The following is a 72,089-nucleotide window of genomic DNA, read 5'->3' on the forward strand; positions in this document are numbered from 1 at the left end:
AAAATATATTGGCGAAATCAGATATAAAAGACAGTAGGGGGCGAGGCCTGAGCATGGAGCTGTGAACACACATTTTTCAGAGCTCCCGGACCCTGGACCCTTTCATCTGCTTCTAAAAGCAACAAATCAACTTTAACTGCTCCGAAGAGAATGGTTAGACGTTTGGGCCGCTGAGGGTCCACATACATGGCCTCGGAACCTCACATTGCGAGGTACTTCTCCTCCACGCCGGCTCCCATGCCAGAACCCTCCAAAATGGCGCTGATGGAGGAAGATACAGCAGAGCCACCCGCTCTCTTAAGACGCGATCAGGCTGCCAACTTACTGGCTCTTGCACAGCTGGTCTCTCCACCGAAGTGGACTCCAGCTGCTGATCTGGCTGCAGTGGCCTCCGCAGCCATGGGTCACTCTTACCTCCCAGGCAAAAAGACGCAAGTTCAGCCGGCCCTGTGGTCCAAGATGGCGCCCGAGGGAGCGCATGAGATGACTGCTCCCGCCTCCCAGGACTATATTCAGGACCTTACCAGGCCGACGTCTCTGCAAATGGCTCACTTGCCTCTCGCATCAGCCTCGGGAGACCCACACTCGCAGCTCTCTGTGACCACACCTTGGTCCATGGATACAGATGGGACTCCCACACTTACCCTGGTGAGTGAAATGCCTTGTAACACCGTATCTGGGCCTCATACCGGTATATTACCGGCCTTGCCACATCTCTTCTACTGGCCTGAGAAGTTGGTCCCTCAGTCTGGTGATATCCAGCAACCGCTAGTGGCTCAGCCATGTATACCTCAGCTACAGACCCAAAGCTACTTACCAGCCGCAAATAGGGACGATCGGCCCTCCCAGAATCTGCAAGTAGATCTCCCCTCTACCCCGGCTATTTTTCATTCTTCAGCCGTTTCTGATTCATCAGAGACTCCATCCTCTGCCTCCTCTTCTCAGGGTAGACGTTCCAAGCGTCCAAAACTAAGAGATATATGGTCACTCCTCGGTACGCTCCCTACTAAAACGGACCTGGAGGCGATCATACAAAGGGTTGAAGCTAAACATGATCAGGCCATTGCAGAAGTCAAGGCTGACTTAACAGATATTTCTACTAAACTGACTTCACAAGCTCAAGTTTCAACTGAGTTGAATGCCCGACTCACCAATGTGGAAACAATCATTGCCTCGCAGCAGGCCTTAAACAGACATCTACTTTTGCAGCTATACGACCAAGAAAACAGGGGCCAACGTAATAATATCAAACTACGTGGGATCCCTGAAGAGATCTCCGCCACAGATTTACGAAAAGCTGTGTCCACTATATTCAACTCTCTTCTCTCCAGACCTGCGGAGCCTGAAATAGAACTGGATAGAGTACACAGGGTTTTAGGCCCTAGGCGCCCAGAGAACTCAGCTCCACGCGACGTTTTATGTTGAGTTCACTTTTTCAGAGAAAAAGAGGAACTTTTACAAGGAGCCTGCAGGCAAGGCCCTATATTATTCGCTGGATCACAGATTCAAATCCTACCTGATGTGTCTCGGAGAACCTTGCTGATGAGGCGCTCTCTCAAACCTCTCCTGCAAGTTATTACCAATGCTGGGGCCACTTATCGTTGGGGCCACCCGTTCCATCTGATCATCCGTAAGAATGGAACTACATTTGCCCTACACTCCCCAGGCGGGAGAGCTTGGACAGTTTCTGGACATCCCACCCATCTCACTGCCGGACTGGCTTGACGTTCCAGTCTTCTCAACTCCAGCAACTGGGCCCACACCACGGCTGAGAAGTGGACCTTAACGAGACGTTCCTCAAGATCCACAACCACCAGGAGAGGGGACTCTCTCAAAAATAGTTCCGGGTCCTATGGGTTGAGAAGGGCCCCTGCTATTTGACCTACAATACCTAGTATAGAGCTAGATAGATTGTAGATGCAGAGACCAGAGTGTGGTACCGACACACTCAACTCTTTTTTTCCATTGGTAGCCTTTAAAAAAAATCTTAGTTTTCTGCTGTTCTCTGTATCTGCTATCTTAATTCTCCTTTCGTTGTTTGAATATGTCCGGGCCGGGGAAAGGGACGCTTCCTAGATAGCTCTTCTTCACCCCTACTAGTACCGCGAGTCTTGGTCCACTCAAATTGGGCTTACCAAGAGTCGCATAGTAGATACCATCTTCGACAGTTTTGTTTAGTTTTGTTCTATCTGATCCGGATTAGCCGTTTAGGTATTTGTCCTCACAGGCATATTTGTCTTCCTTTGATTAAAATTTTGTGTATTTCCACCTACCCTCTTGTTTCTCTTTCCTTCCCCCCCGTTGCCCTTTTCTCCCCCTCTTGCTCTTTTACAGGCCCTGACTATGTCCGATATTACCTTTGCGTGAATCAACGTCAACGTGCTGAATACACATGAGAAACGCTCCTTCGTTCTCCGGCTCCTGTGGTATAAAAAGGTACAAATTGCCTTCATTCAAGAAACTCATTTACGCAGGGATGTGATACCGAAGTTTAGTTCCCCCAGATACCCAGATGCTTATCATAGCTGTTACAACGTATCAAAGTCGAGTTTTTGTCAGAAAAGATGATATGATCACACATTAAAGTCCCCAAGGGGGACTAGTGTAAAAAAAAAAAAGTAAATAAAAAGATGTTTTTGAAAAAATATAAAAATTCTTATCACCCTCTTTACCCATGTTAAAAATAAAATAAAATGAACAATAAAAAAAATTAAGCATCATTAGCATTGGCGCACCCCAAAATGCCTGCACTATTAAAATATAAGCATCTTTGTCCTGAACGGTGAACGATGAAACAGAAAAAACAAAATAACCAATTTTTGGTCACTTCACCACCAAATTATTTTTTTAATAAAAAGCAATTGAAATTTATACAGGCTCCAAAATAGTAGGGAGATCAGAGATAAGAACTACACATGAGTCATCAGATGACGGGATTCAAAGAAAACAGACTGAAAGCTTACAAACGGACTGCCTTTTTAACAATTAAAAACTGCTGACTAACTGAAAAAAATATATATTTTTAGGTCAAAATGACTAAAATGTAATCATAAAAAAAGTTCCCCTGAAGGTTTACATAGGCTTTAATTCTACATAGGAACTATAACAACAAAACAGAAAGATGAATAAATCAAAGCTATTCATACATTTATTTCACTTTGCTTTAGAGCAAAGAACAACAAGTTTGCAAAGCTGCCCTCGGGCTTTACATAAGACGTTTATTGTGACAAGCAAAGCAATCAGATTAATAAATGACAACTTCAGGATGCCTTTTTATATTACTATAGTGCCACCTTCTGGCAAGAATAGGTAAAACAAATCGTAGCAATGTGCTCCTTGAAACAGAAAAAACTGCTGCAGGGAGATGAGCAAATCATCATTTATTCTTCAAAATGGAAATGAATCTGAATCACTGCAAATCCAAAACCCAGAAAACAATTCTACTACTTCTACCGTCAGCATAATACCAGTTATATGTTAGCAAGTGTCCTGACAGCCTGGTCATCTGCTACTTCCTCGTGGACTGAGCCGATGTGTAGGTATGAAATGATCAAACAGGAATGAGCTGCTTATCACTCCTTAACTATATAACTGTTTGCAGATACATGAGAAGTAAAGTTAAAGAGAGTCCGTCAGCAGTTTTGGCCATGCTAAGCTGCTGACAGCACTAGAAAGCGGCTGGAGAAACAACCAGGGCAAACATACCTTTGCTCAACGTGCATCATAAATAGTATGAATATGAACTTTTATCCTGCCAGATTCTGTTCCTGCAAGTGCCCAGGAGGCAGGGCTCCACTGTGAATTGCTCTCTGCATTAAGTTCTTTCACAGCCCCTCCCCTCTGTCCTGAGTGACAGATGTAGCATCCAATCAGGAGACCACTATAGCCATCACTCAGAGCAGAGAGGAGGGGCTGTGAAGCAGCTCAGAGCAGAGAGCACTTCACAGTGAAGATCTGCCTCCTGGACACTTCCAGAAGCAGATCCTGACAGAATAAAACTTCATATTACCACTACTCCTGATAACAAAAAGTCCACAAAAAATATGGTGCTGTCTCCAGCTGCTATCTAGTGCTGTCAGCAGTTTCGCATGGTCAAAACAATTCCCCTACAGCAGTGGTAGCGAACCTATGGCACGGGTGCCAGAGGCGGCATTCAGAGCCCTCTCTGTGGGCACCCACACCCTGGAAAAAGTCTATGGTGTACAAAAATGCCTTAGACTTATCATGCCATTCATCAGTGCAGGGCGTACTATGAACAGCACAGGCAGCGCACTGAATGCAGGCAGGCTATTAAAGCTAAATGGTAAAGTACATGGAAGATATACTATATTGGACTGTAGTGTTCAGGGTAAATTGCTGTGTTTTCACTTTGCGATCAATAAGTGGGTTTTGGGTTGCAGTTTGGGGACTCGGTCTGTAAAAGGTTCACCATCATTGGCCTACAGAGATGAGTGAATCGATTCTAAATAAATAGAATTTGACCCGAATTTTAAAACAAATTATGGGTCAAATCAGGATTAGAATTTTTGCCGATTCAATTTTGGTGATGTTCTAAAGATGTTCGCCATTTTTCAGTTCAGAAGACAGGAAAGATGAAGAAGGAGGATCACATGACCAATGGCGGGGTGGGTGTGTGGGTGTGTGTGCATACACATCAGCAGGCATTTGCTGCCTAAAAGCAAAGGAATTTTCAGGCCATTTCTTTTAAAAAACATTAAAAAAAATCCTAAAGTGCAGTTAATCTGTTCAGAGTCTGTTTGTTACCACCAGCCAGGGGCGTAACTACCAAAGTGGCAGACCATGCGACTGCTATGGGGCCCAGCGCAAGAGGGGGCCCAGTCTTAGTTGGGACTATCTCCTCCTCTACTGGGGGTGAAAACTTGGTCAGGACTTTACCCTCTAAAGCAGGCATGCTCAACCTGCGGCCCTCCAGCTGTTGTAAAACTACAACTCCCACAATGCCCTGCTATAGGCTAATAGCTGTAGGCTGCTCGGGCATACTGGGAGTTGTAGTTTTGCAACAGCTGGAGGGCCGCAGGTTGAGCATGCCTGCTCTAAAGGAACAACTTTTAGCAAATGAGGCGGCCAAAGGTGTCCTGTGTGAGGGGCCCGGTTTGATTCTTGCTATGAGGCCCTTACGTCTCTATGTACGCCACTGCCATTAGCAGTTATGCTTTTTCCCACAGCCAGATTTGTCATGCTGTGTTTGAATTGAGATGCATATAGTCCGAGGAGAGCCCAGAATGTCATCCTCAACTTTTCAGTGTAACTGGAGCACTTTTGAATCGAATCTTATGATATTCACTCATCACTATTCCCCTTTTCGCTCTAGCCCCCATGCTCCACAGCGTAGATTAGACTCCAGCGCCATCATGATGAAATTGCATCACTTGGCAACATCCAATTGCTGACATGGGCATTACCCCTCTATGGACAATATGTGGCGCATATTCATTGCACCTTAACATTTGCATTTTAACTGGTTAAAGTTTTGTGGAAAATATCAGAATTCTAATCAGCCTATTTGATTTTTGTAATAATAATATTTTATTGAATTTGGAATGCAAACTCGTATTTTTCCACTAGATGGCACCAAAATACTGTTATCTGGTATTCTCAACAAATGTTTTATTAATCAGTGTTCCCAAATATAATATTGTTAATAAATTCTCAGTCAATCATATATATTATTTACAGCAGTTTTTTTTTTAAAGGGAGTCTGTCACCAAAATGTCACCTTCTGCGCTGCTTACATAACGCTGTAGCACAAATCAACATGATTTAAATGGTACCTTTGTTCTTTTCTTCCAATGTTCATTAGTGTTGAGTGCGAATTTTCGAAAAGCAAATTTTTATCGCGAATATCGGCACTTCGAGAATTTGCAAATATTTAGAATATAGTGCTATATATTCGTAATGACGAATATTCTTTTTTTTTTTTAACACAGTACACATCAGGTGATCATCCCTCCCTACTTCTAGCTTGTGGGCCAATGAGAAGGCTTTGTCACAGCTTAGCAACATCCCCAGCAAACAATAGAAAAGTTGCCTACCCCTTACTATATAAGAACCTGCCAACCATTTTCTAAAGTTTATTTCAGTTATGAAAGTGACAGCAGTGTCATTGCGGTGCTCTGTGCTTATTACACTAGATCAGGCATCCACGAACTGTGGCCCTCCAGCTGTTGTAAAACTGCAACTCCCACAATGCCCTGCTGTAGGCTGATACCTGTCGGCTGTTCGGGCATGCTGGGGCTTGTAGTTTTGCAATAGCTGGAGGGCCGCAATTTGAGGATGCCTGCATTAGACAGTAACTTACATATATATTCAGATAGTTAGGGGGAGATAGTCAGTGTAGGTTAGATTGATCTATAGTGTAGCTGATAGGTTCCAGTGCAGGGTGTTAGGTTCTGCTGTCCATACATACATGCTACAGACATAATGCTGTGATGTCACAAGTTGCACGTATTGCAAAAAATATGCACATCATTAATTGCCGAAAATTCGCAAATATATTGGAGCACTCTATCTGCATATAAAGCTATTCTAAGGTTCTGCCGTGCAAACCATTTTCTTCAGTCTCAGGAAACTTATACCAGCTTGAAAAATGTAGCATAAGTGTCCCATGCCGGTATTTTGCTCGCATTATGTGAATAATACATTGCCGATTTTTGCAATCAAGAATATAATCTCGAATTCGCGAATATATGACGAATATTCTACAAAATACTCGCGAAATATCGCAAATTCAAATATTGCCCCTGCCGCTCATCACTAATGTTCATAAGCAGCAAAAACTCGCAAGTGCCCAGGGGCGGCGTTCGGGCAGTAAGTGCCAAGGCACCTCTCTCTTCTGCGTGTATAACTCCTCCCTAAACGCTCGTCTAGCCCGCCCTTTAATCCCTGCACGATCCTGTTGAATGGCCAAGATGCCATGTTTGTGCAGTTTACCTACGGGCATGGGCATCGACATCCCTTTCAGCAGTGCGCATGGGCCAGCTAACAGCATTCTACTAGGGATAGCCGGCGCTAGGCCCGGCGGTGAACAGCGCACGCGCAGAATTTCAGCCACTCAACAGGATGATGCAAGGATTACAGGGAGGCCCGAGCACTTGTGTAACACCCCGCTAGGGGGGATTACCACTCTTTTTGCCCCATCACTATCTTTAACCTCTTCCGGACACATGACGTACCGGTACGGCATGTTGTCCCGGTACTTAAGGACGCATGACGTACCGGTACGTCATGTGTATTTCCGATCACCGCCGCTCGGCGGGCGGTGATCGGAACCCGGTGCCTGCTCAAATCGTTGAACAGTCACCTTGGCTAAATGCGCGGGGGGGGTCCCGTGACCGGGACAGCGCCATCGGGTCCCCATGGGGCTGTAGGGGGGAGCCGATGGCATGGAAGGCAGCGCGATGCCTTCCTGAGGCATCTGCGCTGCCTTCCGGTGACGAGCTTGTGAGATCCAGCCCCCTGGATCTCACAGGCCGGAAGCTGTATGAGTAATACACACAGTATTACTCATACAGCCAATACATTCCAATACAGAAGTATTGGAATGCATTGTAAAAGGGATTAGACCCCCAAAAGTTGAAGTTCCAAAGTGGGACAAAAAATAAAGTAAAAAAAGTTAAAAAAATAAAGTTTTCCCCCCAGTTTTCCAAGTAAAAATAAACAAAAGCGTAATTTTCCCCAAATAAAGTAAAAAAAAAAATTGGTAAAAAATAAGGGGAAAAAAAAGTTTACATATTAGGTATCGCCGCGTCCATATCGACCGGCTCTTTGAACATTTCACATGAACTAACCCCTCAGATGAATACCGTAAAAAAAAAAAAAAAAAAAAATGTGCTAAATAAATAATTTTTTTGTCACCTTACATCACAAAAAGTACAACAGCAAGCGATCAAAAAGACGTATGCCCACCAAAATAGTACCAATCTAACCGTCACCTCATCCCGCAAAAAATGAGCTCCTAATTAAGACAATCGCCAAAAAAAATAAAAAAATATGGCTCAGAATATGGAGACACTAAAACATCAATTATTTTGTTTTAAAAAAGCTGTTATTGTGTAAAACTTAAGTAAATTTAAAAAAGTATACATATTAGGTATCGCCGCATCCGTATCGACTGGCTCTATAAAAATATCACATGACCTAACCCTTCAAGTGAACACCGTAAAAAAAAAATTAAAAAATGGTGCAAAAAATGCCATTTTTTGTCACCTTACATCACAAAAAGTGTAATAGCAAGCGATCAAAAAGTCATACGGACCCTAAAATAGTGCCAATAAAACCGTCATCTCATCCCGCAAAAAAAAAGACCCTAACTAAGATGATCGCCTACAAACTAAAAAAACTATGGCTCTCAGACTATGGAGACACAAAAATATGATTTTTTTTGTTTAAAAAATGAAATCATAGTGTAAAACTTACATAAATTAGAAAAAGTATACATATTAGGTATCGCCGCGTCCGTATCGACTGGCTCTATAAAAATATCACATAACCTAACCCCTCAGGTGAACACCGTAAAAAAATAAAAATAAAAACTGTGTAAAAAAAGCCATTTTTTGTCATCTTACATCACAAATAGTGTAATAGCAAGTGATCAAAAATGTGCACCCCAAAATAGTGCCAATCAAACCATCATCTCATCCTGCAAAAAATGATACCCTATGCAATATAATCGCCCCAAAAACTGAAAAAACTATGGAGACACTAAAACATGATATTTTTTGTTTCAAAAATGAAATCATTGTGTAAAACTTACATAAATAATTTTTTTTATACATATTAGGTATCGCCACGTCCGTGATAATCTGCTCTATAAAAATACCACATGATCTAACCTGTCAGATGAATGTTGTAAATAAAAAAATAAAAAACGGTGCCAAAACAGCAATTTCTTGTTACCTTGCCTCACAAAAAGTGTAATATAGAGCAACCAAAAATAACATGTATCCTAAACTAGTACAAACAAAACTTCCACCCTATCCCGTAGTTTCTAAAATGGGGTCACTTTTTTGGAGTTTCTACTCTAGGGGTGCATCAGTGGGGCTTCAAATGGGACATGGTGTCAAAAAACCAGTCTAGCAAAATCTGCCTTCCAAAAACCATATGGCATTCCTTTCCTTCTGTGCCCTGCCGTGTGCCCTTACAGCAGTTTACGACCACATATGGGGTGTTTCTGTAAACTACAGAATCAGGGCCATAAATGTTGAGTTTTGTTTGGCTGTTAACCCTTGCTTTTTAACTGGAAAAAATGGATTAAAATGGAAAATTTGCCCAAAAATTTAAATTCAGAAATTGAATCCCCATTTGCCAATAACTCTTGTGGAACACCTAAAGGATTAACGACGTTTATAAAATCAGCTTTGAATACCTTGAGGGGTGTAGTTTCTTAGATGGGGTCACTTTTATGGAGTTTCTACTCTAGGGGTGCATTAGGGGGGCTTCAAATAGGACATGGTGTCAAAAAAAACAGTCCAGCAAAATCTGCCTTCCAAAAACTGTATGGCATTGTTTTCCTTCTGCGCCCTGCCGTGTGCCCGTACAGCAGTTTACGACCACATTTAGGGTGTTTCTGTAAATACAGAATAAGAGCCATAAATATTGAGTTTTGTTTGGCTGTTAACCCTTGTTTTGTAACTGGAAAAAAAATATTAAAATGGAAAATCTGCCAAAAAAGTGAAATTTTGAAATTGTATGTCTATTTTCCATTAATTCTTGTGGAACACTGAAAGGGTTAACGATGTTTGTAAAATCTGTTTTGAATACCTTGAGGGGTGTAGTTTCTTAGATAATGCAACTTTTACAGAGTTTCTACTCTAAGGGTGCATCAGGGGAGCTTCAAATGAGACATGGTGTCAAAAAAACCAGTCCAGCAAAATCTGCCTTTCAAAAACCGTATGGCATTCCTTTCCTTCTGCGCCCTGCCGTGTGCCCGTTCAGCAGTTTACGACCACATATGGGGTGTTTCTGTAAACTACAGAATCAGGGCCATAAATATTGAGTTTTGTTTGGCTGTTAACCCTTGCTTTGTAACTGGAAAAATTATTAAAATGCAAACTCTGCCAAAAAAGTGAAATTTTGAAATTCTATCTCTATTTTCCATTAATTCTTGTGGAAAACCTAAAGGGTTAACAACGTTTGTAAAATCAGTTTTGAATACCTTGAGGGGTGTAGTTTCTAGAATGGGGTAATTTTTGGGTGGTTTCTATTATGTAAGCCTCACAAAGTGACTTCAGACCTGAACTGGTCCTTAAAAAGTTGGTTTTTGAAAATTTCGGGGAAATTTCAAGATTTACTTCTAAACTTCTAAGCCTTGTAATGTCCCCCAAAAATAAAATGTCATTCCCAAAATCATCCTAACATGAAGTAGACATATGGGGAATGTAAAGTAATAACTATTTTTGTAGGTATTACTATGTATTATAGAAGAAGAGAAATTGATACTTGGAAATTTGCAAATTTTTCAAGATTTTTGGAAAATTTTGTATTTTTTATAACTAAAAATTATTTTTTTACTCCATTTTACCAGTTCATGAATTACAATATGTGACGAAAAAAAAATCTCAGAATGGCCTGGATTAGTCAAAGCGTTTTAAAGTTATCACCACTTAAAGTGACACTGGTCAGATTTGCAAAAAATGGCCTGGTCCTTAAGGTGAAATAAGGCTTAATGGTTGATCCTGTGTCATCTTGTGTATTTATTGTCATGTCTGTTTCGCTGTGGGTGGAAATTCCTCTACTAGCGCCCGCAACAGCAAAATGCATCATCTCTCGCAGCAAGTCCTGAAAATGCTGCATTCTGACAGCCCTCTTCAAACACTGGAGCACGAAGACCCCCATTTGCACTAAATTGGAAGCGGTGGAGCGCCCTGGCTCCTGTTCATTGCCCAGGAGAATGTTGTCCTCGGTCTCCTCCCCCCAGCCACGGACAACACCAGGGATCCCCGAAAAGTTGAAAGTCCCTCTCAAACCTGCTCTTCGTGCTCCTCCTCCTTCCCCAGCCACCATCCTCCTCTGACTCCTCTTCAGACTCCTGCTGGCTTGTCTCAGATGGAGTAGCCCCCCCTGGGAATTCATTCAGCATTGCGACTTCCTCATCTTCCAGCTCCTGCTCCTCGACGGCTTAATCAATGACACGACGCAATGCAGGCTCCAGAAAGAATGCGTGAGGTACGATGTCACTGATGGCACCCTGGCTGTGACTGACCAGTTTGGTGAACTCATCAAATGGTCTCAGTAGACTGCATGCATCGTGCATGAGCAGCCACTGGCGCGGTGAAAAGAAACCAAGCTCCCCAGAACCTGTCCTGCTGCAGAGTTCGTACAGGTAGTTGTTAACGGCACGTTGCTGGTGGAGCAGCTTATCAAGCATATACAAGGTGGAGTTCCAGGGCATCGGGCTGTCACAAATCAGACGTCTGATAAGCAGTAGTGTTGAGCGCGAATATTCGAATATCAAATTTTTTTCGCGAATATCGGCACTTCGCTAATTCGCGAATATTTCGAATATGGTGATATAAATTCGATATTTCGAATATTCTTTTTTTTTTGTTGTTTTTTTTTATTGTTATATTTTGTTCTTTCCCACTTCCCTAAAGTTGTTCTTACCTGTCCTTTGGATTCCTGGCTTCCTGGCTGCTCCAGTCAGTGCCCGTTGCCGCTTCTGCCGACTTCCGTGCTCATGGAGCGTCCCCATCGCCATGGGAACGTCTCCATATACTAGAATGTACTGTCGGATTTGAGAATTACGTGAAAAATCGCAATTCGATTATTTCAAGTTATAATAATCGAATTTCGATTTTAACTTAGCACTGCTATATTTAATTCTAGCCTAATATGGAATATAGCAGTGCTAAGTTAAAAATCGAAATTCGATTATTATAACTTGATTTTTTTTTTTTTTTTTTATTGTTATATTTTTTTCTTTCCCACTTCCCTAAAGTTGTTCTTACCTGTCCTTTGGATTCCTGGCTTCCTGGCTGCTCCAGTCAGTGCCCGTTGCCGCTTCTGCCGACTTCCGTGCTCATGGAGCGTCCCCATCACCATGGGAACGTCTCCATATACTAGAATGTACTGTCGGATTTGAGAATTACGTGAAAAATCGCAATTCGATTATTTCAAGTTATAATAATCGAATTTCGATTTTAACTTAGCACTGCTATATTTAATTCTAGCCTAATAAGGAATATAGCAGTGCTAAGTTAAAATCGAAATTCGATTATTATAACTTGAATTAATTGAATTGCGATTTCAACTTGGACCTGGTTTACTATGGTTGGCTTGGTAGAATTAGCGAATATGACGAATGTATTCGTCATATTCCACAAAACGAATATAACGAATGTATTCGTCATATTCCACAAAACGAAGATAACGAAGTATTCTGCATCTTCGTTTTAGCTACCTATTCATCAACTTCGCTAATTCTAGCAATCATATAGGAAAGTTTACTATAGAGACAGCTAAGTTTAATTCGCTATGCGATTATATGACTGCTTTTAAAAAAAAAAAAATAGAATAATTATAATACCTGATAATTATTATAATTATTCTATTTATAAAAAAAAGCAAAGTAATATAATCGCATAGCGAATTAAACTTAGCTGTCTCTATAGTAAACTTTCCTATATGATTGCTAGAATTAGCGAAGTTGATGAATAGCTAGCTAAAACGAAGATGCAGAATACTTCGTTATCTTCGTTTTGTGGAATATGACGAATACATTCGTTATATTCGTTTTGTGGAATATGACGAATACATTCGTCATATTCGCTAATTCTACCAAGCCAACCATAGTAAACCAGGTCCAAGTTGAAATCGCAATTCGATTAATTCAAGTTATAATAATCGAATTTCGATTTTAACTTAGCACTGCTATATTCCTTATTAGGCTAGAATTAAATATAGCAGTGCTAAGTTAAAATCGAAATTCGATTATTATAACTTGAAATAATCGAATTGCGATTTTTCACGTAATTCTCAAATCCGACAGTACATTCTAGTATATGGAGACGTTCCCATGGTGATGGTGATGCTCCATGAGCACGGAAGTCGGCAGAAGCGGCAACGGGCACTGACTGGAGCAGCCAGGAAGCCAGGAATCCAAAGGACAGGTAAGAACAATTTTAGGGAAGTGGGAAAGAAAAAAATATAACAATAAAAAAATTTAAAATAAAATTCAAGTTATAATAATCTAATTTCGATTTTAACTTAGCACTGCTATATTCCATATTAAGCTAGAATTAACGAATATGGAATATAGCAGTGCTAAGTTAAAATCGAAATTCGATTATTATAACTTGAATTAATCGCATTGCTATTTCAATAGGAGAGTAGCCTTTAAGTTAAAATCGCAATACGCGATTATTTAAATCGCATATTAATCGCGATAACAAGAATAATGACGAATATTCGATTTCGACGAATATAAAACGAATATTCTATCGAATATTCGCGAATTTCGTCAAAATCGAATATGGCACCTGCCGCTCATCACTAATAAGCAGGTGGTGTCGCCGCTGAACGTCAGCAATGCGAGCCATGGCCGTGTAAGAGCATCTAAAATGGCCAGAGATTTTCCTGGCCTGCCACAAGACGTCCTGGACCCCAGGGTATTTGGCAATGAATCGCTGCACGACTAAGTTCAGGACATGTGCCATGCACGGCACGTGTGTCATTTTGCCCTATTTCAGCACGCTCAGCAGTTTGGCACTGTTGTCGCACATCACTTTGCCAACTGTAAAATTGAGCAGGGTTAGCCACTGATCGGCCTGTGACCGCAGAGCTGAAAGCAGTGCAGGACCCGTGTGGCTCTTGGCTTCCAGGCACAACAGCCGCAGCACAGCATGGCAACGTCTCACCTGGCATGTGGAATAGGTTCAGGGGAGCTTGGGGGTTGCAGTGGAAAAGGAGGAGTCAGCCGAATAGGAGACGGAGGATGGAGTAGGAGGAGGAGAAGAAGAAGCAGGCCTGCATGCAATCCGTGGCAGTAACACCAAATCCACATGGGTGCCACGAGTTACATGCTTGATGGCCGTTAGAAGGTTCACCCAGTGGGCAGTAAAAGTTATGTAGCTTCCCTGCCCGTGTTTGCTAGATCCATATTTGGTGGAAGCAGGTATATCGCACCCCTCAATCTGTATTTTGTGGAAGCAGGTATATCAAACCCCTTAATCAGTATTTTGTCGAAGCAGGTATATCACACCCCTCAATCAATATATTGTGGAAGCAGGTATATAGAACCCCTTAATCAGTATTTTGTAGAAGGAGGTATATCGCACCCCTCAATCAGTATTTTGTGGAGACAGGTATATAGAACCCCTGAATCAATATTTGGTGGAAGCAGGTATATCGCACCCCTCAATCAGTATTTTGTAGAAGCCAGAGTATCGCAGGCCTCAATCAATATTTGGTGGAAGCAGGTATATTGCACCCCTCAATTAGTGTTTTGTGGAAGCAGGAATATAGAACCCCTTAATCAGTATTTTGTAGAAGCAAGTATATCACACCCCTCAATCAGTATTTTGTGGAAGCAGGTATATCAAACCCCTTAATGAGTATTTTGTGGAAGCAGGTATATCACACCCCTCAATCAGTTTTATTGGGGCAACCGGTATATCACACTCATTGCAAATAGTTGTTTCAATAACCCTTGTCCCTCTATATACCTGTGGTATCGCAGCAGAACGGCACACAACTGCTGCAGAATACAAATGCACTATAATATACTTTCTATATTAGAAAGTATATTATAGGTATATCACACCCCTCAATCAGTTTTTTTGGGGGCAACTGGTATATCACACCAGTTGCAATTAGTTATTCCAATAGCTTTTGACCCTCTATATAACTGCGGTATCGCAGCAGAACCGCACACAACTGCTGCACAATACAAATGCACTATAATATACTTTCTATGTTAGAAAGTATATTATAAGTATATCACACCCCTCAGTATATCACACCAATTGATAGCACACCTATACCAGACCTTAAAAGGACTTTTGTGGCCCTATTAGCTAGCGTTTGGTGTCCCTAACAGTCTGTCCCTGCTCCACAAAGCAACCTCTCCCTACACTGGCAAAAGACTGAATGTAAAATGGCTGCCAGATCGGGTTCTGTTATAGGGTGGGGGTGTGTCCATGTGCTGAAATGTCTCCATTGGCTGTCCTGTTGCACCTGATGGATGTGTCATGGGTCAAAGTTCGTCGCAATGCACAAGAATACGGCGCATGCAAACATCGCCATATGTTTGCATGTTCGGCGAAATGAGCGAAACGACCGCCGGGCGAACCGCAAGGCCATCTCTATTTGTCAGGTACAAACAACACCAGCACATTGAAAATAGTAAACCATGGGGTTTTGCTTCCTACCAAGGTAGAGGGTGCAGGAAGCTGAGAATTGAGTTGAGAGTTGGAAGGAGAGGAGACAACATGGCACAGTGAGAGGAGCATCTCTTCCCCTGCAGCAGGAGCCCCAGGAAGCATCTTGACTCTTTGCAGTTCGTGGACTGAGCATAGCAAGGGGGTCAACAGGTACCAGAACTACCATAAAGTCCAGTAACCAGACTGAAGCCAGAGATTAGCACAGCAGAGAAAGAGAAAGTTCACCTGCCAATCTACCCCAAAACCTGCGGGAGCCAGAGAAAGATCAAATATTATCTGGATGTAAGTTTATTCAAGTAAAACTGTTGAACCTTATGAAGTCTGGACTTGGCTTATTTATCCACCTATGGCTTCTTTGAACGCTGCGGATCCTAGACCAGGGGAGAGATAGTGTCCAGGTAGGAGCACTGTGACACACTAAACGAGTAAGGTGGATCACCACTCAGCATTTCCTATACACGTCATGCCCTGGGGAGCAGCGCATTGCATTTTTGTGGTAGGAGCACCGTGACACGAAACTATCAGGGCTGCAGCATACTAGGCAGCATTCTTAAACACTGGGATGTGATCGGCCCTGGGGGGAGGCACACTGCACTAACACCACCTTTTCATAAAATAATTACTGTAAATACTGCATTTGTCACACTTATAGATAACCTATAGAAATGCACAAATATTCATATAAAGAAGACAAAAAAAATACAGAAATGTAAAACTGTTTTGAGACCATTGAGTACCACCACCTATAATATACCTATGGCCTGGAAGTAAAGTGGTAATATCACTGAATGTAATATGTCATGTGCGGTACTGCTCAGTATCTTCACAATCAATCACTGAGTAGGACGCCCACATGACCACTAACCATCGACATACGAGAGATTAGATTTTCATGGTAACAGGTTCGCTTTACATTACATAAAAGAGAAGTTTTATAATAACTAGTTTAATACCATGAAGCTATATGTGATACACAACATTAAAGATGCACATTATAAGAGCAAACCAGTGAATCAATGACATTTAAACATCATCACACATCATCTCCATCTTACACTTAAAAGGGTTATCTCATGATTGATGTAAAAAAATAAAATCAGACATCATATAGTACATGACAATTTATTTCTAATAAAGCTAGTACCAGCCCTGTACCTCACACTGATCCAGAGATCTCCCCATTCATTGCTCAAATTGCTCTGCTAGATTATCTTTAGACTGGAAGCTCAGGGAGTGTGTCCTTTCTGCTGCAGTTCAGGAGCCATGTCCTTTCTCAGAGGATGTGTTTTTTCTGTTGCAGCTCTTTCCCTATCACAACTCGGGGGGGGGGGGGGGGGGGCATGTCCTTTTTGCCGCAGCTCTCTTCCTGTAACTGTCACAGCTTCTAGCAGTAGATATGGCTGGTGACAGTTGAAAGATGGAACTGGGCATGTGCATCCACCTCAGTAGGACGTGCACTTTACTATACAGATATGAACACCAAGGGGCACCATTATCATGAAGTAAACAGCCTTTTTGTAAAAGAAAGTAAATTACAAAACAAACTCATTTGTAATGATTAATTAGATTTAAAAAAAAAATTACATTTAACAGTGTTATAAGGAAGTCATTATTTTTTCAAATTACAAAGATTTTCAGAATACAAATAATAATAAGTCAATTTCCCTGTCTGCAATTTACAGTGTGAGAAATGTACGCTACTCATTTATAAGCCATCAGGTTCAAGCAGAAGGCAAGTATCAAAAGGATGAGAGATGTAGTAACTCCTATAAAAAATTAAAAAAAGTTAAAATAATATCAAGCATAATGCACCATAAAATGATAGGGGTGGGTTCACATCACCGTTATGCATCCCGTTATTGTTTTCCTTTATAACATGGTTCTAACGGAAAATAACGGAATCCATAAGACGGAAGTCAAAACAGAAGCCTTTAAGAGGCATTCCATTTTGATCCGTGATAATAAAAGTCTATGGGAATCATAACGGATCCGTTATGATTGCCTATAGACTTCTATTATGATGGAAAGCAAAACAGAATGCCGTTTTGCATTCCATCATAATACAAGTCTACAGGCAATCATAACAGATCCGTCCTGGTTTCCATTATGCAGAACGGAAAAAAAGTCCTGTCGACACAGGAAACAGACGGATCCGTTATGATTCCCATACACTTCTATTATGACAGATCAAAATGGAATGCCTCTTAAAGGCTTCTGTTTTGACTTCCGTCTTATGGATTCCGTTATTTTCCGTTAAAACCACATTATAACGGAAAACAATAACGGAATCCATAACGGTGATGTGAACTCACCCTAACATATATACAAATGATAATATATATACAAATGATGACATATATAAAGTGCTATATACAGTAAGATGCAAAACTATGCGTATGCTGAAACTATGTATCTATGGTATGAACCGGGTTTAACAGTTGAGTCGCTCGTTTTATACTGTGCAGTGTACGTTTTAGCGTAAGAGGGTTGGCCTATCTCAGACGTTGATGGCCTATCACTAGGATATGCCATCAGTGTCAGATAGGTGTGGGTCCAACATCTGCGATCCACTCCTATCTAAATAGATATATAGATAATATAGATAAAAGATAATCAGAGAGTGCACTGCGCATGCATGGCCACCTTTCAGTTCACTCCTATGGGACTGCTGGAAATAGCAGAGCCAGCTATTTCCCATAACTCCCATAGTGGTTGGTCGCACTTGCGTAGTATACTCTCCTTCACTTCAGGGGGTCCTTTCTGAAGATAGAAGCAGGTCCCACATCTGACATTCATGGTATATCCTAACGATATGACATCAATGTCTGAGATGGGAATATTCCTCTAAATGAGTATTTATGAGCTGTAAGGGAACTAAAGATAAAGAGCAGTCAGAGCATCTCAGTGACGATTTCATGGACAAGAAGAAGGAACAGTCTGCAGATGCAATGAAATTGAAATCTGTAAAAGACAAACCATTGACATTTTTTAATGCAGACCAACTGGAAATATATTTGAAAGGTTAAATACATCTTTGGAGGCAATTTTTTTTTTATGATTGCATTTTAGTTATTTGGGGCAAAAATATACTTTTTCAATTGGTCTTTATTAAAAATATTGAGCCGTTCTGTCACAAAGGGCTGTTTTTCTAGCTGTGTGAATCCTATTTTTTACTTTCACTTTGTGCCGTTCATCTAATAAACCTTATCTCTAATTTACTAAGAGGTCATAAACACTGATTTAAGCCCCATTCTTATCAGTACTGAGCTATAATGAGTGTTTATAAGGTCAGAGAGAAGAGATAAGGAGCCATCAGTTGAGCTACCTTATGGAACAGAGAGAAATTAAAATTCTACTACTAGAGCATCTCAGCTGTGTAAAAAAAAGGGCTGTACATTTTTAATTAATACCAATTGCTAAAATTATTTTTAGCTCAAAATAAAGGAATAATAAAAAAAAATTGCCCAAAGATGTACACAGCCTTTAAGACCTGATTAAGTAGAATGCAATAATTAAAGAAATGGCCCAAAAGTGTCAATAGCCTTTAACCCTTTTGCTACCAGCGCCATACATGTACCGCACTGGAGCGATAGGCAAACATGGTGCTAGCTCGCACGTGCAACTGGCGTCATGGCCAGCAGGTCTCTGCTGTTTCAAACAAATTTAAATCACTCCTGTTTCTGTATAATAAAAAATAAATAACAAAATAACAAAAAATATAATCATCATGGGTAGCACCGTGACCGAAAACGCCCATACTATTAAAATATAAAAATAGTTTTCCAATACGGTGAATGGCGTAACAGAAAGAAGGGTCAAAAGGGTCAATTTGCCATTTTTTCATTGCTTCACTTACCCCAAAAAATTTAATAAAATGTGATCAAATGGTCACACACTCCAAAATGACATCAATAAAAGCTACAGATTGAGCCCCCACACAGCTCAGTAGATATAACTATAAAAAAAAGTTATGGGGGTCAGAATATGGTTTTACAATAATTTTTACACTATTTAGACATAGAAAACCCTATACATATGAGGTATCGTTGTAATCATACTGACCCATACAATGAAGGGAATGGGTCAGTTTTGCCACAAACAAAACGCTGTGGGAACAAAACCCGTAAAACGGTGGAGGAATTTTTCCAATTCCACCCCATTTGGAATTTGTTTACCGCTTCCCACTACATTGTATGCCATAATTAATTAATGCATTAGAAAGTACAACTTGTCCCGCAACAAATAAGCCCTCATACAGCTATGTGACCAGAAATATAAAAAAGTTGTGGCTTAAGGAAGATGAAAATGCAAAAAACAAAAAACCTTCAATAGTGAAGGGGTTAAAGGTTATTTTTGTTTACTAAGTAATTCTCTTGTTTAGCAGACCTATATATACCAAATTTAGAACGTGTAACTGCACATACTAGTGGTCACTTGGGAAGTTACAGTAGGTAGTTGGCACAGCCTGCCGAATTGAGAAAAGAAGTAAACTATAATTCTACCAAACTAATGTACACTACAGACCAAAAGTTTGGACACACCTTCTCATTTAAAGTTTTCTTTATTTTCATGACTATGAAAATTGTAGATTCACACTGAAGGCATCAAAACTATGAATTAGCACATGTGGAATTATATACATAACAAACAAGTGTGAAACAACTGAAAATATGTCATATTCTAGGTTCTTCAAAGTAGCCACCTTTTGCTTTGATTACTGCTTTGCACACTCTTGGCATTTTCTTGATGAGCTTCAAGAGGTAGTCCCCTGAAGTGGTTTTCACTTCACAGGTGTGCCCTGTCAGGTTTAATAAGTGGGATTTCTTGCCTTATAAATGGGGTTGGGACCATCAGTTGCTTTGAGGAGAAGTCAGGTGGATAGCTGATAGTCCTACTGAATAGACTGTTAGAATTTGTATTATGGCAAGAAAAAAGCAGCTAAGTAAAGAAAAACGAGTGGCCATCATTACTTTAAGAAATGAAGGTCAGTCAGTCAGCCAAAAAATTGGGAAAACTTTGAAAGTAAGGGCTATTTGACCATGAAGGAGAGTGATGGCGTGCTGCGCCAGATGACCTGGCCTCCACAGTCACCGGACCTGAACCCAATCGAGATGGTTTGGGGTGAGCTGGACCGCAGAGTGAAGGCAAAAGGGCCAACAAGTGCTAAGCATCTCTGGGAACTCCTTCAAGACTGTTGGAAGACCATTTCAGGGGACTACCTCTTGAAGCTCATCAAGAGAATGCCAAGAGTATGCAAAGCAGTAATCAAAGCAAAAGGTGGCTACTTTGAAGAACATAGAATATGACATATTTTCAGTTGTTTCACACTTGTTTGTTATGTATATAATTCCACATGTGTTAATTCATAGTTTTGATGCCTTCATAGTCATGAAAATAAAGAAAACTCTTTGAATGAGAAGGTGTGTCCAAACTTTTGGTCTGTACTGTACATAAATCATAAGCTACGAAAATGAAATTTATATTTAGTTCCATTTCTCCTAATAAGTCTATAAAATAAATAGAATGCAAATCTCTTACCGACTTAACATGTTTACTTTGTAGATGAATGACTCACCTGTGCCTGAAGACAGAGGTACTGGCACTGGTATTGGTACTGGTTCTTGAACTAGGGTTTGTACTGTTAAAAAGTAACATAAAAATGAAAATTAAAGATGACTTTCATGCAGCACAATTGGAAAAAGGAATTGGAAAAGTACAATACAAAGAATTTCTTCCAAGGTGGCAAAAATTATCAGAAAAAAAATGTGTACATGCTCATTGGGAATCATTGATCTCATGCTTTAGATACATAGCTGTCATTTAGTTAATTTACTGCAAATGGCTGGCAACTCTATTACTCCAAAGAGCCCTAACCTTATCTTAACCCCCAAAAAAGAGTATAGTTCATCAAAAATGCTTGATACTTCTACAGCACTCCTTTCCATTAGTACAGAGAGTCATTCCTGCGCTTCCTTACGTACATATTAATAAGACCTGTAGTTGCTTCTTAGAGCCATTGGGGGAGCAATCTGTGTTAGGTTTCTATTCTGAGCATATAAACTGTATGCCCATCCCCATCACGCTAATGATAACAGTCACAAAGTAGTGCAGTGTACCTTATGGTGCCCGGTGGTAATAGTACTAGCACTGTAGTATATTGGTAAAAAAATATATATATATTAATAAAAATAAACAAATACATTCATTTATTGCTTAGCTTTACCTCTATGATGAATTGGACCCAGAGTCATAGTCGCTTCTCCTTCATTGTCCAGGTTGGCTGACCTCATCCCAGAGCATTTCTGTAGATAAAGTGATTTTTTTTTAGTACGTAACAAAGCAAATACCAGTACATGTGGGTGATTGAGTTAGCACAACCCTGTATGCAGGTGCACATCGTCATGGCCCATAAACAGGTAGGAACTAGTGTTAGGGACCACTCCATAGAGGCGACCTTGACGTGGTGAGTGGCTTATTACGCTTTGGCCAAAATGTACACCAATGCCTCATCCAGCATAGAGGCAGGGCAGAATGCTGGTTGCAGAGTGCTATTGCATTTGTATTTTGTGTTTAAATACCAGTACATGTTTGGAAAATTTGTGGTGAACATTATACTGGAACCTCCTGCCCTGAAGTCTTCATGGATCTTCCCTGTTTTCCTCATCCTTGGAGCAATCAAGATTTAGTAACATAGTAAGGCTAAAAAATGAAAATTACTTTAATTTTGATAAGAATGGATGCTCCAGAATTCTTATTACAAAGGGAATGCAAGAAGTTACTACAGCACACTTCCGGAGAGGGGACAGGTCCTCTTTAAGTAGTCGGTTATATCTTTTGCATATGAATAGTTTGGTATAAAATGGGATTAAAAGAAGAAATTAGGCAAAGCATAGTGCAGGGCTACAGTGGGAGGGGCATGACACAGGGATTCTCTCTTCTTTGTGTCATGCTCCACCCCTAAGGCCCTGCACTAGGCATAACACGGCATATGAACTTTCTGTCTTTTTCAATTTATTTAATTTAATATTATCATGTCCGCATTGTAACCTAGTGTTTAGTGGGTGGAGATATTGAAAATTCGATTCAGCTGCTTTGCCGAATTTTACAAAAGAATTTGCTGTGTGACAAATTAGTTCATTTGTTACATCTGACTTTAATATTTAAGTCTGTAATAAAATTTAAAAAAATCATACTTACATCATCCATTTGATCGCAAAGAGCTGGCCACCTCCATCTTGATTGAAGATCCACCGCAAAATCTTGTGCGGCCAATGAGGATCCCGTCGGCCGGCGTGGTGACGTCATATGTCACTACGTACGGGATTTGGCATGGGCTCTTTAATCAAGATGGCTGCTGCGGGCTCTTCGTGCTCGAGTGGATGAGGTAAGTATGTTTTTAGTTTTTTACCCAATTTCAGGGAAAATCGATTTGTTACAATGAAACACAGGGTAAATTCTGCATTGCAGCAAATCAAATTTTCCCTGAAATTTGGAATGAAGACCACTTCGTGAATTTCAATTCGCTCAACAGTATTGTAAACCATTCTTGGCATACTTACGGGTAGGCAGCTTCCGGTTGAAGTGTCGCATAGTTTGATTTGGCAGTGTAAGTAAACTTGATTATAGTTTCTGAGAAACGTAAAAACTTGAATGGAAAACCGCCCATGAAGAGAGATACCGTTTTCTTGCACAGATATGTTGGGATCATTGCGGTTGGGGCAGCTAGGGAGACAGGGTACTTCTGTAAGGGGCGGCATGTAATGACACGTATTTACAAGCAACTCTATCCATTATCATTAAGCCATACCTGTCTTTAATCATATAGTATTTGACGGGATGCCCGCTGTCAGATGTAGGGGTGGCATAGCAGTTTTTCATGAGCAGGACAAAGTTGAATTCTTGAATTTCCTCCACAATTACTCCTACATACAACATGGAGTCTGTACTCAACCAAACATCTGAGCCTTCAAATGGTCTTGAAAAGCTAGCGTCTTGATACAGAGCCATCTCTGCAGCGTACAATCCGGTTCCTTGAATCGGAAGAGTAACTGAGCTGTAAATGAATAATGCCAACAATGTTATTTAATTGCATCTGAAATTATATTATTATTATCATTATTAATGTTATTTTTATTCTTACTATTATGTATCACTCCTCTGTTATTCCTGCTGGAAATCTATGAATCATTTGACAATTAGGCGTTCCTTACAGAGTCTGACATGGTCAGCAATGATCAAACAGACTGGGCAGTGACAAAGGATGACAAGGGGAGTAGTAACACCCAGGAGAAAGAATAGAAGTATAGCAGTTCATAGAAAATGCAGAATGCGCTCAAGTGTAGAACATATGCGTGAAACAGATTAACAGTTTCTGACACAAGTATAATTCTGTGACATAGTGCACAGTTTTGTAATAGAAGGACACGGATTATCATGTTGTGCTGCATAATGTTTAGTGGTGCAAAATGTAGCTTTTAAAAGTTGGTTTTAATTTTGGGGGGAGTGGGCTGAGTGACTTAATTAGAGCATCACATAGTACCCTGATCAGTGTAATGCTCTGCTGTGCGCATATTTATCTATCCCTATCAAGATAACAATAGAGCTGCCATAGCGTAATCCTAATTCTATACCTACAATTATAACCAGGATTACCTTCAGATATCTTCCACTCACAGCAACAGTAAACTGTCAGGGGATTACCTATCTAGATATCTTATCATTTGTGATGACTAGGGATGAGCGAACTCCTGTTTTAGAAGTTTGGGTTCTGGTTCCCTTTGGACCGTTGTCACGGGATCCATAACGCAGTTCTGCGGTAATCGGAACCTGAATGCAAACTTTTAAAACAGAACTTTGCTCACCTTTAGTGATGACTGTTTCAGAAATTCTGAAAATTCTGAAAAATAAATTAAATGTTTTCTAATTTCTATGACTGTTGGAAAAGTCTTTTTAATGGATACTACTTCTTCATAGGCCATTGAGGAAGAATTTTCAGACATGGTTATAATTACTGTACCTGACAAATGGATTTATTGCTGTCCAAAGACTGACTTCCATGTTTAGGGGATAAGAACAGGAAAAGTTCACTATAGCGTGACCTCTTTGGATAGTGTCATCAAATTTTTGGAACAGATACACGGAATTGACATACGTCAAGTGGGTTTTATTTACCTGAAAATGCAGTTAAACTTGTGAGAGAAAATTGTGTTGAATACACTAACAGCCCCTCTGTTTCTGTAAGCAATCACTCTGTCAATCTAGTCAAGTCTTTAATTCACAGTAGAATTGCCCCAGAGGTGAAGGCAGAGAACGAGAAGCTTGGCACGATGTATATCTCTATGCCTTAAAAAAGTTTTCTGAGTGCTTTACACTATCATATGACTTATCCTCATGATAGGTCATCAGTATGTGATCGGTAGGGGTCCAACTCCTGGGAGCCCCACTGATCAGCTGCTTAAAGAGGAAGCAGCTCTTCAGTGAACGTCACATACTCCTTAAAGTTGGACCACCATTCATCACACACTGATGACTTATTCTGAGGATAGGTCATCAGTAAAAAAAAATCATGAAATCTTTTTAAAGAAACCCTCCAAGCTTTCCCTTGCAAAGGTGGCCATAAACTTTCAATACATTGGCCAACCTCTATTTCTAACGAAGAGCCACTACCAGAAGATTCTGGCCGGCAGCTTATTTTCCTTGAGAACAAAGAATCTGGCATGTTGAAATCCAATGTGTCTGATCCTTTTTTCCCATCAATAGAGGCCGAATGAACATTGGCCAAATGTTTCATACATATTAGATGGTTGATGTAAGTCTGTGTGTGGCAACCATAAAGGGGTATGCCCATCCGAGATCACAATGTCCATCATATGTGGTGGTCAGAGGTGGCCTGAAATTACAAAAATAGATGAGTTGGTGGTGCTAAGCTGGTTCTGTAACTCTCATGGAAGTGAATGGAAGTTACAGAAACAGTTTGGGACCTACGGGACCTACAGAGAAATCTGAGTTTAATGCTCACTGGATCCCCTAATCCATTGATTAGAAAGATGGTGGATTACCAACTATATCAGACTCTAATTTCAGACTACTGTCTGCAGATCTGGTACAGTTTCTGGACTACTCAAAAATGTTCAGGCTTTAATATCAAAGCTTCATAGCTGTGAACTTCTGAAGTACTTTTGGAAAGGTTGATGCAAGTCCTTAACTATCATCACAGATTACCCAGGAGAATGCCTCATTTATGATCTAACAATTCACAAACCTTAAGCTCTGCACCACAATCTCCACTTTTTGGCAACATTTCAAGTCCAACATAACTTTTTTCTCCTCTTTCAATAAACCCTGTGCATCTTCTGTCTTTAAGGTATATTGCTGTATCGTAGCCCATGCTTTCCAACATACATTTACTATATGACAATTTGATTCGGCTAGATTCACAAACTAAATTTGGATAAAGGGTATCTAAAAATAAAAGGCATAAAAATGTAATGTTAAAAAAATTTAATAAATCATACATATATGCCAGATAGATAAACTAGCCTTACATGCATTTACTGAATGATAGTTATGCCTGCATTGACACTCTGATTTTCCTTCCAAAGTTATGCATTCTTCATCTGCTGCACAGTACATGGAGGAGCAGTTTGGGTTCTGCATAAGAGGCTCTGCAAAAATGACAAGTTATGAAATTTTTTTATGAATTAAAGGGGTTGTGGCTGGAAATATAGTCTACATTTATCAAACTATCACCTGGATCTGAATACATTTGTAATTGCATGTCATTAAAAATTTTGTATACCGCTGAGTTATTCAATAAAATATATTTTTGTAGCACCACATATTAAATAACTCAGTGGCTATACAAAATGTTGTTCTTTTCAATATTTCAGTGTCCACCTCACAGAGGTGGATGCACATGCTCAGTTTTACCTTTCAATGGCCTTGAAACCTATCGTCTGTTAGAAGCCATGAAAGTTACAGGGAGAGAACTGCAGCAAAACGGACACCCCCTAAGAAAGCACATGGACCTGAGAAAGAACACACCCCTGAGCTGCCAGCTTGAAATAAAAACTAGCAGAGAAATTTGAGCAATGAATTGGAAGATCTTTGTATGTGTGGGAGGTACAGGGCTGGCTGTATTTTTATTAGAAAGGGATTGTCATGTACTATATGATGTCTGATTTTCATTTTGTACACTAATCACGAGATAACCGCTTTAAGTGCTAGGTTGTCTTCATTTTCTAGTCTGTTGAGTATATTCATATATAAAAGGTGTCTTATAGTGTTGGTCGAGCACCAAAGTGCTCGTGTGCTCAAGTAGAACACTTCCCAATGCTCAGGTGCTCTACAGAGCACCCAAGCACAATGGAAGTCAATGGGAGAATCCGAGTATTAAAACAGGCGCCCCCTTCTCTGAAGAGGGGAGGGTGTCGGGACCCTAGTTCGGCTTAGGAGTCCCTGCTCTGACTCCATATATTGCTATGTCCATATATGGAGTCAGTGCTTGGGGAAACCCCAGTGTATTTAAATCTAATTTAGTCTCTATTTCTGAAAAGTTTCTGGTGGGATTCAAACTCACAACCTTCTACATTACAGCCAATAATCTTAACCACTACACTATAGAGCTGCATGGCCGCGTACTTAAAAAAAAAAAATAATAATAATAATAATATATATATATATATATATATATATATATATATATATATATAACTTCTGCTGTATAGGAATACTTACTAGTAGTAAGTATTCCTGTATAGCAGAAGTCTTATATATATATATATATATATATATATATATATATATATATATATATATATATTTTTTTTTTTTTTTATATATATATAACTGGCCATGCAGGTCTATAGTGTAATGGTTAACATTCTGGGCTGTAATGTAGAATGTTGTGAGTTCGAATGCCGTCAGAAACTATTAAGAAATAGAGGCTAAATTTAATTTAAACATATATATATGTTTTTAGCCAAAAATATATTTACATATATTATTATATATTTAGAATATTTAGAATATTATGGCTAAAACATCAGTATATATATATATATATATATATATTTTGTAATTACACATTTTTTACAATTACAAAAAAAATATATATATATTTAATTTAGACTCTGTTTCTGAAAAGTTTCTGACAGGATTCGAATTCACAACCTTCTACATTACAGCCAAGAATCTTAACCACTACACTACAGAACTGCAAGACTAGATGCTAAAAAAAATATATATATTAGACTTCTGCTATATAGGAATACTTACTACTAGTAAGTACAGTATTCCTATACAGCAGAAGTCTCATATTTTTTTTATTTTTTTATTATTTTATTTTATTTTTTAAAGTAACTGGCCATGCAACTCTATAGTGTAGTGGTTAACATTCTTGGCTGTAATGTAGTAGGTTGTGAGTTTGAATCCCACCAGAAACTTTTCAGAAATAGAGGCAAAATTAGATTTAAATACGCTGACTTGAGCATCACGCTCGAGCACACGCGATATTCGGCTGAACACCGCGATGTGCTGAGCATAGCGATGCTCGAGCTGAACTGTCGTTCGGCCGAGCATGATCGCCCAACACTAGTGTCTAATACTAAGCAGATGCCAGTACTATGTAGACACCATGATTGGTGATGGATGACACAATAGTTAGGCTTGAAGCGTGAGAACCCATAAGTGTATGGACACCACATTGCTCATCCGGGCCCGATGACTGATACTGGGCCTGAAGGTGATAAAAGGTGCTTCCTTTCCCCCATTGGTGCGAAAGGGTGTACTTTGAGTGACAGTACACCTGTATGCGATGATCCAGGATGCCTGTAAAAGTTGCAGGGGAGGAGACCAGGAGGGTGCTGGGCACTACAGGAGTACAGTTGGGAAGCCAGATGCTTCGGGATAGGTCATCAGTATCAGATTGGTGTGGGTCTGTCACTGGTATCCCAAACAATGGGCAGTTAGGGTGCCAAAAACTATACAGTGTACAGAGTAGAAGCAGGAGACTCCTTACACTGTAAAGTTTCTGGCAGCTGCCCTCAACAGCTAACAGGATGCTGAGTGATGGACCCTCACCGATATGACACTGATCAATTTCTGTATCTCAGACAACCTTTTTAAGACTGGTGTTTCATATGACAGTTCTAATAAGTGTGCTTGAATAAGATGTGTGAAATTTATTAAGAGGGGCAGGCCTATTGATAAATTGTGTGCATCTTCTAACAATGTGTGCACCGGAAAAGCAAATCTAGATTTATGCTCTAATTTATGACAGTTTCTGGTGTAAATCATAGCATATCCTTTTAGCTGTCTTTAGGCTTCGCTCCCTCCAATAAAGCCTTACACACTTTTTTGAAAAGCGGCAAGAGCAGCGTAAATTGAAAAAAGTTGGCAATTGTTGCACAAAATGCCACTTGCTCAAACATCTGTGACTTCTCTACGCCAGTACATCTGTGACTTCTCTACACCAGTTTTACAGCGTTTGCTCAGCTTTCCCCCACCCCATGCCGGATGTTTTCATTAGCGCAACAGGTAGATGCAGCTGTGACCGTGCTGGCATCAGAAGCAACATGGGTGCCGGGGAGCGAGATAATACAATCTGTGTGAGGGGCCAGAGAATTTGAAGGGGGCATTGCAGTTCTTGGATAACCCCTTTAATTCGTGCTCTGTTTTACAAAAGTCACAACAGGAATTGGCTGGTGTCTTTAGGAGTTGTTCCTAGCTACTGTGTATAGCAGTACGCTGCTTGCTTCAGTATCTGTATATAAGTTGTGTGAATAAGTTGTTCATGCGTTTGGAAAAGTAGTGTATGAGAGTAGTCAATAGTTTAATTTGACAATAATATGTCTCCAAAAGACCTTTCCTTGGGAAAATCCACCCCTTTACCAGATATTTTGCAACATATTTGGGTTGCATTATATAGTATGCATACTGGCCATCTAATTTGAGAGAATCTCTCATCTACAAAATCATTTTCAATGCAATTTTGGGTGGTCATGTTAAAAGAGATTTCACCGTATTTTAGATGTCCTTGTCCTTTGAAGAATTAATTATATGTAAGAATTACACATGGCTCATCATATCTTGAGATGTGTGACTTGACATGAGCTGTTTAAAAAAAACAAATCACGGGCTGTTTATCCTATGTACGGAATGTTTATGTGTGCAGTGTGAATTGCAGCTTGTCAACAGTTTTGCTAGTATGTTATGATATTGTATTGAATTTGTTTAGTGAAAAATTGGAGTCTTTAAACAAATTTGAGAAAGGTAAGGTTGGACACATCTGTACATGTATGAAACAAATAAATAAAATCTATTCAGAACTATGATAAATATTTTATTCTCAACTGGATTTTCATGAATTGTCTTACTTACCTGTGCAGTAGGCTGAACTACAAAATGGTGTTTTCTGGATTTTGTATACATAGTATCCACCTGGACAAGCCCTTATGCTAATCGGGTGGGTCCAGGTACAGCAATCTCCACCCCATGATGCGCAAACAGTAGCGTTCACTGTTCCATCTTCTATTTTGGGATGGGTACCATTTATCCACAATGGGCTTTGTGTCCCACAACTGAATTCTTCTAGGCAAAGTTCTGGAATTCTCAGTTCCGTTCTTCCTTTAAATCTATACCAACCATACATTCCGTAGTCACATAAAAACCAGAAAGAATTAGTAAAATTGGTGGTAGAAAGCCGCCATTGCTCATCAACTCTACTGTAGTTGTGACATGGATCCCAACACCCAGTTTGCTCAAGAGATACATTACAATGTGTATTAGAATTGCACATTGTCCCTTTTTGGCACTCCAACTCACAATGCTTTCCATCTCCATTATATCCACCAAGGCAAGTACAAGTGTAGAAGCCATAATAATTTGTACAAGTAGCGAAAGGATGACAGTCGTGGTTTAGACATTCATTGATATCAATACAACCTTCATTTTCCACATATTCAAGCCCCGGGAAGCAGGAACAGTTGAAGGACCCAATAGTATTTGTACAATAACCATCACAGTTACTCAGAAAGTAATCGCCACACTCATCTATATCATGACAGTTCAACCCATCGCCTTGGAATCCAGCGCTACATGTGCACTCGTGAAAACCTCCAAGCTCTTCACAGGAGGCATATGGATCACAATCAGACTTTGAACAATTTCCTATAATTAAATTAAAAGCTCTTAGAATCTAGAAGTATGTACAGTAATTTATTAACTTTTCACTTTTTAAGTATTACTCAGTTGTACTCACCTCGTGATTTCATATCTGCAAAACAAATAAGAGAAGTAATGTATTCAGATATGAAAGAACTTAGTGCAGCAGGGCCGGATTATTGGATTGGGATTGTGCAGGTATCTCCACCACCTAGAAACCTTTACTTCCTAGTCAGTTCCTTTCCCAGATACTTCCACCAGTAAAATAATGACACATGAGAGTTTAAAAATAGTTTAAGTGTACCTCCAAAAATATAAATGGTTGGAGCTCAGAAGCAAACCTCCATTATCCATGTTGAAAACACAACCCTTCATCTGCCGACATGGCTTGCTGTAAGAAATCAGGTTCCTAAGCATATATGTTTATGGCCATAGGGAGAAGGGAATAAAAGGCTTTCATGCACCACTTGCTCTGTGGATCACTATCACTTAGGCTGGCCATGCACATAAGATGCAGTAGCTATCGGCTCAACCAGCCAGTAGCTATCCCTCACAGTCACCTTCTACACATGCCATCTTGACTGAGCTTACCAAAATTGTGTTCTCAATAGGAACCCTTATCTCTCCTGACATCTGCCCTGGAGGAGAAGTCAGATGCCCCATAAACATTAGATAGTCAACCAGTTCCATCAAAATCAGTGGGTTTATTTTACATACATCATTCTTCTAATGTGTATGACCAGCTTAAGTTGAAGAAAATATTGAGACACATCACATGCAATATGCAGGTCTGACTCATACTCATTATGTTTTCTGCAGGTCCAATTTGATCAGGCCTTGATGGTGTTTATCCAGTAGAAGGCAGAAAGACAGACGATACACTTGCCCCAAAGCAGATTTCTTTCTAGTCAACTATTTTATACTTTTAGATCAGCATTTATGCTATTTTGTTTCAAGAAATCAGGAAAGAATACTTTTTGTGGGATTTAACTTTTTCTACCAGTTGGAGGGTTGCCATCTTCTCCTCATGGTGACAAGCTAAACAGTTGCCCATAGTATTTTGAAAGAATTCTTTTTTTTTGCATATATATATATATATATATATATATATATATTTATATACTGTATATAATCAAAAATATCCACGGCAATTCCTTCAGTAAAAAAAAATGTAGGTTTATTCACCAGTAGCAATGTTTCGGTTCACAAAACAAAACATTGCTACTTGCGAATAAACCTACACTTTTTTACTGAAGGAAGTGCCATGGATATTTTTGATTATTTATCTTGGAGGAGAGGATCGCTCCATCGGCCGCTGGCACCCGTCTCTGCTGTGCAGTTCACATATTTGAGACTTTGCTATATATATATATATATATATATATATATATATATAAGGCAGAAGGATAAGGCAGCACTCCGGTCTTCCAGTGAATAAATAGATACTTTTTTACACCCAACAGCAATGCAGCATTTCAGCTGTCTCAATGGAGCCTTTGTCAAGCTCCATTGAAAGAGCTGAAATGCTGCATTGCTGTTGGGTGTAATAAAGTATAAATTTATTCACTGGAAGACCAGAGTGCTGCCTTATACTTCTGCTTTACAATCATCGTTCCATGTCCTAGGAACTATTGGGAATTGCACCCGGCATCATAGGAGTACTGCTGTATATTTTTCTTTCTTCTTTTATATATATTTATATATAAAACTATATATCAAAAACATACCTGCGAATTCCCATATCCTTATGGAGCAAAACTCAGAACAAGTCATGTCTAATTCCCATGTACCAGAAATTGGAAATCTCACTAGGTAGGTGTTTCCAGTGATGTGTGAAAGTTTTCTCTCAAAAACTGGACTGTTTCCTAAAAGAATAGCAGAAGAATGGTCATGTGAAACTAATTTAATCAGTTTCTAAGAGGAGGTAAGTTCTAGACTTGACAGCGGCGAATCAATGGATGTCGTATATCTGGACTTCTCCAAAGCATTTGACATTGTACCGCATGAAAGGTTAGTATATAAAATGAGAATGCTCGGACTGGGAGAAAACGTCTGTATGTGGGTAAGTAACTGGCTGAGGGATAGAAAACAGAGGGTGGTTTTTAATGGTACACACTCAGATTGGGTCACTGTCACTAGTGGGGTACCTCAGGGGTCAGTACTGTGCCCTATCCTCTTCAATATATTTATTAATGATCTTGAAGAAGGCTTGCACAGTAAAATATAAATTTTTGCAGATGACACTAAACTGTGCAAAGTAATTGATACGGAAGAGGACAGTATACGGCTACAGAGGGATCTGGATAGATTGGAGGCTTGGGCAGAGAAGTGGAAGATGAGGTTTAACACTGACAAATGTAAGGTTATGCACATGGGAAGGAATAATGCAAGTCACCCGTACATACTAAATGGTAAAACACTGGGTAACACTGACATGGAAAAGGACCTAGGAATTTTAGTGAACAGCAAACTAAGCTGTAAAAAACTGTGTCAGGCAGCTGCTGCCAAGGCCAATAAGATAATGGGTTGCATAAAAAAGGGGCATAGATGCCCGTGATGAGAACATAGTCCTACCACTTTACAAATCACTGGTCAGACCACACATGGAGTACTGTGTACAGTTCTGGGCTGCTGTGAACAAGGCAGACATAGCAGAGCTGGAGAGGGTTCAGAGGAGGGCAACTAAAGTAATAACTGGAATGGGTGGACCACGGTACCCTGAAAGATTATCAAAATTAGGGTTATTCACTTTAGAAAAAAGACAACTGAGGGGAGATCTAATTACTATGTATAAATATATCAGGGGTCAGTACAGAGATCTCTCCAATCATATATTTATCCCCAGGACTGTGACTTTGACGAGGGGACATCCTCTGCGCCTGGAGGAAAGAAGGTTTGTACACAAACATAGAAGAGGATTCCTTACGGTAAGAGCAGTGAGACTATGGAACTCTCTGCCTGAGGAGGTGGTGATGGTGAGTACAATAAAGGAATTCAAGAGGGGCCTGGATGTGTTTTTGGAGTGTAATAATATTACAGGCTATGGCTACTAGAGAGGGGTCATTGATCCACAGAGTTATATGATTGCCTGAATGGAGTCAGGAAGGATTCTTTTTCCCCTTAAGTGGAGAAAATTGGCTTCTACCTCACAGGACTTTTTTTTTGCCTTCCTCTGGATCAACTTGCAGGATAACAGGCCGAACTGGATGGACAGATGTCTTTTTTCGGCCTTATACAGTATACTATGTTACTATGTATGTTACTAAGAACAAAAATAAAACTCAGACCAAGCAAATTTAATTGAGCTTTCATTAATTTATAATTAAAAGTGAGTAATGAATTCAATAACTTGATTAGTGAGCAGTAATAATTCCAAGTGCAGATGCCCCTCTTAGGAAGTAAGGCGATTTACCCTGAGAAAGGTATGTGGACCAAGTTTTTTGGTAGTGCAACTTTAAAAAAGCTTAATTTGCTATTTGATCCTAATTACTCTAGCTCCTAAAATTGCTTCTCCTCCATCTAGGAATAGAAATCTCTGAGAATGAAGGAATACTAGGAGCAACAGAGAAACACTTCAGGAGTGGGACCAGGTGGCAGGTGCCCGCTTTCTTCCTGGTCTTTTGCTTTTACCATTTTTGTATTTTGTGATGTGCTCTTCCTCTTTAGATTATCCATACCATTGTTCCGCTTGTCTATTTTTTTATAGCCTGTATGGGGGTGTTGTGCATTATGTAATTCATGTTACTTGCATTACTTTTTCATCTTGAGGCAGACACTGTTACATCTTTTTGTCTAACAGGTGTTCCTGCTGCTCCAAATTTCCATGTTTTTGTGTGATACTTTCTATTGTGTTTTAATAGTAATTGTTCACCCAAGATTTTGTGCATTTTGTACGGATAATTGGTGTACACAATTTCTTTCGATTAATCTACTATGCAAAGTAAGCAAGATCTAACAAAAAAAAAAAGCTAACGCCTTGTGATGATGTACAGCCCACTCCCCTATCAATGATGACATTTCAGAGAAGAAAACATGGCTTAGTAACCTATGTATCCTTAACACCCAAGCTATTGTTTTAGCAAATTTTTGAAGGTTGTGAACCATTTTGAGATACTAATGCTACTGAGCCACTCTGAGTATTAAAAAGAGAAAAGCCTATTAAACATTCATAGATATGACTTTTACCCTAGTCTTCTATCATATGCTGTCCCAAGATAGAAGACCTGAGAGATCCACTTTAAAGGAATCTTCCATTTTTTTTACAAATGATGGCCTATGCTCAGCATAGGTCATCACTATCTAATTGGTGGGGATTTGACTCTGCACCCTAGTCAATCAGCTGTTCCTTAGTAGCCCCTGTGTTCTGAGTTGTCTCTGCAGCTCCAGCTGTAATTCTCTTCATATTAAATGGAGCTGTGTATCTCCAGTGCCTGAGTTACTGCGGGGTGCTTGCACGGGTCTTCTAACGCAAAGTATTTTCGTCACTAAGTGTCATGCAGCTAAACATGGCAGTTAGACGGGACAGGAGACAGGTATATACAGGGAGTGCAGAATTATTAGGCAAATGAGTATTTTGACCACATCATCCTCTTTATGCATGTTGTCTTATTCCAAGCTGTATAGGCTCGAAAGCCTACTACCAATTAAGCATATTAGGTGATGTGCATCTCTGTAATGAGAAGGGGTGTGGTCTAATGACATCAACACCCTATATCAGGTGTGCATAATTATTAGGCAACTTCCTTTCCTTTGGCAAAATGGGTCAAAAGAAGGACTTGACAGGCTCAAAAAAGTCAAAAATAGTGAGATATCTTGCAGAGGGATGCAGCACTCTTAAAATTGCAAAGCTTCTGAAGCGTGATCATCGAACAATCAAGCGTTTCATTCAAAATAGTCAACAGGGTCGCAAGAAGCGTGTGGAAAAACCAAGGCGCAAAATAACATCCCATGAACTGAGAAAAGTCAAGCGTGCAGCTGCCAAGATGCCACTTGCCACCAGTTTGGCCATATTTCAGAGCTGCAACATCACTGGAGTGCCCAAAAGCACAAGGTGTGCAATACTCAGAGACATGGCCAAGGTAAGAAAGGCTGAAAGACGACCACCACTGAACAAGACACACAAGCTGAAACGTCAAGACTGGGCCAAGAAATATCTCAAGACTGATTTTTCTAAGGTTTTATGGACTGATGAAATGAGAGTGAGTCTTGATGGGCCAGATGGATGGGCCCGTGGCTGGATTGGTAAAGGGCAGAGAGCTCCAGTCCGACTCAGACGCCAGCAAGGTGGAGGTGGAGTACTGGTTTCGGCTGGTATCATCAAAGATGAGCTTGTGGGCCTTTTCAGGTTGAGGATGGAGTCAAGCTCAACTCCCAGTCCTACTGCCAGTTTCTGGAAGACACCTTCTTCAAGCAGTGGTACAGGAAAAAGTCTGCATCCTTCAAGAAAAACATGATTTTCATGCAGGACAATGCTCCATCACACGCGTCCAAGTACTCCACAGCGTGGCTGGCAAGAAAGGGTATAAAAGAAGAAAATCTAATGACATGGCCTCCTTGTTCACCTGATCTGAACCCCATTGAGAACCTGTGGTCCATCATCAAATGTGAGATTTACAAGGAGGGAAAACAGTACACCTCTCTGAACAGTGTCTGGGAGGCTGTGGTTGCTGCTGCACGCAATGTTGATGGTGAACAGATCAAAACACTGACAGAATCCATGGATGGCAGGCTTTTGAGTGTCCTTGCAAAGAAAGGTGGCTATATTGGTCACTGATTTGTTTTTGTTTTGTTTTTGAATGTCAGAAATGTATATTTGTGAATGTTGAGATGTTATATTGGTTTCACTGGTAAAAATAAATAATTGAAATGGGTATATATTTGTTTTTTGTTAAGTTGCCTAATAATTATGCACAGTAATAGTCACCTGCACACACAGATATCCCCCTAAAATAGCTAAAACTAAAAACAAACTAAAAACTACTTCCAATAATATTCAGCTTTGATATTAATGAGTTTTTTGGGTTCATTGAGAACATGGTTGTTGTTCAATAATAAAATTAATCCTCAAAAATATAACTTGCCTAATAATTCTGCACTCCCTGTATTAGGAGAATTAAACATTTTCACACTCTTCCTTAATAATGGCCTTGTCTCTATGGAGGTCATTTACTAAGCTAAAATACACATAAATTAAGCGTATTTCAGGAGCAGATGGTGAGGCAATGGTTAGTTGCACCGCCCTTAGCGACTTCGCCCCACTCACGCCAGTTCTAAAATTGTGGGATTGGTGTGGGTGGGGAAGGGGACACCTGTTTTAGGCTTGAAAAATGGTCTAAATGTAAGACAGCTCGGAAGCCGTTTTACACTTAGAACTGGTTCTGGATATGCTGAAGTTATATAAAGGCTACAATTATAGGGTTTTATTAACAGCAGTGTCTAAAACACCGGTCTTAATAAATGTGTCCCTATGTTCTTTTTCTCATGTGCTTTTTACTTCCACATTCACCGCCCTGTTCCTCCTCCATTACCTTCTATCCACATCAGCCCCCCTCTCCTTCACTCACCCATGTACAGCTCACATGCTTTATTCACTTTCCTGAATCATCTCATCCCATCATGTTCCACGGTGCAGCACAATCCACTCTCTCACAAATCCAACAACAATTTGCTCTTTCTCTTTTTACTTTTACTTCTTATTTTCCCTTCCCCATCTCAAAACATAGAAATCCTGCAAACCTCATTAACATTTCCTCTTTTAATTGTGCACTCTGGAATCCATGGTCTGAGTGTAACAAGCTCCCCTACACTCATAACTTCTTTCTTAATAACTCTCTTAACCTGCTGGCCCTGACTGAAACCTGGATTCAGGAATCTGACACAGCTTCCCCTGCTGCTCTTTCCTATGGTGGCTTACATTTCTCCCATACCCCCAGACCTGAGAACAGACATGGTGGCGGAGTCTGCATATTCCTGTCCTCACAATGCACTTTGCAGGTCATCATCACCCAGTTCCATCACTCTTATTCCCTTCTTTTGAGGGTAGTGAATCCTTAGACTTTCATCCCCTCTCCTTCAGAGTAGCAGATGTATACCATCCCCCTGGCTTTCCCACCCAGTTCCAGGGTCACTTTGGCTGCCACACATCCTGTCTTCAGAATTACCAACCCTTATCTTGGGAGACTTCAATATCTCCACAAACAACCCCATCTCCCCATCTGCTTCTATCTCTAACCTCCTCTCTTTGCCTTTCACAACTTTATAAGACACATAAAGACGGTAACACACTTTACCTAGTCTTCCAGCTTTGTTCAAATCACAATATACACAGTTTTAGGCTTTCCCTAAAAAGACCTCTTTTTAGGGTGACCTATCACATCCCCTGATCTAACTCCTCTCAAGATATAGCCCATTTATCATCATTTTCTGAACCTGATCCTCCACCAAACTCTCCACGTACCCGTGCACCCAGAAGCACTACAGACTGGCTCATGCAGCTTCTTTATTTTCCCAAGATGGCTGGACCATTTTACAAAACAAGCACATTTACCTTTTGTGTCACCCCTATCTCCTCATAGGTTGTGAGCTCTTGCAAGCAGGGCCCTTATTCCTCTTGTGATTATTGCCTTGTCTATTGCTATGTTATTTATGACTGTTTGTACATGAACCCATGAACTGTGAAGCTTTGCGGAATATGTTCACACTATATAAATAAAGATAATTATTATTGACAGTAGTGTGGAAAATTGGACGTCCACCAATCAGGATAGGCCATAAATTGTGAAAGAGTGGACAGACCCTTTAATAAGAAAATGCTCACCGTCAGGATCAGTAAAGTTGAAGGTTCCGTTTCCATTTGTAATAATCATTAGAAAGGTTGAGGATGATACAACATTGAACTTCTCTGTGTACTGACTAAATGCTCCTAGGTTCGCATTTAAGATGCACACTGAAGAATTCAAAGGTTTAAGAAGAAATAATTCCAACCCATAGAAAGCCTGTGGAATGGAAGGAAGATTCTGTAGTGTACTGGTTGACACATGGCTTGTTCATCTACATATCTACATACAGTATGCACCAAACAAATGTTAGAAAAGGTGGGCTTCCAACTATAGTTGAAGAGTAGCATTTGGTACAGTAAACCTGAGACATAAATAAGATAAAAATTATTTTATAAAAATTATAGCAAATATTTGATTAAAAAAATGGACCAAATTAGTCCTGGGTAGGAGGACTGAATAAGGCTAAATATGATCATGTGAGCTTCACATAAATACACCTATGTTGGACTAGGGTGTCTGGAACCCACCAGTAAAATTAACCCTGGGGACCAGTGTGCAGCTACATGTAAATATTTCCTGACCACCGTTCACAAATATCAGGCCACCACTTTTACATGTCTTCATTTAGGTATGAGGAGAAAGTGGTGGGTAGGAAAAGAAGGACTCCCATTTACCTGAGGAACCAAGAGATGGCATTTATGGTATATCCTGTCAGTCCGAGCCTGCAACAACTGCAGCAGCATCATGTTTTTTTGTTTCTGGGAATCTCTAACATTGTTCTTCTGTATGTCATGTGTTAACTTTTTTTTTTTTTTTTTTACAGTAAGGCTAGTTTCACACTAGCGGCAAGGAACTCCGACAGGCTGTTTGGCGGGTAAATAGCCTATCGGATCCGTGCTGCCGCTAGTGCCGACATGTGATAGTTTTATTCCGGCCTCCTCTCGGCATGTTTGCCGTTATGCCGCCGGAACTCCGGCCCGCCCCCATTATAGTCAATGGGGCCGCAGCGGTAGTCCAGGGGCACACGTGCACTAGCGGCACACAGATCCGACAGCCTGCCGGAGTTTCTTGCCGCTTGTGTGAAAGTACCCTTAATGATGTTGTCTGAGACAATCTTAGAAAAGAAAAGGGATGTGATAAAATAACCAACGAATTACTCACTCGGAATATCTGGGACCCGCACTTTTCTGAAGAAATTTGGTCCACTAACCCAGCGTTCTGACTGGGGCTGTGGACTTTGGCTGCATTCACATGGCCCTTTGATGGCCATTTTTTCAACAGCTATTACACAGCTATTTTCAGAACATTGGAAGTATATAGGCATATTCACATAAGCGTGTTTTAACTGTCAGTGAATAACAGTCATTTGAAATTTCACTGGCGGATGGATGGTTTCTTGCTCGTTTCTGCCTTTCATTAATTTCAAAAGAGGCAGCACAATAGGCAATAGCAAGAGGAGGATCACAGAGCAGGAGTTTAAAGGGACATGTTCGTTGTCAGCACAGCCACGGCTTTAAACCACTGCTTCGGTGGTCTTTGTGTTGTTTCCCATTGAAATAAATGGGAGGCAGAAAGGATGTGGCTGCCGGTAGGGTCTCGGTGAAATTTCAGCATGGCTGTCTGTGCCAAAATTCTAAGGAAAAATCATTGTGTGAATAGCACCTAAGTTGGGATTACACCTTTAAGATGTGCTATTTATGTCAGCCTATATACTTTTATTGTAAAAAAGTACTACACTTATTTATTGGATAGTGTGGATTTCGAACATTGGAATCTCCAGCAGTCATAAGAATGAGGATTCCTTAACCCCTCTCTGAATGGAGCGTTAGTAATATGCTCGTCATCCCACCTCTCTACTCTCTTCGATGGGATTGACTTGTCAGCGTCCGGCTGTTTTATTTGGTGGTGACTACCATATAACAGAGATGTCAATAGTTGTGGTAGACCAAGATTCTCTTGCTCTCTGATTAGACTGACCTTAATCTTCTTATATTACTTACTTTCTGTAGACTGTAGATATTAATCATTGAATAGTATCCAAAACTCTGTGTTGCAATGTCACGTAAAACATCTTCTTGTGATTCTGAAGCGCAATAGTCATAGCTTATGAAGAAAACCTTAAGAAGAACACATAAATGAACAAATGTGATCTTGTAGGAATATTAAAGATAACCAAGTAAAGGTTTTTAGAAAATTGAGGGATTAAAGAGTCACTGCTCCTGACATGCCCGTTTAATTAGCTTCATGCATTCCCCATGTAATAACAATTCAAGAGCATCTATTCTTATGGCTCTATCCTGTGCCATTTCTTTATTACTTGTACTAGAAGTTATGAATGAATTGCTAGCAGTCTGCAGTAAGAGGGGTGGTAACCAGTTGGGGGTGTGTACCTGCACAATCTGAAAATGACAGCACTGATTGGATAGAGGGAGTCTGTGCATGAACCCCCCCCCCCCCCCCCCCCCCCACAACTGGTTACCTCCTGTTAAGGGAAATATGGCTTTCAGCCAGAACCTCGTCCTTATGACCACACAAATATGCCTAATAATTGGACCCAGTGGTATTCACCCATTCAGTATGCCCAGTAGCAGTGTGTCCCTTGTTAGCATATCTAAGGCAGGAAGGGCACATTGTGAAAGCAGTTGAACAACATCCTCTTGACCAAGAGATGGGGGAAGATATTTGGGTGGTCACAGGGTGGAGTCTATGGTGGGGGGCTGGGACAAAGCAACATATAGGTGAAAGTTGGGAGTGGGGATGGGGCTTCTCTTCCTGGACACCTATGGATGAACAGCATTTCAGGAGCAAGCTAAGTTATATGTGTGCTTATGTGGGTATGTATATAGGTATAATATCCCAGTAGACTTTATATGTGTACATATAGATATTTGCAGTCTGCAATTGTATTACCAGTTAGATTATATATGCTGTTTATGCATGAGTCTCTATATGTACATGTACTAATGGTCATGTACTGGATGTCAGTTGGTTAGAAGAGTAGATCCAGTAGACTATATATTAGTAGACTCTGGATATACTGTATATACAGGGTGGGCCATTTATATGGATACACCTTAATAAAATGGGAATGGTTGGTGATATTAACTTCCTGTTTGTGGCACATTAGTATATGTGAGGGGGGAAACTTTTCAAGATGGGTGGTGACCATGGTGGCCATTTTGAAGTTGGCCATTTTGAATCCAACTTTTGTTTTTTCAATAGGAAGAGGGTCATGTGACACATCAAACTTATTGGGAATTTCACAAGAAAAACAATGGTGTGGTGCACCATCACATTATGGGTGTCAGGTCCGAGCATTCCTAGATGAACAGTTTCCTGGAAAGTGGATTGGTTGTCGTGGGCCAGTTGAATGGCCCCCAAGGTCTCCCGATCTGACCCCCTTAGACTTTTATCTTTGGGGTCATCTGAAGGCAATTGTCTATGCTGTGAAGATACGAGATGAGCAGCACCTGAAACTATGGATACTGGAAGCCTGTGCTAGCATTTCTCCTGCGATGTTGCTATCAGTGTGTGAAGAGTGGGAGAAGAAGGTTGCATTGACAATCCAACACAATGGACAGCACATTGAACACATTTTATAAGTGGCCAGAAACTTGTAAATAACTCATGAAAGAATAAAGTTACGTTTACACCATTGTTTTTCTTGTGAAATTCCCAATAAGTTTGATGTGTCACATGACCCTCTTCCTATTGAAAAAACAAAAGTTGGATTCAAAATGGCCGACTTCAAAATGGCCACCATGGTCACCACCCATCTTGAAAAGTTTCCCCCCTCACATATACTAATGTGCCACAAACAGGAAGTTAATATCACCAACCATTCCCATTTTATTAAGGTGTATCCATATAAATGGCCCACCCTGTACATACACATTATTAGCCACATTTGCTTAGCATCCAGGGTGGGCAGGAACTGAGGTGGCTGTGTGTGGTGGTGTCCTCTATGTATTGTGTTTTCTGTATCTTTATGTATAATGTCCATTGCTTTGTCATCTCTATGTTATCAGTAAACTATTTTTATATATAAGTATCTGCGAGGGTTGTGTGTTGCTCCTGTGGTATATGAAGGACTGGAAGAGGTGTAATTATTCACAGAATAATCGGGTTGTATGGGAAACAAGGGCAACATGCTAGGAATAGAATAGAAGGGATGGAAAACGGAGATATACATAAATCTCCATTTTCCAAGAAGCAAAAATCCCCTCTTCACCTCCCCTCTGTACCCCTACTGGAGGCTAATACCAATTCATTAAGAACTTCTAGTAGAAATAATAAAGAAATGGCACAACATAGAGACATAAGAATAGATGCTCCAGAATTGTTATTACATGGGGAATGCATGAAACTATTAAAACAGACATGTCAGGAGTGGTGAAAGTTCATCTTTAACTTATAGTTACTTTATAAGGTAGGAAATAGAGGTGATCTCACTTTCATGGGTTTTGTAGATGAAAGGCTCCATAGGAATGGAGAATTTAGAATGCAGTCAGGGCTGGATTTAACTATAAGGGTCCATTCACACGTTCGTTGTTTCTTTCCTGATCTGTTCTGTTTTTTGCTGAACAGATCTGGACCAGATCTGGACCCATTCATTTTCAATGGGTCCTGAAAAAAATCTGACATTGAGCTGTCCGATTTTTTTCAGGACCCATTGAAAATGAATGGGTCCAGATCTGGTCCAGATCTGTTCAGCAAAAAACGGAACAGATCAGGAAAGAAACAACGGACGTGTGAATGGACCCTAAGTACAGTAGGCACACTGCAATGTTCTCCATAATTTTGGGGAGCAGATACAAATTTTAAATCAAACACACCATAAAGAGGTATCCAGGATTCCCAAATCCCATCTGCATTAATTTCAGACTTAGCACCATTTTTCTGCTATTGACTGTTTCTCATTACACTTCATTCACTTAAAGGGGTTGTCTGAGTTATTTTTTTGTTCTTTGTATGTTTTTATCTAGGCAAATGTAAAGGACTTTACAATTCACTTACTTTATCTCCATTAGCTGCTTTCTCAGAATTCTCGGGGCCACATGACCTGTGATGTCAGCTTCTCTCTCTGATCTGATGATGTTTCGTGCACAAGCCTGAGAGAGCAGATATGTGCCTGTACACGAGACGTCACTGTGTTGGCCACGCCCCCCTGCAATACCGGCTGCGGCTCATTGCTTTCTCCCTGGATTCTTGAGGAAAAACATTAACCCCTGTACAGACTCAGGGCTGAAGGCTTTACTGAGTAGCTGCAGGCAGTGAGGAGACAAATTCTGGGCACAGGAGCTGACAGAGGAGTTCTGCAGAGCATTGCACAAGAACAGGTAGGGGGAAGATCCTGTGTGTATCAGCAGTGTCATTGTACAGCTGAGACTTGTAGTCCTGCAAATACAACATGCAGGCAGACATGTCACTCAGGGCAGGTCGTGTATTCACTCCCTTTGCAGAACAGGGGGAGGGGCAGAGATTGCTGTTATTGCAGGTAAACTAAGAGCCAGAAAAGAACCAGGGAAATGATGAAATATATATATTTTTAGCTTAGTTATATGTTGCTGCTTTATAGTGCTATTTTTTTTTTTTATAACTCGGACAACCCCTTTAAATGTGCATGAGCTGTAATACCAGACATGGTATGGGCATGTGTGATGCTGTTTCAGGCCAATCAATTTAAGGTCTAGCTAACTTGATGACCAGCAACTAAGGAACCTGACAATATGTGCTTAGTTGGTAATTTGGTACTGGGACCATCTGTGAGTCGGCAAAAAGGCTGACTCGTAACTCAATATCCATACATTGTAATTTCAGAATGTCAGCTTCCTTTGACTACAAACCTGAGATTTCTTTTCATTGAGCAGATGGTAAATCTCTGCTAAGATTTCAGTATTATTATGGTCAATAACGGAGCCGCTGCTTAAGGTCAGAATAAAACTTTCAGATGGTGAACTCTCAAGCGCTCTCTTGAGTCCATGCAAAATAGAATGGTTGCAGAACTGAGACTTATAGGCATCCTCATCACTAAGATAGTAGTCTAAAAAGATGTTGTAATAGTTCCAAAAGTTATAGTCATGTATGGTCCTCAAAAATTCCTCTTTTCTCTTTGTAACACTTTCAAAAATGTCTGAAAATAAGAAGAAGGTTACATAATGAAAAATTTTACTTAAAGGGAGTCTGTCACCACTATATGACCATATACAGCACTTACATGGCGCTGTAGCACACCTATACAGGATTCTAATGGTACCTTTGTTATTTTCTTTAGACATCCAGAAGCAGGAAAAACTACGTTTATTTCATATGCAAATGAGCACTCGCAAGTGCCCAGGGGCGGTGTTCCGTGTGTAGGTGCCCAGGCTGCTCTGCCTTTTTAACCGTTACTCCTCCCCCAGCCTCTTCCTTTGCCCGCCCTCCTATTCACTTGTATCATCCCTAGGTCCGGCCGAGATCCCGCGCCTGCGCACTGCTTCGCCGGCTGGCGCATGTGCACTAGTTGAATTGATGCCTTACCCAAAATGGGCATTGCAGTGTGCATGCCCCGGCCTGGCGAAGCAGTGCGCAGGCGCGGGATCTCAGCCGGACCTAGCGATGATACGCAGAGAAATTATGTATTACACAATTGTTTTTATGGCATTCACCATATCGGCTTGATAATTTGATATTCTGTTAATATTTTGATGCAGCAAAACATTTTTAAAGGAGGAAAAATTTGTGTATTTTTTAACATTTGTAAACATTTTATTTTCAAACATTTTTTTTTTTACATTTTTTAATCCCACTAAAGGCGGGTTCGGATTGGCGTCATTGAATTCCATTATAGGTTCCGTTATAGCTCTGTTATAATATAATGAAATTTTAGGACGGAATGCAAAACAGAAGCCTTTAAGAGGCGACAGGACAATTTTTTCCTTCATGTTCTGCCTGTACCACGGGCCACACAAGAAAGGCAGCGGGAGATTAGGGAGATTAACAAGTGGCTCAAGAACTGGTGTAGGAAGGAGGGGTTTGGGCTCCTGGAGAACTGGGCCGACTTCTCTATCGGCTACAAGCTCTATTGTAGGGATGGGCTGCACCTCAATGGGGAAGGGGCAGCTGTGTGGGGGAGAAAGATGGCTAGAAGGTTGAAGGAGTGTTTCAACTAGGGACTGGGGGGGAGGGAAATTACGTTATAGGAGGGGAAGATAGTGCAGATAGAGACCGGGGGCAAGGTAGTGGGACTGGGGGAGGTATGCAAAGAGGGACTAGAACAGTTCAGAAGGAAAGGTGTAGGGTAAAAAATATACATAAACCTCTCAAATGTATGTACAGTACAGACCAAAAGTTTGGACACACCTTCTCATTCAAAGAGTTTTCTCTATTTTCATGACTATGAAAATTGTAGATTCACACTGAAGGCATCAAAACTATGAATTAACACATGTGGAATTATATTCATAACAAACAAGTGTGAAACAACTGAAAATATGTCATATTCTAGGTTCTTCAAAGTAGCCACCTTTTGCTTTGATTACTGCTTTGCACACTCTTGGCAATCCTTTGATGAGCTTCAAGAGGTAGTCCCCTGAAATGGTTTTCACTTCACAGGTGTGCCCTGTCAGGTTTAATAAGTGGGATTTCTTGCCTTATAAATGGGGTTGGGACCACCAGTTGCGTTGAGGAGAAGTCAGGTGGATACACAGCTGATAGTCCTACTGAATAGACTGTTAGAATTTGTATTATGGCAAGAAAAAAGCAGCTAAGTAAAGAAAAACGAGTGGCCATCATTGCTTTAAGAAATGAAGGTCAGTCAGTCAGCCGAAAAATTGGGAAAAATTTGAAAGTAAGGGCTATTTGACCATGAAGGAGAGTGATGGGGTGCTGCGCCAGATGACCTGGCCTCCACAGTCACCGGACCTGAACCCAATCGAGATGGTTTGGGGTGAGCTGGACCGCAGAGTGAAGGCAAAAGGGCCAACAAGTGCTAAGCATCTTTGGGAACTCCTTCAAGACTGTTGGAAGACCATTTCAGGGGACTACCTCTTGAAGCTCATCAAGAGAATGCCAAGAGTGTGCAAAGCAGTAATCAAAGCAAAAGGTAGCTACTTTGAAGAACCTAGAATATGACATATTTTCAGTTGTTTCACACTTGTTTGTTATGTATATAATTCCACATGTGTTAATTCATAGTTTTGATGCCTTCATAGTCATGAAAATAAAGAAAACTCTTTGAATGAGAAGGTGTGTCCAAACTTTTGGTCTGTACTGTATACTAATGCCAGAAGCCTGACTAATAAAACTGGGGAACCCAGTGTCACCCATAGCCAGTCCCCTGCCCCCCTTAATCATACCCTGTCACCTTTACCCAGTCCCCTGCCCCCTTAATCATACCCAGTGTCAACCAAAGCCAGTCCCCTGCCCCTTAATCATACCCAGTGTCACCCTTATTCAGTCCTCTGCCCACTTAATCATACCCAGTGTCTGTCACCCTTAATTTAAGGGGGGCAGGGTCTAATTTAGGGGGCAGGGGACTGGGTAAGGGTGACACCGGGTATGATTAAGAAGGGCAGGGGACTGGCTATGGGTGACACTGGGTATGATTGTACTTCTTTGCACTTGCAATTAAATTATCTGTATTAAAAAAAAAACGTTTGTTACAAAGATTGTTTTCCACTTTGTGTATGTTTAGGTGAACCGGGGAGGGTTGTCCGGGGCGCCACAAGATTAGCTCGCACAGGGCACCTGAACACCTAAGGCCAGCCCTGTACACAGTGCCCTACATGTACAGAAGATTGGGCAAACCCCTTCATGGAAGCGTTATGTATATATGGCGAATGTTGCCAAGGGGTTAAAGACACCCTCTTTAGATTGGAATATTTTCTTTGGCCTGAATTAGAACTTTGATGTTATATTCCCTTCATGATTTATAATGTGTACTACATTCAGCTGGTTACTTAAAGGGGTTGCCCAAGATTAGAAAGACCTGCTCATTTTCTTCAAAAAAAATAAATAAAAATGCCATACTTTCCACAGATTATGCACATTAGAGCCCCATTCCATTCAACAAAAGTAAGTTGCCATACTAGACACGGACAGGTGTGATGCTGTTTTTGGAAGAAAACAGCCAAGTTTTTCTAATTTGGACAGCCCCTAATTATTTAATCCATGGTGATATCACAAGATATGTATATATATATATATATGTACCTGAATAGTTAACCTTGATTAAGGTATACTGCCGTTGAACACAAGGAAATTTTTCTGAAAGACGATTGACCAAGTTTTCGATGGAATATGCATAATTCCATGGATTTATATTGTCTGTTACCAATGTAAAAGAGGTTCCCTCTGTAATACAAATAATTGATTAGATTAAGGCTCCATTCACACGTCTTCAGAATGGGTCCGCATCCGTTCCGCAATTATCCAGGACGGGTGCGGACCCATTCATTCTCTATGGGGCAGGAATGGATGTGGACAGCACACAGTGTGCTGTCCGCTTCCTCATTTCGGGAGCGCGCCTCTGATATTCCGGTCTGCGGCTCCGAAAAAAAATAGAACATAATTTCGGCGGATCCACTGCCGGGCTAAATGTGAGCCAGCTTCCTTGCTGGCTCAAATTTAGACCATTTTCTATGCCTAGAGCAGATGTAGAAAATGATAAATGAGACGGGCCTGCCGGCCCATTCCCTTCCCCACCGTCACCACACCCACTTTTTTAGACCTGGCGTGAGCAGGGAAGAATCGCAGATTTTGTCGCAAATAACCTTTGCATGGCAATCTGCGCCAAAAATATGCCTAATAAAGGTGAATTTCTATTAGTAAATGACCCCCAATATTTTTATTGCATATATATTGTAATAATGCTTAATTTGAAGGATAACCCATTTATTATTGGCAAATTCTAAAAACAAATGCATTATTTTCTGCAGTGCTACCATTTTAACCCCTTAAGGACACGGCCATATTTCACCTTAAGGACCAGGCCATTTTTTGCAAATCTGACCAGTGTCAATTTATGTGTGAATAACTTTAAAACGCTTTTACTTAACCAGGCCATTCTGAAATTGCTTTTTCGTCACATATTGTACTTCATGACACTTTACCCCAAATTTTGAAAAATTAGCAAATTTCTATTTCTCTACTTTTATAATAGATAGCAATACCTCCAAAAACTGATATTATTTTACATTCCCCATATGTCTACTTTATGTTTGGATCATTTTAGGAACGCCATTTTATTTTTTGGGACGTTACAAGGCTTAGAAGTTTAGAAGCAAATCTTGAAAGACCCACTTTTTCAGGACCAGTTCAGGTCTGAAGTCACTTTGTGAGGCTTACATAATAGAAACCACCCAAAAATTACCCCATTTACAAACTACACCCCTCAATGTATTCAAAACTGATTTTACAAACTTTGTTGACCCTTTAGGTGTTCCACAAGAATTAATGGAAAATAGAGATAAAATTTCAATATTTCACTTTTTTGGCAGATTTTTCATTTGAATCCATTTTTTCCATTTGCAAAGCAAGGGTTAACAGCCAAACAAAACTCAATATTTATGGCACTGCTTCTGTAGTTTACAGAAACACCCCATATGTGGTCATAAACTGCTGTACGGGCACATGGCAGGGCGCAGAAGGAAAGGAATGCTATACGGTTTTTTGGAAGGCAGATTTTGCTGGACTGGTTTTTTGACACCATGTCCCATTTGAAGCCCCCCTGATGCACCCCTAGAGTAGAAACTCCAAAAAAGTGACCCCATTTTGGAAACTACGGGATAGGGTGGCAGTTTTGTTGGTACTATTTTAGGTACATATGATTTTTGGTTGCTCTATATTACACTTTTTGTGAGGCAAGATAACAAGAAATAGCTGTTTTGGCACAGTTTTTATTTTTTGTTATTTACAACATTCATCTGACAGGTTAGATTATGTGGTATTTTTATAGAGCAGGTTGTCATGAACGCGACAATACCAAATATGACTACTTTTTTCGGTTATTTGTTTCAGTTTTACATAACAAAGCATTTAAAGCATTTAAAAAAAATTGTTCTTTAATGTCTCCACATTATGAAAGCCATAGTTTTATTTATTTTTTGGGCGACTGTCTTGTGTAGGGGCTCATTTTTTTGGGGATGAGATGACAGTTTGATTGGAACTATTTTGGGGTGCGTATGACTTTTTGATCGCTTGCTATTACACTTTTTGTGATGTAAGCTGACAAAAATGGATTTTTTTACACCGTTTTTTTTTTTTTTTACGGTGTTCACCTGAGGGGTTAAGTCATGTGATATTATTATAGAGCAGGTTCTTACGGACGCGGCGATACCTAATATGTCAACTTTCTTTATTTATGTAAGATTTACACAATGATTTCATTTTTGAAACAAAAAAAATCATGTTTTAGTGTCTCCATAGTCTGAGGGCCATCGTTTTTTAAGTTTTTGGTCGATTATCTTGGGTAAGGTATGATTTTTGCGGGATGAGATGATGGTTTGATTGGCACTATTTTGGGGTGCGTATGACTTTTTGATCGCTTGCTATTACACTTTTTATGATGTAAGGTGACAAAATTTTTTACACAGGTTTTTTTTTATGGTGTTCACCTGAGGGGTTAGGTCATGTGATATTTTTATAGAGCAGGTTCTTACGGACACGGCGATACCTATTTTTATTCACTTAAGTTTTATACAATACCAGCATTTTTGAAACAAAAAAATTGTTTTAGTGTCTCCATATTCTGAGCCATAGTTTTTTTATTGTCTTAGGTAGGGGCTCATTTTTTGCGAGATGAGGTGACGGTTAGATTGGTACTATTTTGGGGGGCATACGCTTTTTTGATCACTTGGTGTTACACTTTTTGTGATGTAAGGTGACAAAAATTGCTTTTTTTTACACTGTTTTTATTTTATTTTTTATGGTATTTATCTGACAGGGTGGATCATTTGATATATTTATACAGCCGGTCATTACGGACGCGGTGATACCTAATATGTGTGGGTTTTTTTTCTTTCTGTTTTTTATTATAAAATAAGGGGAAAGGAGCGTTTTTTTTATTAATTTTATTACTTTATAAATTTTATTAAAAACATTACTTTTTTAAGTTTTTTTCTTTAATTTATTTCTGATGTTCACTTTTGGGGGTCTGATCCCCTCTGCAATGCATTAAAATATATTTGTATTGTAATGCATTGCCTGTTCGTGTACTACAGTAAGTAGTACGCAAACAGGTTGCCTAGGAGACCCAGCCTGAGGCTGGATCTCCTCAGCTCCCATAGAAGGCAGTTCCCGATGCCGTGCAAAGCATTGCGTAGCCTCTGCACGGCATCGGGCTGCCTTCTGAGACATCAAGTCCCCGCCAAAGCAGCGCGGGGACTCGCTGCGCTCCCTCAAACACAAACCCCTTCTATGCCGCGGTAGCGGCATAGAAGGGGTTAATCAGCAGCGATCGCCGATACGGGGTGGGGGGGGCACAGGACACCCTCGGCATTGACCCAAGGTGCCTTCTCAATGATTTGAGCAGGCACCTTGTTCCGATCACCGCCCGCCACGCGGCGGTGATCGGAAATACACAGGGTGTACAGGTACGCCCTGTGTCCTTAAGTACCAGGACATCTGTACGCCCTGTGTCCGTAACAGGTTAAATAACTTAATTTGTCCAACAAAAGATTAAGCTAGATCAATTCACCCGTTTAAATAATTAATTTTTATCTTTTGTAGAACCAGAATTATATTGACATAGATTTTCCTTTTGTTCCTAGAATTTTTTACTAGTTCTGATGCCCTCTGTGTCCATCTCCACAGGTACCTTGCCACTGATTCAATAAGCTATGTTGACTAGAAGAGGACACAAAAGGGATCTTTATTGGGTTCCTTTGCCTAATGGTATATTATCTGAAATTTCCCTGTTGTCGCTACTCTTATACTTTTTTAATAGCTTTGTTATTAATTAAATACCCTAGAGATCCCAAAAACCCTTAAGGATTTCACATCCATCTTTCATTTTCACAATTGCCTTTAATATAACACTGACTTCCATTTATGTCCTCACCTCTCTCTTTACAGTTATGCGGTCTTGTCGTAGTTGTATCATCAAAATCTAAAAACAGAAGTTCAACGTCATCCAAAGAATCTAAATCTACAACCGACAATTAATTTGGACACTTACTGCAATTATACCCTTATGGAATAGTGAGTGGCGTATACCATGAAAATTATTTATCACCTATCCACGGGGTGATAAAGTCCTTGACGATTTAAACAGATTTGTCTTGCAAAATTTACAAACACTGTAGAATTTAATTACTTAGAGCAGAAGTACAGACAGAAATAATGAGAAGAAGGCACTTCTTGAAAGAAGACAGTTTGCTGCGAATTTTACATAAAACGTCAAAATATCACAAAATTGAAGTAGCTATTTACCAAGCAAAACAATGTAATTGCCATTTCTTGTAAATATTATTGTGAATTGCTAACCAAAACACAACTTTTTGACCACCCTCAATTTTTGAAAAACAAAGTCAAAATATTTGACACGCCCTACTGTAGAAAATATAATTTTCAGCTACATGACTTACACCATTGAGATGTGACCATATGAGTAGTAATGAAGAGCAGAAAAACAGTAAAGGGGATCATTGTTGGAAGATTGATGTTCCTAGTAAAAATAAAAGTGAATTAAATTAGCAAACAAAAACTATCATCGCATTATTCTTTTTTGTGTATGTGTTCTTTAACTTTCTATGCACCACAAGGAGAAATTTATGAAGCTCTGTGGATTTTGTCTGATTTGATGGCATTGCATGCAGACCTTAACTAATCAAATACTGATCCTAAGAATAGGCCATCAATATTAAAGTCTAGAAAAACATTTTATAGAGTACGTACACTTTAAAAAACTTTTGATAGGTCATAGAGACAATTTTGCTTGCTGGGGGTCAGAGCACTGATACATTTGCTGATGAGGAGTTAGGCCTCCTGCACACGGCCGTTTTTTTTTCCCATTTACTGGCCGTTTTTTGCGTTCCGTATACGGTCCGTATACGGAACCATTCATTTCAATGGTTCCGCAAAAAAAACGGAATGTACTCCGTATGCATTCCGTTTCCGTATTTCCGTTTTTCCGTTCCGTTTTAACATAGAACATGTCCTATTATTGCCCGCAAATCACGGTCCGTGGCTCCATTCAAGTCAATGGGTCCGTGGCTCCATTCAAGTCAAAAAAAACGGAACACATACGGAAATGCATCCGTATGTCTTCCGTTTCCGTTCCGTTTTTTGCTGAACCATCTATTGAAAATGTTATGCCCAGCCCAATTTTATCTATGTAATTACTGTATACTGTATATGCCATACGGAAAAACGGAACGGAAAAACGGAAGGGAAAAACGGAACAGAAACGGAAACACAACGGAAACAAAAAACGGAACAACGGATCCGTGAAAAACGGACCGCAAAACACTGAAAAAGCCATACGATCGTGTGCAATAGGCCTTAGAAGCACTCCGTGTACACTGCCTCTCCTTGCTGCTGAAGACAAACTGAAGATGGCCTCAATATAAAGTCTGTTATACAGTACAATCATTATTTCTGTCTTGATCAGCAAGGAGAGATGTTGCTCAGCTGAGTACTTTTAACTCCTACTTTTCAGACCCCACCAATCAAAACCTTTGATAAGTCACTATAACATATCGAACGTTTTTGTAACGTTGTTCTTACTTTTTAAAAGGAAGCAAATGACACTTAATTACCATAGGTCAAGCTTCAGAATCTCCTGACTAAGACTCTATTCACATGTCTATGTTTGTTTGGCATCAGACAAAAACAGTCAATGTTTCCTCCATAAAGATGTCCCTTTTTGGTCTGTGTGTCATTTGTATTCCATGTGCACTGCTAGCTTGAAAAGAGAATTTTTAGAGCATCACCTACCAATGGTCAATTAATAGGGCCGGCGCTAACACCAGGCACACTTGGGAAAGTTTTGAGGCCCTGTGTACCTGGAAGGGGCCAAGCCACAGGCTGAGTGCCTCATGGACCTGTCTTTGCATATGTCTAGGGGGTCACTGCCCCACCATTTACATATCTTGTAGGCGGCAGACTGCTTTAGGCCTGTGGCCTTCAGGATACTGTACACAAGCTAATGGTGCTGGCAGCCTAGCGCAGGTGGTGAGATGCAGTGCAATGCCTAAAACTGAGAAGTCCCGATTCAATGTGGGAATGGAGTTAGGTGAGTAGATGTGGTTTTTTTTTGAGCGAGGCATAAAAGGCACTGAGTTTGGCATTATTACTAAGATGAGCATAAAGGGAGTACTACTACTGAGAGGGGCATAAAAGGGGTCCTATTACTGAGGGGAGGAAATAAGGGTAGAATTCTTACTGAGAGGTCCATAAAACATCATTAGTACTGAGAGGCACATACAGGGAGCTCTATTACTGAGTAGTGGAATGAAATGAGGCATTATTAGCAAGAGAGGCATACAGGGTGCACCATCTTGCTTGAAGATCTCGGCCGAAATCCTGTGCGGCACGAAATTTACGTCATCCCGCCGTGGTGATGTATCACAGGGTGATGTATGTAATCTCGCGCCGCATGAGATTTCAGCTGAGATCTTCAAGCAAGAAGGAGGCTGGCGACCCGTCGTGAGCAAATGGAGGAGGTAAGTTTGAATTTTTTTGTTTTTTATACTATTTCAGGTTAAATCGATTCGCTGACACGAAGCACGAGGAAATTCGTCTTCCAGGCGAATCAAATTTATCCTGAAATTCGGATCAAATTCCACTTTGTGAGATTCGATTCGCTCATCTCACGTTATCAGCACAGGAATATGTAGATAAATAATCTAAAAACAATGAAAGCAAAAAAACTGAGATTTTCGAAATATAATGTACTTACCTAATGATTCTGCAAATCTCTTCACACCAAGTTCATTCTGTCTGCATGAGAGAGCTTTTCTTATATATGTAGCATGCAGAAAAAAATGTGCAGAATTAACCAGGAAGAAAACCAAGGTTTTATGTTACTATTTATCCTTTGTAATTTTTTCTCTTAAATTACTAAATGGATTTCATGTTGTAATATCAGACCTGATTTAATTATGAGGTTTTGTTAAAAAATGCTGAAAATGTGGGTTTCTTATGACACTGTTATTTTAATAGTTCAAATTAATTCCAGAAACATGTAACTCACTGCATACCATGGGGGTCATTTACAAAACTTGCACGGAACAGTAAATTAATTGGAGTTTGTTATGGCACCTAACATACTGTAGCTGAACAGGCTGAGGAAGAATAATAGGGGATTTTATCTGTTGTGACGTTAATTGGGATATTGAGTCCGTAGGTAGTGCTAGAAGCGGTACGTTTTTATCCACACTCAAGACAATTCTCTCAGCTGGTCAAGAAACTGACCAGAGGAGATAATTTGCCGGATTTAGTCTTATCATACAGACCAGATTCATTAGGTAGCAAGAAAGGAAATGGTCGACAGTCCCTATACTACTAAGGTGCAGAGACACACAAACGAGAGACAGAGAGTGCTCAGAAGACAAGTCAAGATCAGAACCAGACGGACAATGCAGTAGCAAACGAGAGAGAGAGTGATCAGAAGAGGAGCCAGGGTCAGAGGAACAAACACTCAAAAAAGCATAGGAACCAGGAACAAAGCTAGCAAGTCAGAGACTATCACTGGCACTGGTGTATGTCCAGGAAGGGGTTTAGAAATCACAAAGGGACCACGGCACTCTGTCTTAAGAGTGATAGATGTCGGGTGCACGTCTAGATACGTTCCTGGCTCCACCTCTCTGAACTAATAGGTAGTGGAATAATTTGTAGACAGCACTCCAAAATGAGATAATGCTTATTTTATTTTAGCCGGACATAATGGTCCTTATAGGACTAAATGAAAACAACGTTTCGGGCAAATTGTATGCCCTTCATCAGGCTAGTGGCGTGAGTAGAATCTCAGAGCACCGTGTTCCAGGATCAGTACCTGATAGGCCATGACTCGGCGCTCCATTAGTCAGAAACACAGTAGCTGTAGCAAAAGGGAAATCAGGAGAAAAAGAAGGACTACTATAGCGTGCTACTGTCTGACATTTTGCCTACCATCATAACTCATCAGCTTGGGTTAAAGACATTGTACCTTGTACAGACAACAGCTGGATGTACTGTAACTCATGCTTTGCAGTCAGTAAAAAAAAAATTGTTGTTCTTCTACTTCTACCTGATTTGTTTACATCACGTTTTCACTGCACCGAACCCCAAGGAGCGACTGTATGAGGGAATACACAATGACACAATATTTCAACCGGAGCCACTACCACTCTCATCCTTTGCACCGGTTCCTCAGGGCCTTGATGCATAAAATTGGCACCACAAACAGGATTATGCCTCCGTACCTTACTGTTGTTGGACTAGTTGCTGTATGGGTCCTAAAAGGGACTTTATTGCCTTGCTGGAGGGAATTCAGTGGAACCTATAGCCAAATTGTGTTAACAAGACTTCTTGTGGGCATTTAACACTCACGACCACTTGCTACCAGGGCCCAGAAACGCGTTGTGCACCAGCATAGAAGGGGCTAATCGGCCATCTTGGATTTTTGCCTTGTATACTGAGGACCCACCTCCAGAGTGGGAAAAAACTACTCTACCCAGAAAAAGATGGAGAAAGGCCTTGCTCTGCAGATCACAGGATGGGAGAACAGAAGCCTTGAGAGACGTCTTCAGCAAACATAGTGGTGAGGGGACCTTCAGATTGGTCTTTATAAAGTGTTTAGCTATAAGACTGAATTGTTTAAGCTCCTGGAATAATTAAGGGTGACCAGAAAGCATATTCTGTCACCTATATCACCATCACCCAGCCTGGAGGGGCCCTTCGCGGAGGGGCCCTTCGTGCCACAAGACCTGAGGGTGTCTGCTCATGGGACTTTCTGCTTTAGGCCTCTGCCACAGAGAAAGCCAGAGCCCCGCACCACTGATACACGAGCTGATGCTACAATCATAGTGAGCCCCAACATTACCATCAATAGTGGGGCCACACACATATGTACTCTCCCATGGAAGCTGCCATCTGATCAGCAGCCTTGGTATAGAGAAGAGTACAGCACCAGGCTGTCCCTAGAATAATACCTGCCATCACTACTGGAGCCAGTGCTTTTATACCCTTAAGCTCCAGCAGTAACATCTGGACTAAGAGGGCAACCAGTTCAAGCAGCTAGAGGATATGAAGTTCTGTCTGTGGCCACAAGAGGTCAACAATTCCCCATGTATGCCAGAGGCAGAGCTACAGCTGCAAGGGAATCTTCTGAAAACCTTTAATGGATTTGGGAAGAGAAGAGGAGGACTTCTCCCTCATCTAGACAACATTGGAGCCATCTCTGAGGATGTTGGAGGGTGAGAACGTTGGCCTTGTTATGTTCTCATTATGCTGCCCTTATTTCTCATGTCCCTTAAAGGACTCTATCTTCAAAAAAAAAAATCAGAAGCCCTTCCGAGTTGCACTTATTCTTTTCCCTTCTTGGGTTAAGCCAACATCTGCCTGAGGTGTGTCTGCAATGTTACAACATCTGCACCAAGAAATTGAAGACTACATGAGATTCTTGTGAACTCACCTGTGATTCCTGGACTCTAAATTGGCAGAGCCACAAATGGGGGATTCCTAATTGTTTTAGTTTATCAGGAATGTTAGAGCTTGGACCCGTCACCAGAGATTCTAATGCATCAGAGTGGTGGCATGCCTGGGTTCTGTGCTACTGGGACTCACATCACAGAGCCCGAGACTCAGGGTTGATTTATTTCTGCTGCAGTTTTCCTGAGCCCCGCAGCCTGGGTATTGTTTAGTCCTTGCCTCCACCAAGGACTGACCCTCTGAACTCTCATTGATTATTATTTCACCCCCTGGTAGCTAGTTTATAGCCTAGACATTGTGAATGTATGTATGCATTATATCCTTAACCCCTTCCTTCTAAACGCTGTACATGTATGGCAGAAGGAAGGGGTGCCCACTCTCTGCTGTTTCAAAGAGCAGTGGCCCGAGGCTAATGTCTGCAAACTGCAATAACCAAAAGTGCGCACTTCCGGGTAAGGAATGGCTTCCCCATGCAGTGATCGGGGGAGCAGTTCCTTTGCTCTGATGCACTGGGTCTCTTCAGAGCTGTAGTTTCTGCGTAGGCCAGCAGGTGGCAGGGCTCCATAGGCTAACCACAAATGGAGCTTAGATTGTAGTTCTGTTGAACTACAGGTTAACCTAAAAGCGATCTGAATACCACATATGCAAGCCTCCTGGGGGAACAATTTTTTTTTTTAAGTTTTAAAAAGTTTTAAAAAATATATATTAAAAAAATGTAAATCACCCCCCTCCCTGAACTACTAAAATATATTTTAAAAAAATTCCCATACAGTGAATGGCATATAAGGAAAATAAAAAATCTAAATGGCCGATTCACCATTTTTTCCTTACTTCACTTCAAATAAAATTGAATAAAATGTTATCAAAAAGTCAAACAAACGCCAAAATGGTATCAGTAAATACTAAAGATCGTCCAACAAAAAAACTATAACTATAAAACTAGCCATAACTATAAAAAAGTATGTTGGTTAAAATATGGTGATGAAAAGAAAAATATGTTTTTTTCAAACTTTTTATTTTTTCCTATATTAAATGCAAGAAAAATTATATAAATCTGGCATTGTTGTAATTGTACTGACCCAGAGATTGAAGGGCACAGGTCAGTTTTACCGCATAGTGAACGCCGTAGGGACAAAACCCATAAAACTGTGGCAGAATTGCATTTTTAAAAAAATAATTCCACTCCATTTGTATTTTTTTCCTGCTATCCACTATATCGTATACAATATTAAAGGGATTCTGTCACCAGGTTTTGGGCTATAGAGCTGCGGACATCGCACAGCTAGATCGCCACTAGCATGTCTGCAATATATCTGTCCTATAGGCCTGTGTGCTTTTAATTTCTTTAAAAAAGGATTTTATAGATATGTAAATTAGTCTTGAATGTGTCCAAGGGGCTGTACTAACCTTCCTGGAGCCCAGCCGTGCCCAGCCACGCCCGCCTGTGAAGGAGCCGAGCACCGCCTATGTCCTCCGAATCTCCTCCTTTCATCAACTACAGATTGCCGTAATCTCGCGATGCGCGAGCTCGCGCATGCGCAGTTCTTTCCCTGAGGCTGATGCCAGCACAGGGAAAGAACACTATACCGGCACTGCGCATGCACGAGCTCACGCATCGCGAGATTACGGCAATCTATAGTTGATGAAAGGAGGAGATTCGGAGGACATAGGCGGTGCTCGGCTCCTTCACAGGCGGGCGTGGCTGGGCACAGCTGGGCTCCAGGAAGGTTCGTACAGCCCCTTGGACACATTCAAGACTAATTTACATATCTATAAAATCCTTTTTTAAAGAAATTAAAAGCACACAGCCCTATAGGACAGATATATTGCGGACATGCTAGCGGCGATCTAGCCATGCATGTCCGCAGCTCTATAGCCCAAAACCTGGTGACAGAATCCCTTTAAGTGGTGCCATTAGAAAGTACAACTTGTCCCACAAAAAACAAGCCCTGATACGGTTATGTGAACAGAAAAATATAAATGTTATGGCTGTAGTAAGGCAGGGAGAAAAAATGCAACAATGAAAAATTCTCTGGCACACTTAATCTTTTTCTCTCCACAGTATTGGGAGGGAGGTACCCAGCTTTATGCATGTATGGGCAATTGCTGCCAGGTTACCTGGGAGGATCCCAAGCACAACCCAAGGATGGTTTATTTTTACCAAGGGGGTATGCAATACCCCAAACCAAGAGCTGTCTGCAATTATTCTATGTAATGTAATGTTATTTATATTTTATATTGTAATGTTATGTACATCAGCAATGATAAGGTATGGTTGGTATTTGGAATGGAACTTACCGTCCAATTTCTCCTGTCTTGGTAGAATCGGTCTGTCATACTTCCTGCCAGCAGGGGGAGTTGTAGAGAGTTCTAGAAAGCTGGCTAGGCTAGTAAGGAAGCATGAACATATTCTCCCATTCCAAGGGTCTTTAGAGCCACAGAATCAGCTCAATTGTGAGGAACAGTGCTCAAGAGAGACTAATGGTTCAAGACCATAAATACAGCACTACAGTCAGCAGGGTGATCTGCAACTAAAGCTTTACAGTTCCTGCTGCAGGTGTGGGGAGAACACATTAAGACATCCATCACCATAGCACAGCTCAGGCAAACCCAAAAGCCTGTATTTATTAAGTGGACACCTACAGCCTCAGGTACTGGTTTATATCCATAGTTAAGGGAAATCAGGATGGAGAGAAGAACTACCTTAGAGTGCTATTGGCTGACATTTTGCCTGTGACTATACCTCTTTATTTGGGTAAAGAGACATTGCACTTTGTACATACGACAGTTGGATGTACCATACCTCATCCTTTGCACTCTGTAATAAAAAAAGTTTGTTGTTCTTCTACATCTGCCTGATCTGTAATACCAAGGAAGTACACTGTAACACTACACCTCATCAGGGCTACTACCACTCCCATCCTCTGCTCTGGCACATATGCAATGGCTTCAATTGACAATGATATCTGAGGGATTAAAAGTCCATGATCAGCGTTGTTTCCAATCACAAATTCTGCAGGGGGGGCCTGTTGTTTAAATGAATGAGCACCATCTTAAAAGACTAAACATCCGCCATTCATGTACACCAGATGCTGGAAAGGGGTCATAAAAGATGTAGATGTTTATCTAATAGCAAATGGCATAGAGGATTGCAATTAATGTAACAATTAATGTGTATAACTGATCTTAGAAAGGTTGAATCCATTTCTTTTTTAACCTATGCAACTATGTCAATTTTAGATTTTCAGATAATGTGGCCCTCATTTATCAACACCTACGTGGTGCGTCGCCATAGGAAAGATATAATTTATGAGATGCAAGCCTCGTCATAAATTAAATGTCTCCTCTTGCAGTCAGTGCACCAGGCTGAAATCTATGGCAGCTTGGAGCTATTGTATATTTCAGTCATTATTTCTGAAGTAAATAATGAAAAATGTTCTAGGACTGATGGCTTTACCCTTTCTCCACCCTGGCCATGCCACTTTTTGGAAACTAGGGAATTCAGCATAAAGATGTCAGTTGCGAAAAAAAATAAAGTCACAAAACTGGGTTTTGTGCCTTTTTAACTGTTGTAGGGGCATGACAATTTCCCCCTGTATGTCACCAGGCTTCCATTAAATCTTTGCATCTATTTCCTTAAAAATTCAGTGACTAGGGAATCATTTCTCCTGACAAATGCATTTTCTTAACCATTTCGCTACCAGCGTCGTACAGAGCTATGTGTAAGCATGGCGTCTGCTCACGCGTGCAGTGGGCTCCATGGCCGGCGGGCCTCAGCTGTTTCAAACAATGATACCGATCACGGTCATTAAAGCCTTTAGATGCCATGATCAAGTGTGATCATGGCATCTAAACAATGAAAAACCCGGAAGCGTGCAAGTTATTACCGGCATCCCCATGTGGCCAATGGGGATGCCGACAATTCCCTTTAATAAGATTAGAGCTGCAATTTTTATGTTGTCTAGCAGGTGGCAGGCCAGCATAAAAAAATCAGCAATTCAGATATGACCATGCTCCTGTATAGAGTGTGGTAATATTGAATAAAAAAATAAAAATAATTGTGAATACGGTAGCCACCTACACTGGCTACAGAAACATAAAAAAGTTAAAAAATTAATATATAAAAAATTAAAAATATAAAAAATCACCACCCTTTTTCCTTAAAAAAATAAATACATAAATAATAAAAAAATATAAACATGATAGGCATCACCGCATCAGAAAATGCCAATACTATTAAAATATAAAAATATTTAGTATCAAAATTGCTGATTCACCATTTTTGCATCGCTTCTCTTACCCAAAAAAATTTAATAAAATGTGATAAAAGGTCACACACACTCCAAAATGGTATCAATAAAAACGACAGATCTCCCCGCAAAAAATAAGCTCCCACACAGCTTAGTAGACATAACTATAAAAAAAGTTATGGGGTTCAGATTATGATGTAAAAAAACACCCTCTGGTATACCCTTGTATACTGAAGACTGACAAAAACACAAGCTCTGTAATTACACACTAGCTGCTTGACAATTTGTGCGGATTATGGAAAAGCAGTCATGCACAGTATTGCTTTCTAGTTCTCAATAATGTTCTGATCAATGGACAGGTCTGTAATATAATAGTGCTTTGTTAATAGTGGGAATAAGTATAAAAAAAAGCTGAAAGTTCAGAAAACAATAGTTACCATGCTTGAATAAGCTAATGTCTGTCTTTCTAACACAGGCCGATGCAAAGTATATGGAGGAACAATTTCTACTGCACATCCCTAATTACACAGGGATATCCAATAAACGAAAAATGGGGCAGCACTCCAATGTAGGGTGAAGAAGGGTGGTAGACCCTATTTATTCCCCAGGAACATTTCAGACAAGCACAATGAGGCCTTTGTCAAGCAAAGGTACTGTGCCATGCGACAATATATGTACAGTACATGTGAAGGTAATCCATGTGCGCGTGCCATCTCCCGTTTCTCTTCCTGCTTGCCATAGACATAACAGGAAGAGAGACCAGAGACAGCATGTGCGCACGCTGAGTGCCTTCTCTTCATACAGCTGATCGGCGTAGGTGCCAGGTGTCAGACCCCCGCCAATCTGATATCGATGACCTATCCTGAGGATAGGTCATCAATATTAAAAGCCAGAGAGCCCTTTAAAGGATCCAAAGAGGGAACAAATGAGAGTGCTGTTGGAAAACATGGGGGATAGAGATGAGGGTATGGATTTGTCCTGAATTTTGTAAAAATTTGAGTTGCATCCGAACCACAGTGTTTGTGGCTTATCAGACAGAGGGTGTGACTTCATGGGAAAAGGTTTGATTGAAAAATTGCAGTGCACAGTTCTGACATAAGTTGTCAACTAATAGGTTGGATAAACTTAGGGGTAATGTAAAAAAGATGTTGCAAAAGGAAAGTTAAGTGATTTTATCTAGAGTAGGAAATGTGACACAACTGAGAAGGCTACATTGTTACTATGTTTTGTGAACGTGCAACATTTTGAAATGTCCCAAAAAAGTCTCAAGCCCACTCAAGTCCCCTGGTGGTGTAGAAACTGACAGACCCATTATAATAAATACCATATAATGAAATTAAAGGGGTTATCCAACCCCTATAATGAACCCCCTAATGTCCGCGCCCCTCATATAGGTTATACTTATCCTGCTCTCTGGGACCCGCAGGTAACGCTAGGGAGACTCCTCCCTGCCACGGCGTGCTATTGGCTGCCCCCCTCCCTGTCGTCGTTTTGATCCATGAGACGGGGAGATGCAGCGGCGGCTGTGCGGGGATCAGAAATGACGCGGGTGTCGGAAGCAGGGTAAGTACAGTTGCAAGAAAAAGGATGTGAACCCTTTGGAATGATATGGATTTCTAAATTGGTCATAAAATGTGATCTGATCAACAATAGACAATCACAGTCTGCTGAAACTAATAACACACAAAGAATTAAATGTTACCATGTTTTTATTGAATACACCATGTAAACATTCCCAGTGCAGGTGGAAAAAGTATGTGAACCCTTGGATTTAATAACTGGTTGAACCTCCTTTGCCAGCAATAACTTCAACCAAACATTTCCCGTAGTTGCAGATCAGACGTGCACAACGGTCAGGAATAATTCTTGACCATTCCTCTTTACAGAACTGTTTCAGTTCAGCAATATTCTTGGGATGTCTGGTGTGAATCGCTTTCTTGAGGTCATGCTTTGGGTCATTGTCCTGTTGCAACACTCATCTTCTGTTGAGCTTAAGCTGGTGGATCGGAAGCCGGCTTCTGATCCGTGCCTCCATTCTGCAGATGGCCTTAAGTTCTCCTGCAAAATGTCTTGATAAACTTGGGAATTAATTTTTCCTTCGATGATAGCAATCCGTCCAGGCCCTGACGCAGCAAAGCAGCCCCAAACCATGATGCCCCCACCACCATACTTCACAGTTGGGATGAGGTTTTGATGTTGGTGTGCTGTGCCTCTTTTTCTCCACACATAGTGTTGTGTGTTTCTTCCAAAGAACTCAACTTTGGTTTCATCTGTCCACATAAAATTTTGCCAGTACTGCTGTGGAACATCCAGGTGCTCTTGTGCAATGTAAACGTGCAGCAATGTTTTTTTTGGACAGCAGTGGCTTCCTCTGTGGTATCCTCCCATCACATCCATTCATGTTTAGTGTTTTACGCATCGTAGATTCGCTAACAGGGATGTTAGCATATGCCAGAGACTTTTGTAAGTCTTTAGCTGACACATAGAAACATAGAAACATAGAATGTGTCGGCAGATAAGAACCATTTGGCCCATCTAGTCTGCCCAATATACTGAATACTATGAATAGTACTTGGCCCTATCTTATATGAAGGATAGCCTTATGCCTTTCCCATGCATGCTTAAACCCCTTCACTGTATTTGCAGCTACCACTTCTGCAGGAAGGCTATTCCATGCATCCACTACTCTCTCAGTAAAGTAATACTTCCTTATATTACTTTTAAACCTTTGCCCCTCTAATTTAAAACTGTGTCCTCTTGTGGTAGTTTTTCTTCTTATAAATATGCTCTCCTCCTTTACCGAGTTGATTCCCTTTATGTATTTAAAAGTTTCTATCATATCCCCTCTGTCTCTTCTTTCTTCCAAGCTATACATATTAAGGTCCTTTAACCTTTCCTGGTAAGTTTTATCCTGCAATCCATGTACTAGTTTAGTAGCTCTTCTCTGAACTCTCTCTAGAGTATCTATATCCTTCTGGAGATATGGCCTCCAGTACTGCGCACAATACTCCAAGTGAGGTCTCACCAGTGTTCTGTACAGCGGCATAAGCACTTCACTCTTTCTACTGCTTATACCTCTCCCTATACATCCAAGCATTCTGCTGGCATTTCGTGCTGCTCTATTACATTGTCTTCCCACCTTTAAGTCTTCTGAAATAATTACTCCTAAATCCCTTTCCTCAGATACTGAGGTCAGGACTGTGTCAAATATTCTATATTCTGCCCTTGGGTTTTTACGCCCCAGGTGCATTATCTTGCACTTATCCACATAAAATTTCAGTTGCCAGAGTTCTGACCATTCTTCTAGTTTTCCTAAATCCTTTTCCATTTGGTGTTTCCCTCCAGGAACATCAACCCTGCTACCTATCTTTGTGTCATCAGCAAAAAGACAAACCTTACCATCGAGGCCTTTTGCAATATCACTTATGAAGATATTAAACAAAATTGGTCCCAGTACAGATCCCTGTGGAACCCCACTGGTAACATGACCTTGTTTCGAATGTTCTCCATTGACTACCACCCTCTGTTGTCTGTCACTCAGCCACTGCCTAATCCACTCAACAATATAGGAGTCCATGCTCAATGACTGCAGTTTATTGATAAGTCTTCTATGTGGGACAGTGTCAAAAGCCTTACTAAAATCTAGATATGCGATGTCTACTGCACCTCCACCGTCTATTATTTTAGTCACCCAGTCAAAAAAATCTATAAGATTTGTTTGACATGATCTCCCTGAAGTAAACCCATGTTGTTTTTCATCTTGCAATCCATGGGATTTTAGATGTTCCACAATCCTATCCTTTAATAGGGTTTCCATTAATTTGCCTACTATTGATGTCAGACTCACTGGTCTATAGTTGCTCGATTCCTCCCTACTACCTTTCTTGTGAATGGGCACGACATTAGCCAATTTCCAATCTTCCGGGACCACTCCTGTTACTAATGATTGGTTAAATATATCTGTTAGCGGTTTTGCCAGCTCACCACTAAGCTCTTTTAATAATTTTGGGTGTATCTCATCAGGCCCCTGTGACTTATTTGTCTTCACCTTAGACAGCAAACTTAGAACATCTTCATCTGTAAAGATACATGCATCAAACGATTTATTAGTCATCCTTTCTAGTGGAGGTCCTTCTCCTTTTTCTTTTGTAAAAACTGAACAGAAGTATTCATTAAGGCAGTCGGCTAGCCCTTTATTCTCTTCTACATACCTTCCGTCCTTTGTTTTTAATTTAGTTATTCCTTGTTTTAATTTCCTTTTTTCATTTATATATCTGAAGAATGTCTTATCCCCTTTTTTCATAGACTGAGCTAGTTTTTCTTCTGCCTGCGCTTTAGAAGTTCTTATAACTTGCTTGGCCTCTCTCTGCTTAATCTTGTAGATTTCCTTATCTTCATTGCTCTGGTTTTTTTTACACTCTAGGATTCTTCTTCACCTCATTGAGCAGTCTGCGCTGTGCTCTTGCAGTCATCTTTACAGGACGGCCACTCCTAGGGAGAGTAGCAGCAGTGCTGAACTTTCTCCATTTATAGACAATTTGTCTTACCGTGGACTGATGAATAGCAAGGCTTTTGGAGATACTTTATAACCCTTTCTAGCTTTATGTCAACAATTCAACAATTCTTAATAGTAGGTCTTCTGAGAGCTCTTTTGTGCGAGGCATCATTCAAATCAGGCAAAGCTTCTTGTGAAAAGCAAACCCAGAACTGGTGTGTGTTTTTTATAGGGCAGGGCAGCTGTAACCAACACCTCCAATCTCATCTCTTTGATTGGACTCCAGTTGGCTGACATCTCTTGGAGATGTCATTAGTCTAGGGGTTCACATACTTTTTCCATCTGCACTGTGACTGTTTTACATGGTGTGTTCAATAAAAACATGGTAACATATAATTCTTTGTGTGTTATTAGTTTAAGCAGACTGTGATTGTCTATTGTTGTGACTTAGATGAAGATCAGATCACATTTTATGACCAATTTGTGCAGAAATCCATATCATTCCAAAGGGTTCACATACTTTTTATTGCAACTGTATAACCTATATGAGAGACCTGGGCATTAGTGGGGTCATTATAGGGGTTGGATAACCCCTTTAAGAACAGATGAGTGACATTTGTTAATTTGCCACAAAAGAAATGATGCAGCCAACAGTGGACACTCCAAAAAAATAATTAATCACCCATGTAGACTAGACAGATTTATAATCCAGTATAAGCCACTGTGATATTTTTCGAGTGTCTAGCTTTAAGGGGGAATGTATCAATTTCTGTACATTTTGCATTTTACACCACTCACTCCAGTTTTGAAAAATGGGTGTTGTTAGCTATGTTAATTACTTTCACTCCAGTGTAGCATTTCTTGATAAGACCTCATGCACACGGCCGTTGCCTCGCCGTGGCCGTATTGCGACCCGCATATGGTGGGTCCGCAATACACGGGCACCGGCCGTGTGCCCCCGCATCACGGATGCGGACCCATTCACTTGAATGGGTCCACAATCCGGGAGATGTGGTGCGGTGTGGAACGGAAGCATGGATCAGAAGCCCACAGAAGCATAACAAAGTGCTTCCGTGGTGTTTCTGTCTGTGACTCCACACGAACATGTTCTATTTTTTTACGGTGCGGACGGATCACGGACCCATTCAAGTTGATTGGGTCTGGATCCTTCCCGGCCGCCGCACGGATGTTGCCCGTGCATTGGGGACCTAAAATTGTGGTCCCCAATGCAGGGAACGGCCGCACAATGGCCGTGTGCATGAGGCCTAAAAGTGTTTAGGGTACGGCCCCATGGTCAGGTTTCTGCATGCAGTTTTGCAAGCCAAAATCAAGAGTGGATTATAAAAGGAGAAAAGGGATATATATGACTCTTTTTTTTAATTCCCCCCCCTGGTTTTGCTTCCAAAACTGCATGCAGAAACCTGATGTAACAATGTGAACTGTAAATTTGGTGCAAAGTATGGCAAAGAAGACCAAAATATTGCAAAGCTGACTTCCAATACAGTAATACCTTCATGATAAGTTCCCCCTTAAAGGGGTTATCCAACCCCTATAATGACCCCCCTAATGCTCGCGCCCCTCATATAGGTTATACTTACCCTGCTTCCTGGCACCCAAGTTGCTTCCGATCCCCACATGGCGGCTGCTGCATCTCCCCGTTGCGCCGATTAAAACACTCAGCAACAAGGGGGGGGGGGGCAGCCAATAACAGGCCATGACAAGGACAAGCCTTCCTAAAATGATGGGTGTCATTAAGAAGGCTCGTCCCCGTGGCGGCCTGCTATTGGCTGCTCCCCCCCACTCTGGGATGTTTTGAGCTGCACGACGGGGAGATACAGTGGTGGCTGTGCGGGGATCAGAAGCGACGTGGGTGCTGGGAGGCAGGGTAAGTATAACCTATATGAGGAGCCTGGGCATTAGGGGGGTCATTATAAGGGTTGTAAAGGGCTTATAATGTATTAACACGTGACCTTTGTTTGGAGTGTCTGCTTGATTTGAAGCCAGTTTTTTTTTTTTGCAACAAATTTACTAAAGGTTTTACAAAATTGTTTTAACTTCTTGCAAGAAATACCTAAGAATTTTTCACTAACCCTAAATTCTAATCATATATAACAATGGTTTTAATCTAATCAATTTATAACAATGGATTCATCAGTTAGTACACCACCAAGAGACTGGAGTACACTTGTGGCCTTTTTATTTTTATTTTTTTTCCACAAAATGTCACAATGATAAAACTGGCTAAAAATGTAGCTCCACCCACAAAAAAATCTGTCCGTCCCTTAATAAATGCAAGATGCTAGGCACGAGCAAACCACCTTAAATAAATATGTCCTGAATTTGGCGCAAGTGCTTACTCCACGACAAAACAGTCTACTTTTTTGGCATAGCGTACTTGATACATTAACCCCCTCACTTTACACATATTAGACAGGATTAGTAAATATGCCCCCTTGTTCCTAGAAACCGGAGGAAATCCACCCAAACACCAGGAGAACATACAAACTCCATGCAGATGTTGTCCATGGTCAGATTTGAACCTAGGACTCCAGCGCTGCAAGGAACCAGTGCTAACCACTAAGCCCCTGTGCTGCCTGTATCCTGGTGTTTGACTAGTTACTCTGCTGTATTGCTCTGATTTTCTTTCTGGATAGGAAAGGTTTCCTCCTGGCACCTCCGATATGGATTTAATTTATGTTGCCTCATTAATTGGCTGAACTTACCAGGACATCTGAGTCTTGCCTCCCACCTTCATACAGAGTGATTGACAGCTCTTCCTGTACACAAACTCATTTGAGCTGTCAATTATTATGTGTGGACAGAGAAATGCAAATAACTCTAATGTATAGTCTGTGTAAATGTGCATGTATGTTCTGCTTCTTTTTATTTTCCTTTAGTTAAACTGTAAGGCACTTAGATATATTGCTTTAAAGGGGTTGTCCCACAAACAATATTCCACAATATTCCACAGTTTTGAAACTAGCACCTGGATCTGAATAGTTTTGTAATGGAATGTAATAAAAAATGTACCATAGCCACTGAGATATTCAATTAAATGTATCTGTATAGCACCACCTGCTGTTTGTTCTTATTCATATTTTTTTGTCCTGCTCACTGAGAAGGCCGCACATGCTCAGTTTTATCCTTCAACTGCCTCCTGGGCTGTGATAGGGAGAGCATGGACACGCCCCCTGAGCTGTGATAGGGAGAGCATGGACACCCCCCTTAGCTGCAGCAGAAAAGACACTCCCCTTGAGCTGCCAGCTTGATATAAATGTAGCAGAGCAATGAAACGTAGAAACATAAAAACAGAATGTGTCGGCAGATAAGAACCATTTGGCCCATCTAGTCTGCCCAATATACTGAATACTATGAATAGCCCCTGGCCCTATCTTATATAAAGGATGGCCTTATGCCTATCCCATGCAAGCTTAAACTCCTCCACTGTATTTGCAGCTACCACTTCTGCAGGAAGGCTATTCCATGCATCCACTACTCTCTCAGTAAAGTAATACTTCCTGATATTACTTTTAAACCTTTGCCCCTCTAATTTAAAACTATGTCCTCTTGTAGCAGTTTTCTTCTTTTAAATATTCTCTCCTCTTTTACCTTGTTGATTCCCTTTATGTATTTAAAAGTTTCTATCATATCCCCTCTGTCTCGTCTTTCTTCCAAGCTATACATGTTAAGGTCCTTTAATCTTTCCTGGTAAGTTTTATGAATGTGAGGTACAGGGCTGGTTCTAGCTTTGTTAGAAAGAGATTGTTATGTCCTATATGATATTTGATTTAAATCTTTTACACCTGTAGTTTCACACTCCAGGTGGATGGGAACACTCCAAAATTGTCTGTGCCATTCTATGTCATTTTGCACTATTTACTTTACTTTGTCACAGCTGCTAAATTCCCATTTCAGGCTGGTTCAATGCACTACACATTTCCACCTCTAGGTGTCACTTTTACACCATTTATATAGGTCAGCACAAAGGAAGGTAGTTAGAGATGTGAGAGAAGGGAGAGTAGGAGTGAGGAGTTAGGAGGAGAGGAGCCAGACTTGGCTCTGTCCTCCTTGGCATTGCCCAGGGAGTGAAGCTACTTTAACCTTTGTAGTCCAGGACTAGGACGTATTGATCCTTTACTGTAATACCCCTTCTAAAGACCCTTCCAGGGACTAAGGGAATAATTGTTGTATCTTGTGCCACCTTTTCAAAGAATGGAGCAGAGAGTTTGCCTGCCATAAGGGAGACCGCCCTTGGGTTGCTGAATTGCTGAAGCACTGAATATTGCTGAATATTTACTTACAGAGGATTCAAACTATTATTGAAAGGCTGAGTAACCAGAGCAAGATCAGGAACCAAGTACAAGTAAGATCATCACTCCTACACAGTTGACCTGGAAACCTACATGCACCACCTCACTGAGCCTGTTATTGGAATTTACAGCTTTACCATCTGTATTTATGACAAAGTACTGCTATTGGATGATAGTTATTGCAAGACTACAATTTAGTAAAGTTCCTATTTGGTTCAACTATTGCCTCTCTCATCATTCTACTCCATCTCCTAATTGCACCTAACGACAACACAGTGGCCCAGACACCAAAGCACCTTAAATACCCATTACCATCAAGGGCACCTCAACCACCATCTGGCTGGTGTTCCCTGCAATAGAGAGTGCCCCGGAGGATCTAGTGCTGTCTTCACTAGGGTACAACTGAACTGTGAGTACTACTACCCTTACTCAGCACATCATCACCATTACGCTTACATATTGCCCCTGCGATCTGGCTCGTTGCACATCAATCATGGAATAACCCCTTTTAAAGACCTGATTTTCACTTTTTACATTAGTCATGGGATAACTCCTTTACATACTTTTCGTGACTAACCGCTATTCACATTCCAATTCCTATTATCACTAAGCAGTAATCTGATCTTATGCATAGCCCAGGCCTGTGACATCATCTGTATGACTAAAGGGTAGTTCCACCTGGTGTTTGTCTTCAGACAAAGACTGTTTATTCTCAATAGAAATCAGTGAAGAAATCTTAAAAGGGATGGCCTGGGAATAGAAACTAGTCTTTTCTTCTTTTAAATAGCATCAACTTGTCTATAGGCGGGTCTTGATATTGCTTCTCATCCCATTCCAAGTCAATGCAGCTGAGCTGCAATACCAAGCCCAACTTAAATCAAAGGTTAATCAAAGTAGACGTTTACTTAAATAATCTAATTCTCAGCCTGATAGAACTTTAAAATAAAAAAATAAATAACTTTATTGAGTAATTCTATGATAAAATCAGGGCACCTAGACCCAGGTATGAACCAAGAACAGGCTATAGGGGCACTCAGATAATGAGCGGTGAGATAAACACTTCACCTCCCCTCAGGTGCACCCTATAAATTGCACTATAGACTACTTATCTATATTGTAATCCAGTAGCATGCCATAAAAAAAGCTGATTTCCTTTCTTTCCCATTCCTTTACAAAAAATAAAAATAAAGGTTAGACTGTTCATGACTAGTCCTCTTCCTGAACTTTTCATGACCAGGCACATTTTCCATATTTTTTTAATAATTTTTTTTTCCCATTTATTACACTTTTGACAGCCATAAAGTTTTTTCGTTCGTTACATAAATAATTTTGGTTTGTTGGATTTCTTATGATTGTCATGAAGATCCCATTAATTTCTTTAGGATCACCGCTACTTAGCGATCCAGTGTCACGTGTAGCCCTATCCTTATGATATATTCACTCCAATAAACTTTTTCAGTTGCAAGCATTTTCTTCACTTTGGATGTTGTTTAGCCTGGCTGAGGGACTGAGTGTTTCATTTAGTACCATCCACGCTGCTGACTGTAAATAACCAACAAGTTATTAACTAAAAGCCATGTGTTCTTTGCTTCATGAAAAAACTTTGATATACTGCACAATATAATTCAGTTTTGCCCACTGTACTGTGTACTAAAATGCACGCAGTCAAGTGCATGAGACCAAAAACATTTCCATTTATGGTAGCTGTACGGTGGGCCCCCAGAATCAATTCCACTGGTGGGCCCAAGAGGCACCCCAGTCTGACACTGGATACGGATCGTGCCTAATATGGCTTTCTTGTCATGTGGGGCATGATCGCGCTACCATACATGTTGTGGATGCTGATCGTGCCTGATATGACTGTTACATCAATCCTGGCATGATCGCGCTCCTATATATGATACCATCTTCGGAAAGGACCTTAGGGTGTACTGAGTTAGTCACCCACCCGACACACGCACTGTAAACCACTGCACTTTTTTCTCCCTTTGTTTGGTTGTTCTTATTTTTCACTGCTGAAATTGATTCCCCTCGCAGGCTGTGTCTTGCTGTACACGCCTACACTTCTGATTGGTGGAACGGCC

At 40.6% G+C, this 72,089-nt stretch overlaps 1 protein-coding gene across 1 annotated transcript; it reads right to left on the bottom strand.

Annotated features, from left to right (window-relative positions):
• Positions 1 to 17,099: 17,099 nt before the first annotated feature.
• Positions 17,100 to 53,867, bottom strand: LOC121008741 (uromodulin-like). Its single transcript, XM_040441437.1, has 19 exons — positions 53,863 to 53,867; positions 51,904 to 51,983; positions 51,378 to 51,464; positions 47,531 to 47,671; positions 44,185 to 44,471; positions 40,339 to 40,455; positions 38,377 to 38,554; positions 37,652 to 37,813; positions 32,288 to 32,425; positions 30,658 to 30,672; positions 29,778 to 30,566; positions 25,943 to 26,062; positions 25,660 to 25,859; positions 24,415 to 24,569; positions 23,206 to 23,451; positions 22,958 to 23,120; positions 21,622 to 21,700; positions 20,974 to 21,036; positions 17,100 to 17,164 (listed from the first exon to the last, which is right to left on the bottom strand). The coding sequence occupies exons 1-19, from the start codon at positions 53,865 to 53,867 to the stop codon at positions 17,100 to 17,102; spliced, it is 3,090 nt and encodes a 1,029-aa protein (XP_040297371.1).
• Between the last annotated feature and the right edge of the window lie 18,222 nt (positions 53,868 to 72,089).

This window comes from Bufo bufo, chromosome 7, assembly GCF_905171765.1.
Source record: "Bufo bufo chromosome 7, aBufBuf1.1, whole genome shotgun sequence".
NCBI lineage: Eukaryota > Metazoa > Chordata > Amphibia > Anura > Bufonidae > Bufo > Bufo bufo.

Excerpts from the sequence above, each read along its gene's own strand:
- LOC121008741 (XM_040441437.1), bottom strand. Across the intron at positions 40,456-44,184 it reads TCAATGAAAAGAAATCTCAG|GTTTTCTTCATAAGCTATGA; the intron begins GTTTGTAGTCAA and ends GTTCTTCTTAAG. Across the intron at positions 26,063-29,777 it reads TAGTTCAGCCTACTGCACAG|AGCCTCTTATGCAGAACCCA; the intron begins GTAAGTAAGACA and ends TCATTTTTGCAG.